Below are 69,682 nucleotides of genomic sequence, written 5' to 3' on the forward strand. Positions count from 1 at the left end.
AATCAGATGCAAAGAGACAAATACCAGGTGATCCCATGTATATATCAAGTGGGGGGAAAAATACTGAACCCATCGATACTGAGAACAGATTGGTAGTTGCCAGATTTGGGGATGAAGAGAAATGGGTGAAGGTCATCAAAGGTGCAATGTTTGAGTGATAAAATCCATAACTTATGGAATCTTCTGTGCAGCACGGAGACTAAAGCTAATTCTGTGTGTTGGGGTACAGCTTCCCCTGCTATTTGAAAGTGCAGTGTTCCTATGAAATATTTTGTAAGCAGACATGATCTAAATAAGCAATTACCATTAATTTATACAGAAAAATTAGTGAACATGCTAAGACCCCCCAAAAATTACTTCTCTTTGGCTTATTTTACTTTTTTTTAATTTAAATTCAATTTGCCAACATATAGTATAACACCCAGTGCTCATCCCATCATGTGCCCTCCTCAGTGCCCATCACCCAGTTACCCCCAACCCCCTGCCCACCTCCCCTTCCACTACCCCTCTGTTTGCTTCCTAGAGTCTGGAGTCTCTCATGGTTTGTCACCCTCTCTAATTTTTCCCAGCCATTTTCTCTCCTTTCGCTTATAATGTCTTTCACTATTTCTTATATTCCACATATGAGTGAAATCATATGATTGTCCTTCTCCAATTGATTGACTTCACTCAGCATAATGCCCTCCAGTTTCATCCACATCAAAGCAAATAATGGGTATTCATCCTTTCTGATGGCTAATATTCCGTTGTATATATAGACCACATCTTCTTTATCCATTCATCTGTCGAAGGACATCATGGCTCCTCCCATACTTTGGCTATTGTGGACACTGCTGCTATAAACACTAGGGTGCAGGTGTCTCGGCATTTCACTACATCTACATCTTTGGGGTAAATCTCCAGTAGTGCAATTGCTGGGTCATAGGGTAGCTCTATTTCTAAGTTCTTGAGGAACATCCATACTATTTTCCAGAGTGGCTGCACCAGTTTGCATTATCTTCAACAGTTGAATGTATGTATGTGGCTATTCTTTAGGATCTTCTACATATAAGATCTTGTCATCTATAAATAGACAGTTTTACCTTCTGCTTTCCAATTTGGATGGTTTTCTGTTTCTTGCCTACTTGCTCTGTCCAGACCTTCCAGTGAAATATTGAGTAGGAGTCATGAAAGTGTGTGTTTTTGCCTTGTTCCTGATCTTAGGGTGAAAGCTTTATCTGCTGAGCATGATGCTACCTGTAGGTTTTTCATACATGTCCTCTATCATGTTGAGAACATTCCCTTTAATTTCTACTTTATTGAATTCTCTTATCGTGAAAGAATGTTGGGTTTTATACAATACTTTTTCTGCAGCAGTGGAGATGATGGTGTGAATTTTTTTTCCCCTTCATTCTACTAATCTTGTATAGGTTGCTCTTCATAGGTGGAACCCTTTAATCTCTGGGATAAAACCCACTTCGTCATGATGTACAAATCTTTTAAGTTGCTGCTGGATTATGTCTGCTATTATTTATTGCGGGGGGGGGGGGTTCTGCATGTACAGCATAGGGGATATTGGTCTGTAGTTTTCTTGTGAGGTCTTTAGTTTTGGTATGAGTGTGGTGTTAGCCTTGCAGAAATTAGAAGAGTTCCCTCCCCTTCTATTTGCTGGATGAGAAGAATTGGTGTTAATTTTTCTCTAAATGTTTAATAAGATTCAACTGTAGAATGTTCTGTAGTTTGTGTCCTTCTAGGAATTTGTGAAATTCATCTAGATTATCCGATTTAATTGTTCATAGTCTCTTATAATAAACCCTTTTACTTCTGTAGGGTTGGAAGTGTTGTTGTAACTTTGTTTCTGGTTTTGAGTCCTGTCTAAATTTCTCTTAGTCAATCTAGCTAAAAATTTGAGAATTTTTTTCATTTCTTCAGAAAAACAACTTTTGCTGATTTTCTTTACTGCTTTTCTGTTCTCAATTACATTACTCTCTGCTCTAACATTTTTTTTAATGTTTACTTTGCTTTTTTTCTAGCTCACAAAGTGAATCTTCTAACTGACCCCTGGCAATGCCAGCCTCAGGATCACTGTCTCTAGGTTATGGCTGACCAGGTAGCTGAACACTCACAGACTAGAGTGGCCCAGGTCACCACGACTCCGGTCTCACTGCTGAATCTCTTCTACGGCTGGGCATCTTCTACACCTGACCATCGAGAGGCCAGCCTGGAACCCTGTGAACCACCTGCTGCCCTAGGTAACTTCTGCTCTCTGGGAGTCTGAGGACTAGCTGACCCTGGCCAAGGAGCACCGCTAATGGGCATAGGGCCCTGCCTGCAACCAGGCATTCCCCTCACCCCTTTACAGGTATGGGTCACTGCCACTGCAGAGCACTCACTCTCACACACTGGGTCTGATTATTACAGTTCTCTCCTCATGTCTACAACATCTGCCCAAGGGTCCTGGCTCTGCTTCCCACTGCTCCAGCCTTTCTCAGAGTAGATGGAATCTCAGGTTCCACCCTCAAGGCCAATGGTGAATGAGAGTCCTGCCCCCCCTTCCACACCCCACCACTCCCTGAGGGCAGGAGAGAACCCCTTCACATACCTCACTCTTTGCCAGGTGAGAGGGGCAGCTGAGTCCCACTCATATCCTCTGGTAATGCTGCAAATGCCAGGCACTAGGGGATTTGAGACCACAGGGGATGGGGTCAGTGGGAAGGGACAATATCAGAAGAGGTGAGAGGGTAATTGAATTTTTGTACAGCAGGTTAAAAAAAAGTAATATTTATTTGGACAATGTTGGTCATAAATAGCAAAAGCCACACTTGAATACTCTTTCTACTATAGCTGGGAGTTGTGATTTTGTTCTTTCACTTCCCGCATTTAAATGAAACAGACTCCTCCTTCAATAGGAAGTCTTGCATGGTCATTAGTCTTTTTTAGGTGAGAGAAGCAAGGGGGACCAGCCACATTTCTCTGGCTTCTCTGAGAAACACCCAGATCCCCCTTGCTTGGGGGACATGTCAGTATTGGGACCCTGGATGAGAGCAGAGATGGCCCCACAGAATCATGGCATTTAGAGATTGAAGGTCCTTTCACATGCAGGCAACCACTATAATTTGGGAGCCCTTAAAAATAGAGACTGCCAGGACCATTTTCCTATCCCAGGACAGTAGCTGCATTGCTACAATTTGGAGGAAGAGGGAACATACTCTCCTTCTCTTGCTGAGATTTCTTCTGACCACCAATTGAGAAATTATAGTTTTCAAGGTCCAACTCTGGAACTTTATCAGCCCCAAGTGGGGAAAATCATACAAAAACAAAAACGAAACAGGTGAGAATGCACAATGTGGAAAGGACAAGGCCAGAGGAAGGTTATCAGTGAATGGGCTAAGGGCAGGCAGGACTTTGCCTCTGCAAACCCTCCCCAAGGGCCCTTACCTAGATGTAAATCCTCCTGGGGTTCTTTCTCTGACCTCAGAATTCCTTTTCCCTGGCTGGCTTCTCATATAGGAGAAAGATTTGTGATGCAGAGTTTAGAGCTACAGCTGCATCCCATTCCATAAGCATTCCTGCTTCCTGTACACAAGGACCTGCAGCATCCCTGCAATGCCTTGCACAACTGCTCACCACAGAGATGGCCCCCACCCCCACCCCCTGGGTCCACTATGGTCACTCCTCTCTGGCTGAGGCCTGATGCTATGTCTGGTTACGTCATGGGGGTGAGGAGGCTGAAAGATGCGGCCTGACCGGAGATGGGTACCAGCTGAAGCGACGACCCTGGGGCAGCCCTGAGCTGACCAGAGTGCCCTCTCATGGCCTTTCCCAGGATGAGCTGAAGGGCTACATACACCAGGCCAGCGAGGGAACCACCAGTGTGCTCATCACATATTGCCAACATCATCCCCTGAATACGCAGCCTACAGAGTTAAGAGCTGGGCGAATGAGGGGTTAGGCCCTCCTGCCAATGGCTGCGAGTGTTACCGGAACACAGCACGGCTCACACCCACCAGGCTCAGTGACTGCAGGCTGTGGAATGCAGGTGCGTGTGCAATAGGTGGACATAAGATAGAGCAACATGGAGCAAGCACCCATGGAACCACACGTGGCAGTTCTTGGTGGCATAGTGGGCTGGATGGTATAGAAGGGACATGCGAGGAACACTGACAAATTGTGTGTGCAGCGGTCAGAGGCTTGCACAGTGAGTGTACAGCACCATCTAATGGCACACCACAAGTCAACAACCTGGTCCGCCAGGGTCCAGTGTGTAGTGTGCAGTGAGACATGGTCTGATGGCACAAAGCGGGCGTGCTCAAATCAAAAGCCTGAAAGTGAGCACAGGGGGGAGGCATGCTGGGGAACAGTGGACACACAGGCTTGGATTGTTGTATGTAAAAGGTCACTGGATGACAAACAATGGCCATGCAAACCATGCTGCTGCCTGGAGAGTAGCATGAGCACCCACCTTTGAGTGACACACGGCGAGTGCAGAAGCGACTATATGGCAGTGGGACTGCCAGTGGTGGAGGCTGACGGGACAGAACATGTGAGCAAGGGGTGAACATGAGCCACACACAGGCACATGTCCAGACACAACTGTCTGGGGCAAGTGCAAAGAGCAGGGCGGCCTTGGGACTGTCCATGGCTGCTGTGCAAGGAGTGGTTGCTGGGTGTCGAGGCAGCATGGAGCAGAGCGGCACACCTGCCGAGTTCCAGCACGCGCTGGGAGTGACCGTCAGTCAGCTCTACACACCTGCTTGGCCAGGCCAGTGCTATGCCAGTCACTCAAATGCCAGTCTCCATGCAGCCGTGACCCCATCCTTCAGAGGTGGTTAGCTCTGAACTCCACACAGCTTGATAAAGCAGATTCCCCTCTACACTTTGGGTGGGCCTCATCCGATCAGTGGGGGGCCTTCGGGCAAGGGCAGAGGTCTCCCAAGGAAGCAATTCTGCTTCCAGACCACAACGCACAGATGCTGCCTGGGTTTCCAGGCTTTGGGCCAAGACCACGACATCCATTCTCCCCTGGGTCCTTAGCCTGCGGCCTGCCTCACAGATCTCACTCACCAGACCCCACTCTCTCACTCTAGATATATCTTGGGGGTACCATGTCTCTGAAGAGCCCTACTACTGTCACTGTTGAGTGGCACATGGGTGTGCGAGGAGTGGAAGCTGAATGCTGCAGGTAAGTATGCCCTTCAAAAACTGGACCAGAGTGCAATGGTGCCTTTTCTCCTAGCAGAGGAAGCTGGGTAGGGCCAATGTGTGCAGAGTGGTTTTGAACTTGCTGGTCACCTAACATGGCCAGTCCATGTGAAGGGTGGGAGGGGGCCTGCAGGGGGCCTTGAACACCTTGGGCAAGGTCCTGGCCTTTGCTGGGTCCCCAGCCACAAGGGTGGACTCAGAGCCAGATTGACAAAGGCAGTACTGTCACACGCAAGAGGGAGATGGCATCCCTGGTGCCAGCAGACCCCAAGTGGCAACTGAAAATGACAGACCCATGATGCCCGGGGACCCGCCTGAGGGACGAGGTACGAAGCCTGGCCTGGTGCCCTGACCAAATAGACCTCTTTGGCTTAGGGCCCTGGGCAGGGGGCAAGGGGGCAGGGGAGGCACAGGCCAGTAGAGGGAAGACAGGCTCTACATAAATAGTGGTTCTTCTAGGATACAGACAGAGGCCCTGGTCTAGGGGTTGCTCTGGGCCCAAGTCTACACCCTACACGGAGGAGCTTGCTCCAGGGGAAGATGTAGGCAAGCACAGATGTGGTCCCACTGCAGAGTGGGCCCTGCCCGGCAGGCCAGCTGCCTCACCCCGCCATGGATGGGAAGCCTACTGGCTCGGATGCTGGCCTCTGCTCAGAGAAGGCTGGGGGCATCAACTATCCCAGCCACATGCCGCCCCCATTCCTGAGTCCCCAGCACACTCCAGGCCTCTGTGCTGCAAATCTCATTTGGCATTACCTTCCACCCCCCTCACTGGATCCAAGGCACTCTGGCTGAGCCTCATGAAGACAAGAAGCAGAATCTTCTGCACAGGCATCACAGTCCCAGGGATGCCAAAAGACAGGCAGGATAGTACTAGACCTTTAAGAGACGCTTGAGACAACAATGGTTCAGCAGGAAGGTGACATGTCCGAGCCCACACAGAAGCACTGAGCTTTATTTCTCGAAGTGACACTAGAACAGACTGCCTGCCTCCCAGGCTGGTGCCTCAGGGTCCCGCCTGATCCAGGCCGCATTCGCTAAAGAGAGGCGGTGGTGACCATGACCTCTTCCAGCTGCTGCAAGAGCTCCTCTGGCTGCAGAGAGAACATGCTAGTGTCCAGTCTCTGGAAGTCGGGGTGGGCCACCACAGATGCCAGCACCTCTGCAATCCGGCTGACATCAAAAGCAGCCTGCTGGGGGCCCAGCCGAGTGTCCTGACTGTCCTCCACTTCACCATGGCCCATCCCTTTGGCCAAGAGGAGGAGCCTCCTTTCAGCGATGATCTTGAGGAAGTGGTAAAATTCTTCAAAATTGATCCCAGAGCAGGATCGCATGATGACCTGGCCAGAGGAGAGCAGAGCATGAGCAAGTATCTGCTGACTATGGGTAGGGCCCAGACTGCAAACCATCTTAAGAGTGGTCCATCCCACCTGCACCCCGATGTTTCTATCAGCAATGTCCACAATAGCCAAACTGTGGAAGGAGCCTCGGTGTCCATCGAAAGATGAATGGATAAAGAAGATGTGGTTTATGTATACAATGGAATATTCCTCAGCCATTAGAAACGACAAATACCCACCATTTGCTTCGACGTGGATGGAACTGGAGGGTATTATGCTGAGTGAAGTAAGTCAACCGGAGAAGGACAAACATTATATGGTCTCATTCATTGGGGAAATATAATAGTGAAATAATCAGTGAAATAGTGAATAAATAATAGTGAAAGGGAATATAAAAGAAGGGAGAAGAAATGTGTGGGAAATATCAGAAAGGGAGACAGAACATAAAGACTCCTAACTCTGGGAAATGAACTAGGGGTGATGGAAGGGGGGGGGGTGACTGGGCGGCGGGCACTGAGGGGGGCACTTGACGGGATGAGCACTGGGTGTTATTCTGTATGTTGGTAAATTGAACACCAATAAAAAATAAATTTATTATTAAAAAAATCTGATATAACCACAGTAAATGTACAAAACCAATAAATTAATGGTGATATAATAATAAAAAAAAAAAGAGTGGTCCATCCCTGATGGTGGGGACAGCCCTGGTCCTGCTGAGCTTCCCCCCACTCCCATTGCAGCCCTGATCCTGCTGAGCCTCCCCCTACCCCCACCCCCAAGCCCTGGTCCTGCTGAGCCTCCCCCTCTTCCCCCTCCTCCACTGCAGCTCTGGAGAGCCCCTCCAGGCTATCCTACCTGGCAGTGTTGGTGCCAGTCCGGCATCGTGTCCCTCCACTCACTGACCTCCTGCTGCACAGCACGGAGCTCTTGCTGCAGGAAGTACCACATATTGGCCAAGTTACAACCGTTGACCCAATTGTGGTTGATGGAAATAGTGTCATCCTGTAAAAGGTGGGGTATGGGTGTCCCCATAAGTCCATACCAGACCATGCCCACCACTGTCCAGAGGTCCTTCCGACTGTCTCCCAGTGGATGCTAGCATGAAGAGGGGGCTGGTGTCTCCTGAGTCCATAGCTGACCCAAAGCAGGGATCCCAGGGGGCTGGTAACTACCTACTGCTGCCCAGGAAGAAATATTGAAGGGAGTGGAAGAAACAGAGGCTGGGACGGGGGCCCTTGCCCATAGCCTGTCCGTCCCATACCCAGGTTCTCCTAGAGGGTAGCTTGTCTGCTGTGGGATCAGGAGGGGTGGGCCTGGCCCTCTCTCTGGAAAGGCATCTGAGATGTGCCAAGGGTGAGGAGGGCTGCCGGGCAGGCCAAGGGGCAGATGACACTCTGGGGTGGGGGTCAGACCAGTGGGGCCCCAGGGCATCTCCCTGACCTGTCTGGGCCACGCTGCAGTCACATGCAGTGGGGTGTGCCCACCCTACCAGGTTGTGGACTTGGTGGTGCCACCCGCTGGGCACAAAGACCATCTCGCCCGCCTCCTGCGTGACCTCCAGGGGTGGGCTGCAGTGCTCGCGCATGGGGTACAGCTGGCTGTCAAGGAGCGCAGGGGAGGTCACATCGTAGGGCAGGCCACCGTGGCAATCCCGCAGGGCTTCTTCCTGCCCCGGAGGGAAGAAGAACCACTTTTTCCTCCCACAAATGTTGACAGACCAGCTGAAGGAGCGGAAGATGTCGGCATGGAACGGTGACCTGTGTGAAACCTCCTGTTGGTGCCTCTTGGCTCAGAGGCGATCTGGTTCTTCAGCATAGGCTGGCCACGGACATGGGCCCCAGGGTCCTACCTCCCCCACTTGAGAACACAAGGGCTCTAAGCAGAGCCCCCAGGGGCAGTGAGTAAGGAGGCTGGGGACTGGAATACCTGGCAGCCTATTCCACGGACTGGGCATCTTAGAGAGGCTCTCCCGGAGTCGACGGGGTAGGGGAGGGTGTGGGGGAGAGGCAGGCAGGGACAAGGCACAGGAAGGAGGGTGGCAGCGCACAAATGGTACCAGGTGCCGGCAGGCCCCATGTAGATGAAGCGGTAGTCATCCACGTCCAGGGTGTCCCAGTACTCATTGAGCCAGTCAGATGAGAAGTACATGGGCAGGGTGAACACATCCTCTGTCAAGGAGTCCCTGGACGGAGTGACACAAGGCTCTGGCAGGAGTGCTCACCTCCCCACACTTGTGCCCCCAACACACGGGAGAGCAAGTTTCAGAGCGAGTGAATGACCCTGAGGTGCCTTCTGGAGCCGGTGCCTGCACTAAGGCTGAGTGGGGCCATCTCAGACCACAGCCACCACAGCCCATGACCCCACCTAAGCCCCACCCGAAGAATGAACCACAGTCATAAACACATGAGCCAGCTTTGCCGGTGCTGTGACGCAGCTTGGGTGACCCATGCAGGCAGCACCCCATAACCCAATTATTCCAGACCACTCTTGCAACATTCCCAGGATTTCAGCCTCTGGTTGAGCTGGGGCTTTAAGTGCCTCATCTGCATTTTGCTGTTTTCCAGAGCCTGCGGCCTCATCTATACTCTCACCCCGCCAGTGACCTCGAGTCTTATCAAGTGGATGCATGACCCGTGGCCCAGGCAGTACGGCCCATGTCCATCCATCGAGGTCCCTCTCCCCTACCCCTGAACTCCCCACTCCTCTGGTCCAAGAGCCTGATCCCCACAACCAAACCAATGGGCCTCCAGATACAGACACAGGAGCTCATCAGCCCAAGGGAGAGCATAGCTCTCCCAGTGACACGTTGGAACAGGCTCTGGAGTAGCTCACACATCCTCACGGCCAGAGGTCATGACAGGGGAGATCCCCAAAACACCATGCCTATCTCTCTGTTCCATGCCTTGGTCACACTTCTGTGACCTTATCCTTCAAAACTCCCAGAGCCACATCTGCCTGCCTGACTCAGCCTTCCTCTGCTGTGTATTCTAGGGTTTCCAGAGGAAAATACAGGATACTCAATCAAAACTGACCTTCAAATAAACAGTGGATAAGTTTCAAGGACAACCATGTCCCATGCAAAACCTAAAAGACAGTTACACACAAATACCCACTTCTTGCTTATTGGAAACCCAAAACCACCATGCAGGAGCATCTGGGACTAGGAGTCCTATGTGTGCTAGAATAGGAGTCCCTGAGGGCCAAGACCACTGTCCCTTGGCCAGCTCTCCATGCCAAACATGCAGCGTGGCAGGGAGCATCTGTGAGGTGCACTCTTGGATGGATCCAGAGAATCATAAGGAAGTGAACCCAGACTCCCTTTAGCATTCTGAGCCTTAGTTTCCACATCAGAAAAATAAATATTCAATTGTTGGCTCATTTATATAACACGAATTGAGCGTTTACTGTGTGTCCTGTGCCAGCTGGCTGGGGTGACCAGCACAGCCCTGGGTAGGGGAAAGGGCACAAAACCCAAGGACCCCCTCTGAGAGCAGGAATGCAGCCAATGGGTGGGGCTGCATGAGGGTGTGACATGTGTCCCAGAGCCCCCATCATGGGACCCACTGGCGCGGGAGCAGGGTGAGCAGGTGGGGACCAAGCACAGAAGGAACGCTTCCTTAAAGTCAGTGAGTCACTGTTCACTGATGGAGAGTCTCCCCAGGCTAGGTACCGCCTTGCTGAAACAGTGGCTGAAAGAACCTGAGTATGCAAAGCAACGCTGTGCAGGGCTGGCGGCAGCCAGGGTGTGAGAACCGGCCTAAGCTGAGCGGACAAGCGCAGCACCCGACAAGAAGGGTGCCGCTGCCACCGCCAATCGGAGGCCTGGGGTGGCCAGCACAAGTCTGGCACACAGGCCGGGAGAGGGGGTCCCCTCGGCCCACCCGGGCTCCCAGCTGGGGGCCCTGCGATCAGAGAACTTCCCTGGACGCTGAAGGAGCCAGGACTGCACACCTCCCGGGGGGCAAGCTGGGCGCATCCAAGGCTCAGTGTGAGGTACAGAAGCAGCATCCGGCCTTTACCTGCACAGGTGCCAGTCCTTGAGGTAGAGGCAGCCGCGCGGAGAGGAGTAGCCCCCCTGGATGTAGTCCTTCCAATAGCTGATGTAGTCGCGGAGGAGCATCTGCTCCTTGGGGTTGGAGTTGTACTCCCGCAGCCCGCAGTTGGCCACGGGGACCACCACTTCTCCTGCCGCCAGGGGGAAGGCCAGAGGGTAAGGCCCACTGCCCGGGGAGGTCTGAACCCTACGGACGCACCCCCACCCTCGCCCCGCCCCTCCCGAACTTCCCTGAGCGGCCGCGCACCGACGCCCCCCGCCCGCCAAGCATCCTCGGCTCCGCCCCTACCATACTTCCGGAGCAGGTGCTCGAAGTCGGGCTTCCCCGCGGCGGTCACCCAGTGCCTGCGGCTGCCCCAGCCCTCGGTGAACGCGCTGGAGAAGACGCACGGCACGTTGGGCAGCAGGTAGCGCTTGAAGAAGTCGGCGTAGGAGAAGGAGTCAGGCCTCTCGATGAAGTCCACGCGGCCCGGGGACGCGCCCACCCCGCCTGCTGGGCGCCCCCGGAGGCCTCGGAAGTGGCTCTCGGCGAACACGCGTGTCTCCCGGTCCATCCTGCGCGAGGCGGGCACGGCGAGGGCCCCGGCTTCCGGGAACCCGCGACCCAGCGAGGGGCCTGGGCCGGGACCCCGCCTCCCGGCTCCGCCCACCGGGCGGGGAAAGGAAGTACTTGCTAAAACTACTTCCGGAGTAGGCGCTAGTGCGGAGACCGGAAGCTCATAGCCGCGGGGCCAGCCGGAGCGAAAGCCGAGCGGCACAGGAGCTCGGAGCCCGCGGTCGGCCCAGCGCGGCGGAGCAGAACCAAGACACCGCGGCCCCAGTTCCGGCCGGAGCAGGAATCCCGGCGCGGCGGGCCCTGGGCGCACGCGCACAGCAGCCCGCGGACCTCTTTCTGCTCAGGCGCGAGAGCCGACCGCAGCCTTCCGTCCGGCAGCGTCGGACCCGAGTCTCGCCGTCTTCGCACCTCTGCGGTGATTCAGGTCAGCGGCTCCCGGAGTCTGTGGCTGGGCCTGTGCCGGGTCCTCCCCTCCGGGCCGTCCCTTTTGTCCGTCCTGCCTGCCGCTGCTGCCTCGGGGAGAGCCCCTTCTGCTGCCAGCGCACCCCAGGCTGGGGAGCTAGTGGGTCTGCGCCAGGCTGACAGCGGGGGCCCGGGGGGAGGGCAAAGGGCGGGGCTTGGGCGGGCTGCCGAGGCGGGGGTGGGCGGGGCGGGGAGGCGGGGGGGGGCTGGAGGGGGAGCGGGGGGGCTGGAGAGGGTGCGGGGGGGGGACTGGAGGGGGAGCGGGGGGGCTGGAGGAGGAGCGGGGTGCCGGTGTGGGGGGTGGGCGGGGCGGGGGGGCTGGAGGGGGTGCCAGGGGGGGCTGGAGGGGCAGCGGGGGGGCTGGAGAGGGTGCGGGGGGGGGGACTGGAGGGGCAGCGGGGGGGCTGGAGAGGGTGCGGGGGGGGCTGAAGGGGGGGCAGGGGGTGCCGGTGTGGGGGGTGGGCGGGGCGGGGGGCTGGAGGGGGGCAGGGGGTGCCGGTGTGGGGGGTGGGCGGGGCGGGGGGGCTGGAGGGGGGGCAGGGGGTGCCGGTGTGGGGGGTGGGCGGGGCGGGGGGGCTGGAGGGGGGGCAGGGGGTGCCGGTGTGGGGGGTGGGCGGGGCGGGGGGCTGGAGCGGGGCAGGGGGTGCCGGTGTGGGGGGTGGGCGGGGCGGGGGGGCTGGAGGGGGGGCAGGGGGTGCCGGTGTGGGGGGTGGGCGGGGCGGGGGGGCTGGAGGGGGGGCAGGGGGTGCCGGTGTGGGGGGTGGGCGGGGCGGGGGGGCTGGAGGGGGGCAGGGGGTGCCGGTGTGGGGGGTGGGCGGGGCGGGGGGGCTGGAGGGGGGCAGGGGGTGCCGGTGTGGGGGGTGGGCGGGGCGGGGGGGCTGGAGGGGGGGCAGGGGGTGCCGGTGTGGGGGGTGGGCAGGGCGGGGGGGCTGGAGGGGGGGCAGGGGGTGCCGGTGTGGGGGGTGGGCGGGGCGGGGGGGCTGGAGGGGGGGCAGGGGGTGCCGGTGTGGGGGGTGGGCGGGGCGGGGGGGCTGGAGGGGGGGAGTGGGGGGCCGGAGGGGGTGCAGAGGTTTTGGGGGGCTTGGAGGCCAGAATACGGTGGAATACGGAGTATCTGAGGGGATGCTGGGGAGCCAGAGGGATGGTAAGGACCCAGAGGGGATGTGGGGGGACCCAAGGGGATGCTGGGGACCTGGAAGAAATGTTTGCGATCTAAGGAGATGATGAGTGGCTGGTGGGGAATAGAGGCCTGAAAGGCGAGTTTGGGGGAGCAAAGGTGAGGATCTGAGGCTGCACTCCAGCAGGATTGGAATTGGGGGGGCATGGGTGGGGGTGTCCAGCAAGGGTCTGAGCATGTAAGAGAAAGTGTCCTGGGAACACAACCTAACCCCGTTGGTAGGGAAGGAAAGAAGGCACGCTGCTTACTGTGAGGGCTCTGCAGATGATAGGCACGTAGAGAGTGGGCAGGCCTTCACACATCTCACACCTGGTAAAGCACTCAGGTCCTTGAGGGAAAAGCAGATGCATGCACCTGTGTCATCTTGCACCTGGTGAGACATTCCTGACTCAGTTCTGTAGGAATGTGTTACAGCTCTGAGGTGGCAGTTGGTGACTGTGCCTTGTAAAATATGGATGTGGGCTTACATCATTCCTGAACAGAGGGACCCTCTGAGTGAAAGGGGGGGCAGAGGACGCCCCTTTATTAGACGAGGAAGATACCACTGTGTTTACCTTTGCAGGTGTGATAAGGAAGGCCTGGGGGTGTTGGGACTCTGAGCTTTGCAGGGCTTGAGTGGGACTCTTGCCCCTGAATAACAGGGTGGACCACGAGTAGGGAGAGGCAGAGAGGAGGGAGGGACCAGGAGAATGAGTTTGGGAGCGTCTGACATCAGGGTGAAGAGGGTCCACGGTGGGAGCTGAGAATGCCAGACAGGGGGGCAGTGGAGCTGCAGGAAAGGCTGCTTCCCAGGCAGAATTCCTCAGGGACCAGCAGGTGCCCATCTAGGAGAACACGACCGCAGTGTGTGGGGAGAGTCCTCCCTAGATGGGAGGATACAGTTGTCCTCCCAGGCATTTGTGCATTCGTTCGTCTTTTCCACTTCCTTCTCCCCCCATCATACACACCCCCTCCCGCCTATTTCTTATGTATGGAAACTTGTATGTACGCCTTTGCTGTTTTTAATCTTTTTTTAAAAAAAATTGAGCCGATACTGTCCACATCTTACCGTGGATTGACTAGATCTTCCTTAATTATTGGGTTTCATTTGTGCTGAGTGCAGATCACCAGGAGGCAGTTAGGAAGAGCTTGGGAAGCAGAGTGTTTATAACTGTCTGAAGATTTAGAAAATGTGGTTTAAAGTTTGCCTCTTGGGAGAAACACGGAATTCAGATAGGTGTCTCCTGGGAAGAATCCTGGATTCTGGCTCCTGAGGCTTGGTCTTTGAGACTAAGTTACCTCAGAAACAGGAGGCTTTGAGCCACCAGGTCCACTTGCTCCCCAGAATGGTGGAGGCAGCCAAGCCAGGGTAGGAAATGAGACCCCCGTGTTTCGTGCTGTGTCCACACGGTGGCCCTCTGGTGCTAGACGTGTCACCAGCACTGCACAGATGGGGCTGTGGCTCTCAAAGGCACCTGGAAAGCAGCCCTGGCATTGCCTGGGAACTATGAGAAATGCACATTTTCCGGGCCCCACTCGGACCTATGGAGGCAGAAGGGGGCTTGCACAGTCAGCCCTCAGCGGGAAGGAAGACTGCTCCTTCTCTCCAAGGAGTGAGGAGGTTGGTGTCTGTCATGTGACTCGGTCACAGTGTGGCCCTGAAACACCCCAGCAGCACACTGGCACCTCCCGGGTTGTAAGTGGGAGCTTCTGAGGAGCAGGAGATGGAGGTAATGGAAACCGTGGCTGCCGGCACCAGGAGACACTGCTGCCACTGTTCTGCCTCCAGACCTCCTTGTGTTCAGAAGTCCTTGGAACTTGTGTAAAATGTCGCTGGTTCTGTTACTTTAGAAACTGACTAAAAATAGGGTGTTTATTTGATGCTGAGTCTCACCCAGGGCACAGGCTGGTGCAAGCGCTAGGAGACATCCGTGTACAACAGTATGTGGTTCAAAATGCCGGATGCCGCACACTCCATCCACGTGCCGGTTCGTGTCTCCCTATGAGCATCCCTCAGAGTCCTGCACCAAGATCTTCCCATCCTACTTCAGCTCCATCCCCTAGTTCAGGCCCTAGGTCAGTGCAGGTCGATGTGGGTTCCAGGTTATAATAGGCAAGGACCGAACAAGGCTTCCAGGAACACACCATGCATCAAAGACCCAGGTCAGCACGCTTAAGGAAGAAAGCCATCCACGGTGAACACAGTCAGTGTTTCCGTGTGATGTCACTAGGTGGTTCAGTCAGTGCGTGTTTACCGGGTGCCCGTGGTGTGCTGGCATTGTGCCCAAGGCACCGTCCTCCTGATATTTGCCTTCTCCAGCATGTACACTGAGCCTGTCACCATGTAGGAACATGCCCAGGCTCCTGGAGGTTGTGGCAAGTGCTGCGTGGTCAGTGAAGGATCTGCTATGGGAGTGAGGGGGCTTCCCTGGAGCTGGCCATGGGGGAGGGTGGGAGACCAGAGAAGGAGCCCGCTGTCTCCAGAAGGGCAGCTGTGTCGGACAGGGGTTAGAACACATGTGGGCATTGCATTTGGCCACCTGCAGGCCTGGGGAGGCCTGGGCAGAGCAGCATCAGTAAGCAGTGGGGAGCAGCCTGTCTGGGGATGGGAGGCCTGGTGGTGGGAGCCGCAGTGGGTGTCTCTTGGAGGAGCGGTAGCCAGAGAGGGCTGTGGCAAGGGGGGGGGGGGGGGTGGCGGCGCTGGCCTCTTCTAAGATGGAGACCTTAAAGCATCTGTACAAACTGATGAGAGGGTCAGGACAAGGAGGGCAAATGTGCGGCTGTGAATTCACTGTTTTGTGAACAAGGATGGCCACACATAGCCCTCTGTCTCTGCGCTGTCCCTGGCCGCTTCCACTGTCCAGCAGCAGAGCTGCGCCCTGGCAGCAGGGCCCATATGCCCATAACACCTAAGATACCGTCTGGCCTTTGGAAAAATAGTGTGCCCTAGTGTCGGAAGAACGGAGAGGTTGATGTTGCTGGAAGGGGTTGTGATCAAGGGCACAGGACCAGGCGCGGCCTCGTACGCAGGGGGGCCCTGTTTCCCGCAGTGGGTAGTGGGGAACAGAGGGCAGGCAAGGGCAGGCAGGACATCTGGGGACAGGTGTGGCAGATGAGTCTGCAGCTCAGGGAGAGGGAGGGTGTGGGAATGTTGTTCTTGCTTTGGCTCTCCACTTCATCCTCGTTTACTCCATCTGTTGAGGAAGACGCCATGGAAATGTGTGGGAGGTGGAGTGCTGTCCACAGCTTTCTCCTGTTGCTTTTTCCTGGAATCCATAGTGAGAAGTGTTTCATTTCTCCTCCTCTTTGAATCCTAGCGCATTTTAGAGCTGATGTTGTCCTTGCCTTTTCGGTTTTTAGTGGTGGGTAAACAGGCCCAGAGGGCGAAGTGACTTTCCACAATGGTAACATATGTGGCAGACTGGGGTTCTCGGACCCTGCCGTGCTCCAAAGTGCCCCCAGGGGCACAGACTCTTGGAGATAGGGACTCGGCCTCCATGCTGCAGCAGGCCCCCAACCACCCGATGCCCCAACTCTCTCTGCGGGTTGGAGACTTGTGTGGGGGTCAGGTGGCTGAATGGCAGGAGGCTCCCTTCAGCCGGGAGAACTGGGGTCAGGCCATCTTCAGGTGGTGGGGCCCAGGCGTCCAGCCTCCGACCTTGGTCTTGGACTGAGAAACACCCAAAACTGAATAGTCGTCCCTGGTTTTGACAGTCTGAATGACTGCCTGTGGCCTGGTGGCCCAATAGCACTGGCAGGTCTCATGCGAGGGACCTTGCAGGTCTGTGCTGTCAGAGGCCCCGGGCTGGCAGCACTCTGTAGTCTGGATTTGCTTCAGTGTCAGGTGGGGGGAGAAGTCTGACCAAGACACGTTTGCTTTCCAGTTCCCTCTGTCCAGTGAGAGACATGGTCACAGCAGAAAGGCAGCCACACTGCCCCAGATGGTAGACTTGCACACCGTCCCAGCATGGCCAGAAGACTCCTGTGAGAGCCCACAGGTCATGCCCTGTAGGAAGGTGACTCGGTATTCCATTCCGAAGGTCTGGTGTGTGGGTTTGTGGACTCTTCGCAGAGGCCCCTAAGCTCACACTGTGAGCTGTGAGCTTGCCATCTACTAGGCGCATCGGTAGTGTTGCGATGCATTGCCGACTCTCTAGTCTCTTGGATTCTGTATAATGAGGAAGCTCCATACCATGCAAGCTCTTTTGTGTTTTGCCTAGCTTTTCTTGTTTGTTGCCGTCACTAGAGGTCTCGGTCTTTAAAAGTATAACTCTGTGGACAAATTCATAGGGTTTCAGTAGATGCTGAGCTCCAGGAGCCAGGGATGATGTCAGAGTCAAGTCCTGCCTGCAAGCTGCCCCACGTGGCATGTGGGGCCTGGCACCTGTGGCCACGATTCAGAGACTCCCTGAGGCTCTGGCCATGCTGCAAAGGCCCACATTTCTCAGTATTGTAAAAGATAACATCAGCGATTCATTCTCTCATTTTTGTAAGTAGGTTGTGCCATAACTGCATGTATGCAGCAGGGGATGTGGGAGAGTGGAAGACAGGCCCCAGTATAGGTGGCCCTCTGCCCACATGTGAGGTGCACAAGGCATTTCCAAGCCTAGTTGTAGCCAATTCCACACCCTGTACTTGTGGTTTGACCTTGTACGAGGTCCTCTTCCTTTCCTAGCTTTGTTGGCTCATCTGGTGAGTGAGAGGGACAGACATAGTGTTCTATAACGATTGTCTTACTCCGTCATTCCTGGGTTTCCATGTTTCGTTAACAAATGAAAACTGTAGGAATGCTTGGGTGGTTCAGCGGTTGAGCATCTGCCTTCAGCCCAGGGTGTGATCCCGGAGTCTCAGGATCGAGTCCCACATCAGGCTCCCTGCATGAAGCCTGCTTCTCCCTCTACCTCTCTCTCTCTCTGTGTCTTTCATGAATAAATAAATAAAATCTTTTAAAAAAGTGCAAACTAAAAAAAAAAAAAAAGTGCAAACTGGATGTGGATGGTATATGTTCACTATGTACAACTGTATAAAACTGTAGGTAGAGCTAGATAATTACATAGAACTTTATGGAATTCGTGGGCCATGCAAGAAGGGAAAAGCCTTTGTGTAGACTTTCCCTTCATTATTTCCTTTATGATAAAGATTTCAAGAGGAGAATGTTCGTGTAGGAATGTGTGAGGAGGGACTTCCAGGTAGTTCAGCAGTTGGGCGTTGGGCGTCTGCCTTTGGCTCAGGCGTGATCCCCGAGTCCCAGGATCGAGTCCCATGTTGGGCTCTCTGCATGGAGCCTGCTTCTCCCTCTGCCTATGTCTCTGCCTCTTTCTCCCTGTGTCTCTCATAAATAAATAAATCTTAAAAAAAAAAAAAAAAAAAAAAAGGAATGTGTGAGGAGTGTGTATTGGTGAGATTGTCACAGCCAAAACAGTGTTCTTGTGAAGGATCCTGGGGTTGCAATGGCATCGGGCTGTGGGCCCTGGTTTGGGTGAGGTGGGCTTCCATCCTGCATGTCTGGGTGGTGGGAGTCCCCAGTGTGCTCAGCAGCCCAAGCACAGCCTTGCCGCCACTGTCCTAGTGTCTGTAGGCCAACTGTGCTGACGCTCATTAGACTCCCCCACCCACTAACTTGTCCCTCTCCTCCAGAGACGGAGTGGCTGACGCCAAGCCGTGGGGCAGACCACCCTGGGAGCCAGATGAGCAGAGAGATCTGCGTGCACTCTTGGCCTTGTTCCTACTACTTAGAACCAGAGAAGCGATGGGTTCCTGGAAAGCTTTCATTAACTTCTCGCTCCCTGAGATTTATGACTGATAAAACCGGGGAGACCTTGGTCAGCTTCCCGCTGTCTAGTGTGGTTGAGATAAAGAAGGAAGCTTCTCACTTTGTCTTCAGTTCCATCACCATCCTGGAGAACAGCGGCCTCAAGCACTGGTTCAGCTCCTTGCAGCCCAGTCGGAATGCAGTCTTCAGCATCATTGAGCATTTCTGGAGAGAGTTGCTGCTGTCTCCACCGGAGGCAGCGCTCCCCGTGACCAAGGGGAAGCAGCTGACAGGTCTGATGGCCTGTTCTCAGAAGCGCCTAGAAGAGACAGCCCGAGTCCTCCACCATCAGGGCGAACAGCTGGACAGCATCACCAGAGGCCTGGACAAGATGGAATCGGACCTGGACATGGCTGACAGGTACAGGGAGTGTCTCAGACATACGGGTCATGCTGTGCATGGTTACACCGATTAGGCGTTGGTGGGGGGCACACTGTGTGCCAGGTGCAGAGCTTCAGTTTTATGTGATTAAGGAAGATTACCTCATTTAATCATGTGGGGGAAATGGGCCCAGAGGCTGGTGATTTTTTCAGTGTCATGCATATTAAGTTTGTTATTTTGCGTGGCCATGTAGCCTCAAGGTTTGAGCTGACTCACTTTGGCTCCAGGAGCTGCCACTTTTGCTCCACACCAGCCACTCCCAATCTTCTACCTCGGAGACCCCCACTCTTTTGGGGGGAATTGGGGTTAGGGACCCCAAGGAGCTTTTGTTTTTGTGTATCATGTGTGCCAATGTTCCTGTATTTTTTGAAAACTAAGAAACTAAGAAAAGATTATTTGTTCGTCTAAGAAATGCAATGATGAACCCATGATCTAGTTATAGAAATAACTGTCAATGAAAAATAGCATTTATAAAGTAGATGTGTTAGTGGGAAGAGTAGCACCTTTAAGATTTCTACACATCCCTTTACAGAAGGGCTTCATAGAAGACTGCCAAGTCCCCCTGCCTGTGTCTACAGTCTGCCTGCCATGTTATCCTATGTCCTGGGGCCTCTGGGCTCTCCATGTGCCCAAGGGAGAGAGCGCGTGAAAAGCCAGGCAGTACCATGGTGCTTAACCTAAGGAGGGGTGCTTGTGGTGGATGAAGTGGGAGGTCATGAGACCTCTGTGAGCTTTCCTCCTGGGAACACAGTTGGGCAGTTTCTGCCTTTTATGCCACCCTTGGGGTCATGGGACCAAGTTGTGGGCAGGAGTGATGTGAGTCACTTCCACGCCTGGTCCCTGAAAACCTGCCACCCAATCTCCAGTGTTGTCTTCCCCTCACCTGGAAGTGGCACACAGAGAATCCTCCCCTGGACTCGGGGGCCCGGGGCAAAGTACACAGACATGAGTTGGATGGAGTTTGGGTTGCCAGGCGGCATCCCAGAGCAGATCTGACCCCAGCCCTCCACAGAGGTTCTACATCAGCATTGGAATAACAGAAATTCAGGTTTCGGTAATGACGTTAATAAGAATTAAAGGAAGGGTACACAGTATCGGCTAGAGGACAGTGAATAAGCATTTTCACACACTGCTATTGGGAATGTCTGTTGGTGTAATCCTTTCGGAGAACAATCTGGCAAATTAGAAATGTTCTTTTAACAAAGAACAGGGGAAGATGAACCTGAGAATAGGAGAAAATGCTTATAACATCCGCCCCTATTCCCACCAAGGGATTCACACCCAACCAGGTGAAGAACTCATATGACAAAATGGGAATAAGCCAATTCGACAGAAAAATGGGCAGTGGCCGTTGATTGGAGAGTAAGATAAGCGTCTGTCGGTGTCCCAGGCAGGTAGAAGTAGAAGGCTTTAGGTAATGTGCGGGGCCCCATGGCTGCATCCAAAGCTGCTGGCATCCGTCTTCCAAGCCAGTAGGGGTGGAGTGTGCACAGGGAGGCCAGGGCACATGCTCTTGTCTTGAAGCAAATGACGCAGGCCCATGACAGGGAGGCTGGCACCCCTGATAGATGAAACAACACTGACGGCCAGTCAGCGTGTGGGTCAGGACAAGAAGTCTCCTGTTGCTGTCATGGATGTGACTTGGCTCGGCCACTGGCAGGACCTAGCCAGGCCAAGGATGTGCAGACCCTATGACCAAGCCCACTGTGTGGACAGGCTCTGATGGTCATGAACAGCTGTGGAGGCTGCTCCTCAAGGGGCTAGGCAGGTAAGTGGTCCCTACTGACTGTGATGCAGTACACGGATTTTGTCAGGCTGACTGCTTCATGTCACATCCACGCAGACCCACCTGCATCCCCCCGAAAGCAACATGAATAAAACAAAATCAAGTGCGTACTACAGAGCACCACTTGTAGGAGCTTTTAAATAGGCAAAGTAGCAGTATAGGAAAATGTAAGGAGCACCCAAGTGTGAAAGCCCAAGCTGGAGGGGTGTGCGCGGCCACCACGGACAGCTTCCGCAGACCAGCTGATGGACCCCTGAGGGGGGGATCTCCTGCTGGCACAGGTCCTCAAGTGGGTCCCTGTGAGCCTTCGGGTTTGTCTGTGACGTGAGGCTCTTCCCCTCAGTGGTCAACTGTGTTCCTTCTGGAACTCCCATTGTCTGGTTATCAGGCGTCCTGTACTGAGCTTCTCATAGCATTCTCATTTTTCTCTCTCCATGTATTTTTCTTGTTTCTAAGGTTTTAATCTTCCTGCTACCCTTCCATTTTTGTGATATTTTTGATTTCTAAGATTGATTTATTTTTTTTTTAATTTTTTATATTAAGATTGTATTTATTTATTCATGAGAGACACAAAAAGAGAGGCAGAGACACAGGCAGAGGGAGAAGCAGGCTCCATGCAGGGAGCCCAATGTGGGCCTCGACCCCAGGACTCCAGGATCAGGCCCTGGGCTGAAGGCAGGCGCTAAACCGCTGAGCCACCCAGGGATCCCCAAAGATTTTTTTTAATCTTCCTTTTAGTAGCAGCTGTTGTTTCTCTCTGGGTTGCTGTCCTCTTACCTCTCAGAGTTTGCTGGAAAACCTCCTACAGGGAGGGCCAGGGGTGTACCTCCCATTTCCGTACTCTCAGCTCACCACACCTGCTTCAGCAGAGCAGGAAGTGGTGGCCAGATGGTAGTGGGGCCCAGCAGCATGGGGTTCATGAGGTCGGCAATCTCACCAAGCTCTCCTTAAATGAACTTTGAGTCTGCTGGGTTGTGAGCCCCAACTTCATGCCAGCTTTTGGAGGTCCCTGATCTTTTTCCCCATAGAGGGTTTGCACTGCAGCCTGGCTTATTTCTTGGCTTGTGCCACTGCGGCCTTACAGCTTACTTTCTTGGTTTTGCAAAGTCTGCCTGGTTTCCAAGTTCTAAAATTTTGTTGCTCCTATCTCTTCTCTTTGTCCCCAGGGAAAATATGTGTTTACTTTACCATCTCTGATCGCGTGGTTTATACCACGAAGCACGTGTGTGTCTTTGTCATGGCTCCTGGCACAGAGTGCCTAAGGCCCTTGGGGTTTCCCCAAGTGAGGAGAGCAATGGAGGTGTCCTGGTGCTCATAAGGAGCCCCTGAGGGAGTGTGGAGGAGGTGACCTTGGGTGGCCCCTCAGGATGGGGGCAGGTGGCCAGGGGACCCAACCCTGGGAGCAGAGGGTTGGACACTTCAGTCCCCTCCCCCCGCCCCGACCTCTGGGAGGGGAGAGGGGGTCAGTCACCAATGCCCAGTGATGTAATCAATCACACCTATGTCATGAGGCCCCATGAAAACCTGGGAGGATGGGCTTGGAGAGCTTGGGGCTTGTGAGCACATAGAGACTTGGAAAGAGTGACCTGCCCCGGGGCTGGCCCCAGATCACAGCCTTGGATAATAAGCTGGTAACATGGGACATTTCTCTGAGATCTGAGCCACTCAAGCAAGTTCAGAGACCCAAGGAGGAGCCGTGGGAGCCTCTGGTCTGTAGCCGGGGGGTCAGTGGGGGCAACCCCTGGACTTGCAGCTGGTGTCTCGGGGAAGAGGGGGAACCTGTGGTGTCTGGTGCTGTCCCCAGATGGGCAGGTGGTCAGGAGTGAGTGAAGGGCTTCCTGTAGGGATAAAACCACACACAATTGGAATTGGTCATTTTTAGCCAGTCTTCTGTTTTTCAAAACAGCATATCCTAGAGTATCTTTTTCAGTAGACCAATGTATACTTATTTGGAATAGTATCTGTGCTCAGTTCCTACTGCTATGTTTTGAGGATTAGCTCTGGGCTGTGTTCTCTTTAAGTTATTGCAGTTGTTCAGAGGAGCACTGGCGCCCTGCAGATGCAGCGGGTAAAATGCCGTCCTCACACTTGGGCAATGGCCCTGCACCCTAGTGGATGGGAGCCTGGATGCAGGTCAGTGCGCACCTGCTTCCACATGAGTGTGCTGAGCTGGGGCTCTGCCGCTTGCCGAGCTGTGGAGGAGCAGGAGCACAGCAAAGCCCTCCATGAACTGCAGGTCCCGCCGTGTTCATCAGAGCTCACCATGAAACAGAAGTGGCAGGGTGCATGTTGGGTGTCTGCAGGGGTCATGGGGCTGGTGGCTCCAGACTCCGAGTTGGGTAAAACAGACATATGGCTTCATCTGTCCAATAGATCAAGCTTTGGCCAAGTGGTCTCTTTTGATTTACCATTTGGCTGCTTTCTATACCTGGATCCATGCTTTAATGGGAAATTAGGAAGAGTAATACAAGGCTGCTCTCATATTTGCTGTGACAACCCCCAAACCCCTGCTGTTTGCTTAGGGTTCCCACTGGGAAATGAGGGTAACTGCTAACTAACCTGAAGTATCGGAGCCATTAGTCTTACGTGTTGTGTTGCTTTTCCTGAGAATTTAAATGGTGACCCAGAGAAGCTCCCGTTGAATTGAAGAGAATCAGACCCTTCTACCCCCGATGGCTGCCCTACCACTTCCCTGTGGGGTCGGACACCTCAAGTGCCTAGGAGAGCCCGCTGTCTCAGAAGGGCCACCCCTTCACATCTCACTCCATCCTGGTGTCCTTGGGGCCATCAGCACCTGATGGGGCTGGAAGCGTGGCCTCCCCTGACCCTCCCGCAGAGCCAGCACCTTCAGCCCCTGCTGCCATGGCTTCCATTCTCATGGCTGAGATCTGTTATTCTCCTCTTAGGATTCTTCCCCACCCCAACTCCTCCCCACCCCATCCCTCCCCTGCCTCCCGGCAGCCCAGCCAGTGACCAAGTCACAGCACTCCATCTGAAAACCTCTGTGCTCTCCCTCCCCACAGTCCCAGGTTGGAAACACAGGGTGTCCTCGGTGCTCTTCAGGAAGAGGAATCCTCCCTGTCTCCCCATACCTCCTCTCTGCTCTCCCTCCTCCTCCTCTCTCTCTCCCTCCTCTTCTCTCACCTTTCTCCTCTCTCTCCCCCCCTCCTCCACTCTCTCCCTCTTCTTTCTCTCTCCCTCCTCCTTTCTTTCTCCTCCTCTCTCCCTCTTCCTCTCACCTTCTACTCTTTATCTCCCTCCTCCTCTCTCTCCCTCCTCCTCTTTCTCCCACTCCTTCTCTCTCCCCCCTCTCTCCACACGTGTGTGTGCATGCGTGTCTTATATGTGCATGCTATGTATGTTTGCTGTATAGATTATATGTCTCTGGAGGACCCTGATAAATATGGAATCTGGTACTAGGTCTAAAGGGTGTTTTCTGAACATATTCTATAGTTTCTGGTATTTCTAACCTGAATAGATTTAAAGGTGCTGCTGACTCTTATTTCCAGTGGCGTCATTACTGCATGGCCTTTGGCTCTAGACATGCCTGAATGCCACCATGGGACACCCTACTCACATACTTTAAAAGGTAAGGTTCTGAGTGACCATTTCTCCATAGTAACGAGACTTGCTCACTGCTCCTAACTCCCCTGCATGAAGTAGGAGAGGGAACGGATGAGTTCAGGGTGCCCCATAAATGTCCTAACCATTTCTGTCTCTACTCTGAAAGAAACCCTGAGCTCCTGTTTGCAGGGCCAGGATCTCTGAACATGAGATCTAGAGTGTCATCTTTGAGCGCATGGATCACATGCAGGAGGCATGCAGCCCTGTGGAAGTACCACATGATGCTCCCAGTAAACACAGACAGAAGTCTGCAGGACTTGTGTGGGAATAGCTATCACAGGAGGGGGTAGCAGGGAACAGGACTGAACAGGGGACAGGACCAAACGAATGGGAGAGATGCTGGATTTGGTACTACAGCGCCTGGGGTCGGAGAGGGTTCTGGCCAGTGGGTGACATGCACACTGAAGGGTGGCCTACACTGCATGAACTTTGGAATGGTAGCCTGGACTTACCACATTAGACGCACTCGCCCACCTGGTGTGGTCCAGAGGACACATTTTCCTCCAGGACTGTGAGAAATGCATTTGTGAAGGGCCCCAGTGTCCTTGAGGTTCTGGGTGGCTCCTTTCTTGTCTGTAGGCCAGAAGGGACGGTGGGTCTACAGCAGGGATAACAAGATTCTGAGGTGGCAGGGCCAGGTGGTGGCCCTTGGTCACTGAAGACAAGTGGGGATGGTCACCATCATGCACAAGAGCCAAAGCAGCGATCACAGTAGTCTGACTCCCAGAGACCTGTGGCATTTAAGCAGGATGGCTGTGCACTGGGGAGCAGGACTCAGTTTTTTTGAGACTACTGGATGCTGAAACTGCTGCTGATTGTAACATACCATTCAGAGTAGGGGCTTCTGGGGCGGGGGGGGGGGGGGGGGCGGTCAAGAGATCAGTGGAGTTTTAGCTCAGGTCTGCCTCACAGTGGGCCCAGTAGGCCCTGAACCCACTCCAGGGCTATTTTCCTGGTACTGGAGCACATAATTAGAATATACACACTCAGCAGCTAGCAGAACCCCACGCTGGTTCCCTGACCGGGGCAGCAAGGGCTATTCTGGTGGCAGAGGCCAAGTGGAAGCCTCCAGACTACCTAGAAGAGTAAACCATTCTTGGAGGGATTTAAGAGATCGGCACCCCATCAAGAACCTGAAGGGTGCATGAATAGTGAGCCCTAGTTCATCTCCATCAGCTCACTTATTCGACTTTGCAGAAAAAGACAGATCTTGTGAAAAAACAGTGGACTGTCCTAAACTTAACCATCTGGTACTTTAACTGTAATTGCTGTTCCAAATGCCTGAGCCAACCAACACCTTCTCTGGAGCCTGATAATGCCGCAGTCGGTCTGGCAAATGTTCTCTTTCTGTGCTGTTTGTCAGGACAGCTAAGTCAGATTACTTTCAGCCGCACATCTAGCAGGACGTCTGCGTCATCCCACATCAGAGATATTTCAGCTCTCCAGCCCTGTGTCACAGTGTATGTCCCGGAGCCCGTGACTGGCTTTCACTGCACAGGATAGCGTGCTAGTCCATAACATGGCTTACACCATGCAGAATGGATCAAGTAAGAATTAGCAGCTACTCTAGATGCATTGGAAAGATGTTTGCATGTCAGAGGGTAGGAAAGAAACCTGACAAATTAGGGACTTCCCTTCTCATTGAGATTTCTGGGGATCCAGTGGAGTGAGCAGGGCTTGCTGAAATATCTCCTCTAGGTGAAGAAAGAGTTTTTGTACCTGGCTTTTCAGTTGGAGCACCTGAGTGGCTCAGTTAGTTAAGTGGCCGACTCTTGGTTTCAATGCAGGTCACCATCTCAGGGTCATGAGAATGAGCCCCATATCGGACTCCACACCCAGTGGGAAGTCTGCTTGAGATTCTCTCCCTTCTCCCTTCCCCCTCTGCCCCTCCACCCATCACGCATGCTTGCACACACAGGTGCACATGTGCTCTCTCTCTCTCTCTTTCTCAAATAAATAAAATCTAACAGAGAGAGAGAGAGAGACAGTACCTAGTGAGCCCCTTAGCATTTTGGAAGCAACATACTCTTCATTTGGGTGTGATACTCCAGCCAGTTTACAAAGTGACTTGAAACCTTTGAGTGGGGCCCAGAACAAGAAGGCTCTGCAGCAGGTCCAGGTTGCCACTTGGGCCACATGATCCAATAGCACTCGAAGTGTCTGCAGTAGACAGGGGTGCCCTTTGGAGCCTTTGGCAGACCTTTGTAGGGAGTCACAGTGCATGCGTGTGGGATTTTGGAGCAAAGTCCTACCATCTTCTATGGATGACTGTTTTTGTTTGGTTGGTTGGTTGGTTTTGTTTTTGTTTTTGTTTTGTTTTGTTTTGTTTTGTTTTGTTTTGTTTTTGAGAAACCGCTCTTGACCTGCTACTGGGCCTTTGTAGAGACTGAATGCTTGACCATGGACCACCAGTTATTATGCAATCTGAGCTTTTCTTCGTGAAGTGAATATTGTGTGACCCACCAAGCTATAAAGTGGGGCATGCACAGTGACACTCCATCATCAAATGACAGTGGGATATAGGAGATAAGGCTCAAGCAGGCTTTGAAAGCACAGGCTAGGTCACATGACAGGTCAGCTCAAATGCCATGGCCCCCACTCCTGCTGCACTGCATTCTCTGAGCCTGCCCCTATGGTACATTTCCTACATGGGGAGTGCCCCCCATAGCCAGTTCTGAGGAGGAAGATAGTGGAGCCTGGTACAGATGGTTTTGTGCAATATGGAGGCATCACCCAGAAGTCCACAGTGGTGAAGGGAAATCCTTTCAGGGGGCAGAACTTCAAGCTATGCACCTGGAAAATCATTGTGTTGGGTGAGTAGTCTTGTGTACACAGTCTTCTGACCCACTCTCAGCCTCATGAGGATGGGTCTTAGGGCTGGAACACACAGTCTGTGCCAGCTTATCCCCTAGTAGGGAAATCACTTTCCCTGTTACAAGCTCAGCCAGTACTCTTTTGTCCTACACAAGCATACATGTCAGTGGCTCTCAGGCACACCCGCAGCTTTCCGTATTTCAGACTGTGGAGTTGGGGGGGCGTGCTTGAACTTGAACTGCAGCATTACAGAGATATGTATAAGCCAGTTGCCCTGTGTCGGCTGCCGGGGGACCTGCTGGCCATGAGAGACCACTGCCTAATATTGGAACTGATTTTGTTCTGTCTCTTCTCTACGTAAGTAAAGCTGGGTTAGGTATTACCCCATCCAGTGATTGACCACGTTGTGTTCTGTGGTAAATGCAGTACCAAGATGCTATGGGCAGAAGTGTTTACAGTCCTCTCCTAAGACTGGTGACCACTATGTGGTACTCTGCTCAGCCATTTCCTTGGAAGGAGGAATGGCCAGAGGTCAACTGCATACTGCTTGGCTGTGGCCAGTGGTTTGGCTGGATGTTTGGGGAATGGAGGAAACACAATTAGAAACTTCACAACAAGGAGGTCTAGGGTAGAAGTATGTGGATACACTTCTCTAGTGGGACAAGAGGCAAAGATGTAACCTGTGTGAATGCTCCACCAGTCTCTTCAGCAGAGGAGGACTGTGATAACCATGTGGATAAGATGACCTGTTCTCTGGGTACCAGTCAGCCTATTTCCCCAGCATCTCCTAACCCAATGGGCCCATGAGCAAAGTGGCCATGGTAACAGGGATGGAAGTTATGAGGGGGCTCAGCAATGTGACTTCAACTCACCAAGGCCAGCCTGGCCACAGCCACTGCTGCACGCCTAATCTGGAGACCCCAGTGCTGAGTCTCCAGTATGGCTCCATTCTCCAGGCTGGTGAGCCAGCTCCTTGGGGGCTGCTTGATTACATTGGACCGCTTATTGTGACTCTCCTGAATGTGACAGGTCACTTTTCTCTTCCTGCTTTCAAAACTCTTTTTTTGTCTTTGAGTTTCAACACTTTATAATGTATCTCAGTGTAGATCTTTTAAGTTTATCCTCCTGGGTGTTTGGTGAGCTTCTTGAATGTGTACGTTCATACCTCTCATCAGATTTGGGAAGTTTTCAGCCCAGTGTTTCCTCGGATTACTTTTCTGCCCCTTTCTTGTCTATCTGGGATTCCTGTAATACATTTGTGGATGCTTGATAGTGTCCCACAGATTGTTTAAGCTGTATTCATTTTTCTTTTTCTTTCTGTCTGTCAGACTGGGTAATTTCAAAGATATTACCTTCAAATTTGCTGATTCTCTGTTCTCCCTGCCCACATCTGCTGTTGAATCCCTCTGGTGAGTTTTTCATTTCAGTTATTGTATTTTTCAGCTCTAGAATTTGTTTGGTTTCTTTTCATAATTTCTGTCTTTTTACTGATATTCTTGTTTTGTTCAGACATTTTTTTTATTCCTTTCAGTTATTTGTTATAGTTTCCTTTAGCTCATTGAATATATTTAAGATTTTGGTGTAACATCTTTGACAAATAATCAAAATATTAGAGTTTCCTCAGAAATGGTAATGGGCCTTGTGAATGGCCATACTTCTTTCTTTGTATGTTTTGTAATTTTTTTTTTGGAAACTATACATTCTGTTATGGTTGTGGTAACTCTGTTATGGACTAAGTATTTGTTTCCTTGATACTCATATACTGAAGTCACGCCTCATTGTGATGGTGTAAGGAAGCAGAGCCTTTAGGAGGTGATTAGGTTTAGATGAGGTCATGAGAGTGGAGCCCCCACAATGGGATAAGGGGAAGAGGCTAGAGACCTTTCTTTGCCATGTGAGGACATGGGAAGGCAGCCATCTCCAAGCCAGGGAGAGAGCTCTCCCACAAAACCACATCTGCTGGCACCCTAATATTAAGCTTCCCAGTCTCTATAACTGAGAAATCAGTCTGTTGCTCAGGCCATGCAGTTTGTTTTTTGTTTTTTTTTTTTTTAAGATTTTATTTATTCATGAGAGACAGAGAGAGTGGCAGAGACACAGGCAGAGGGAGAAGCAGGCTCTGTGCAGGGAGCCCGATGAAGGACGCAATCCCAGGACTCCGGGATCACAGCCTGAGCTGAAGGCAATCAACCACTGAGCCACCCAGGTGCCCCAGTTTGTGGTATTTTTGTTATAGCAGCCCAAGCTGACTGATTCACTCTGGAAACCTAATTCTCCTACTCCTTGGGGATTGGTGGTCTTTGCTTATTGAGGATTGGGGCTGACCTTTGTGTCTTTTCCAAACTATTTTTGCAAACCATGTCTTCTTTGTTGTGTGTGATCATTGAAGTTTCTCTTGCCTTGTCTCTCCGTTCAGCTAGTGAACTGAAAAAAATCTTAGATATCTGGCTCCTGTCAAGGGAAAAGGAAATATGTTTTGTCTTTGAGTTCCCTCTGGCAGGAAAGCCGCTTCAGTTCATGATGTTTGAAACCTCTGTGTTGGCCTCTCCATGATAAAAAGCAGCAAAAGGGCCCCATAGAACTTCTAGAAAACAAATTTGTTTACATATATTAAAATTCTGATTGTATGCTTCCTACTTCTTGGTATTCTGTATCTTTCTTTAAATGAAATGAAGACAAGTTGGTTTTGATGTCAGGAGTTTGCTGGAATCTAGTTGTTGAGGTAAGTAGTTTGGTTGTGTTTTCACTGGCATCTATGAGTATGGCCTGAGTGCTCAGATGTTGAAAAATGGCACTGTGGAATGACAGTTGACTCTTCACAGTTGAGCCTAATGTAGCTCAGCACTTTGACAATGTTTTCCGTTGTCTTCCTGCTGTATGCTATTGCTAAGTCGTGTAGGATTGTGGCTATTTTTTCCTCCCTATCCTAGATATTCTGAAGTTTTATTCTGATGTGTCTTAGATTTTTTAAAATAGCCTTCTAATTTATATACCATATGATTTGCTCATTGTATGTGAACAATTCAGTGATTTTTCTTCAATTTACAGAGTTGTGTCGATATCACTATAGTCCAATTTTAGGACATTTCTGTCACTCCCACAGGTTGCCTCAAGCCCTTTGGCAGTCATTCTCTTCTCACCCTGCCCAGGTCACCACTGATCTACTCTTTCTGTGTAGTCTTCTCTTTTTTAGGGAGTTAACATACATACCATGTTTTTTGGGGTTCATGCTTGTTGTAGGATATAAGGATATACTTAAGAAGTACTTTGTTACTTCATATTTCTTCTTCTTCCTTCTTTCTTCTTTCTTTTGTTTTTAGGTAGGCTCCATGCCCAAAATGGGCTTGAATTCACAACCCTGAGATCAAAGAGTCACATGTTCTACTGACTGAATCAGCCAGGTGCCTTGTTGCTTTGTATTTCTGACTAATATTCTGTTGTATTATCTATTAATATATCACATTTTGTTTATCCATTACTGGTTTTGATGGATGTTTTGTTGTTTCTGTTTTGCTGCTATTATGAATAGTGCTGCTATGGACACTTGTGTACAAGTGTTCGTATGAACATTTGTTTTCATTTCCCTTGGGAGGGAAATTGCTGGGTCTCTAACATTTTGAGAAACTGACCAATTGTTTTCCAAAGTGGCTGCACCATTTTATGTCTCTGCCAGTATTGGGAAGGCTCCAGTTTCTCCACAACCTCATCAACACTTGTTATCACCAGCCTTTTTTATTATAACTCTTCTAGTGGGTGCAAGGTGGCATCTCACTGGGGTATTGATTTTCATTTTCTTAATGATAATGAGCATCTTTTCATGTGCTTTTTTTCCATATGTTTTCAGATTATTTGAGTGTTTTTTATGTTGTCGTGTTTTTATTATGGAGTTGGTAAGAATTCCTTATATATTCTGGGTAGAAGTCTCTTTATGGTATATATGATTTGAAAGTATTTGCTCCCTTTCTGTGGATTGTTGTTTTACCTTTTTTTTTTTTTTTTTTTTAATTCATGGGAGACAAAGAGAGAGGCAGAGACACAGGCTGAGGGAAAAGCAGGCTCCATTCTGGAAGCCTGGCATGGGACTCCATCCCAGATCTCCAGGATCACACCCTGGACTGAAGGCGGCACTAAACCGCTGAGCCACCTGGGCTGCCCCTTTTTTGTTGTTGTTGTTTTTAAGATTTATTTATTTTAGTCTTGGGAGGGGGAGAGACAGAGGGAGAAAGAGAGAGAATCTCAAGCAGACCCCTGCTGAGCACAGAGCCTGATAGGAGGCTCAATCTCACAACCCTGAGATCATGACCTGAGCTGAAATCAAGAGTCAGATATTTAACTAACTATGCCACCCAGGTGCCTTCATTTTACTTTCTTGAAGGTATTTTTTGAAGCAGAGAACTTTAATTTTTTTTTCTCCAAGGAATCAAACACAATTTATTTTAAAACTAAATAGAACAGATTGAATAAAAGAAGTTTTGTCTTAAACTTTCCAAGTAGATATTTTCTTTTTTTTTTTTTTTTTTAAGATTTTACTTATTTATTCATGATAGACACAGGCAAAGGGAAAAGCAGTCTCTGTGTGGGGAGCCCTGTGTGGGACTCAATCCTAGGACCCCGGCATCAGGACCTGAGCCAAAGGCCACTGAGCCACCCAGGCATCCCCCAAATAGATATTTTCTCCCCAGGCTTCATGTTATCAACTTTAAGTCCTATCAGTGACCTTCATAATATTCACAAAGGATGTGCAGATTGTGTCATTTGGTTGAAGAGTTGAGTTTGGAAATAACAATCTTTACACTTTTTGTGCTTTAGCTTTTTTTTTTTTTTTTTTAAGTAATATCTATGCCAAACATGGGATTTGAACTCAAGACCCCAGGATCAAGAGTTACATGCTCTGCAGACTGAGCCATCCAGGTGCCCCACTTTGTACTTTAGAACAATTCTCAAAACATGTTATAATGCCCCCAGCTCATGACTGTTCAATTAATTTTTTCTTCTTAAAATAACTTACAGCAAGAGAATCATTTATACATATTCAGAAACAGAATTCATCCATTTTGTTCTGTGTTCATGGTGGGAAAAACTTGTCCAACCCAACAGATGTAGCAAAGTCTGTTTCCTATTTTGGCTTCTCTGTTTTAATGACCAGAGAAAATCCTTTGTTGTTATTTTTGGTTTCAACATGCTAGTACCAAATATCCTTTTCTTTTTCTTTTTTTTTTTTAAGATTGTATTCATTTATTCATGAGACACACACACACACAGAGAAAGAGAAAGAGAGGCAGACACACCGGCAGAGGGAGAAGCAGGCTGCATGCAGGGAGCACATGGGACTCGATCCCAGGACTCCAGGATCAAGCCCTGAGCCAAAGGCAGACGCTTTAACTGCTTAGCCCCCCAGGCATCTCAACATTGATCTTTTCCATTCAAAAAATCAGCATTTCAGAGCTTTGCAGTTTCCCACCTTCAGACACTGCCAAGGGGACTTCCCTCCCTGGAGCATACCATGGGACCAGGGCAGAAAACTGTGGCATTCTTGTGCCCAGGCTCTCTTCGTGGCTGCGTCCTCAGCTCCTCCTTGGGATGCTGGGACACCAGGGCCTGACTGCATGCACCTCCTGTGCCTGTAGCCCTGCTCTGGCTGCCTGATGAGATCCACTGTATCTGTTTTTCTTTCGTCACTTGCCTTTGATGTCCTACATGATTCATTGCCTAGTCCAAAGTCACAGAGGTTTACTTTTTTTTAGCCTTTCTGTTTAGGTCTGTGATCCACTTGGAGTTCATAGCATGAGAAATGGGTCCAACTTCTTTTCTTTGTGTGTAGATATCCAGTGGTCTCAGCAATATCTCACTGTTTACCCCATTGAATTGTCTTGTCATCCTTGTTGGAGACCAGTTGACCCTACATGTAAAGGTTTGTTCCTGGACTGAGTTCTATCAGTAATCCAGGTGTGTGACCTTATGGCAGTACCACACCATCTTTATTTCTGTAGCTTCATAGTAAGCTTTGCACTCAGGTAGTGGGAACTCCACCAACTTTATTCTTTTTCAAAATTGTTTTGGCTATTCTGGGTCCCTTGCATTTCTGTATGAATTTTAGGATCAACTAGCTAGTTTCTGCACAAGAGCTAGCTGGGATTTTGATAGAAATTGGATAGAATCTGGAGCAGTTTTGCCATCCTAGCAATGTAATTATTAGTGTATAAAAACACTTAAATCTGCTGTTTTATTTTTTGTTACTTATTCCCTCTGTTCATTTCTTTTCTCCCCCCTGCCTCCTGTAGGTTATCTGAATATTATTTCAGATTGCATTGTGACTTACCTACACTGTTTTGAATGTTATCTCCTTACATAGATTCTTCATCTTATTGCTCTCAGTATTACATTATATATGCATAATTGGTCCCAGTGTGCTGGTGGTTGGCATTTTACCAGATTGAGGACTATGTAGAAACCTAACCTGTCTTTATGTCTTTATGTCGCTTTACCCTGCCTGATTCATAGAAAGGATGTATAAGCTAATTATCTCTTGACTTCATTTGCCTACTTGAGAACCACATCAGTGTTGTAATTTTCACTTCAAATGCCATACATATTTTAGCCAGCTCAAGAGAAAAAAAAAGTATATTTTATTTCCCTATATTTTTACTCTGTTTTTCTACCCTCCTTCCTGATGTTCCAGGATTCCTGCCCTCAGCGATTCCTTTCTGATTCATCCATTTCTTTGAGACATTCTTTTAGGGCAGACCTACTAGCAGCAGTTTCTTTGTGGGTTTTCTTCCTCTGAGAATAATTAAATTTCCTCTTTATTCTTGAAGAAAAGTTTCACTCAATATGGAATTTTGAAGTGACAGTTCTTTTCTTGGAGCACTGAAAACCATTGTGCCACTTCTTTCCAGCCTCCATGGTTTCTGACAAGCATGTTGTCATTGGAATTGGTTTCCTCCTGTAGGTGAGTCTCTCCTACTGCTGTCAAGATTTTTTGTCTATTTAACATCAGTTCACAGTAATTTTTTTGATTTTATGCTATGTGGGTCTAATGAGGTTTTATTTTTTTGAATCTATGGGCTTATATTTTTTTGCTTGATTTGGGAAATGGTCAGATTTGTTTGAGCTGTTTTCTGGCCCTACCCTCTCTCTCTCTCCTCCAGCTGGAGTACTGGTGATACGAATGTTCAGTTTTGGGTTTGTTGTCATTGTTTTTGGTATTTTTCTCTCTGTTGTTCACATGGGTAATTTCTATTCTTTGATCTTTAATTTCATGGATTCTTTTATCATCTCATGCAGCAGTTTATATCTACCCATTTTTTTATATCAGTTATTATATTTCTAAGTTCAAAAATTCCCAGGTACTTTATTGTTTCTCCTGTTTCTCTGCTAAGACTTTCTGGTTCTTAATCTATTTCCAGCATGTCCATAATAGCTTATGGAAATACTTTTATGACAGTGCTTTAGAATCTTTGTCTAGTAAGTCCATCGTTTCATCCTAGTTTTGGCATTTGCTTACGTTTTTAATTTCAGTGGAGATTTTCCTGGTTCTTGGCATTGTAAGTAATTCTTCATTGTATCTTGGACATTTTGGGTATTAAGACTCTGGATATTATTTTTCTGTTTTTTCAGAGCTTTCCCTGACATGGCATCCCAGGAGTAAGAAGCTGATTCCTCTTGGGGTGCCTGGGTGACTCCATCCATTAAGTGTCCAACTCTTGATCTTGGCTCAGGTTGTGATCACAGGCTTGTGAGATCAAGTCCCACATTCGGCTCCATGGTGAGTGTGGAGCCTGCTTGAGATTCTCTCCCTCCCTCCCCCACTGTCTGTCTTTCTCTCTTAAAAAAAAAAAAAAATGATTCCTCTTACTGCCATGTGAGGGTCAGAGCCCTCATTTCCCCATTTGGCCCTTGTTCATGCCTTGGGGTAGGTACAGACACCTGTTGCTGCTGGCTGGGAGTGGGATTTTTTTGCTTCCTCACCACCGTGCCCTAGCTGGGAGAATTAGGAAGGTCTTGTTACCATCCCCCTCTACAGACTGGTAAGGTTTCCCTTGTTGCCCCTGGCCTTTCATGTGGTGTTCTCTACCACCATCCCACTTAGGGGAAGGAACCCTAGTGCAACCAGGTAATGGTGGTTGTCGAGGTGGCTCAGGTACCTTTTCTGACACTGTTCCAGTTAGGGGAAGGCATCCATGCCCTTTTTTTTTTGCATTGAAGTTTAGTTGACAATGTTCCATTAATTTCAGATGTATGTTGTAGTGATTTGGCAAGTTTATACTTAATGCTACGCTCACCACACATGTAACTCCCATCTGTCACCAGAGACACTAGTACAATACCATTGACCATATTCCCTATGCTGTGCCTTTCGTCCCTATGACTTATTCATTCCATAACTGGAAGCCGGTAATACCCCATCCCCTTCATCCATTTTGCCCCTTCCCCAGGCCCTATCCCCTTCAGCAGCCAACAGTTCTCTGTATTTACAGGTCTGTTTCTGCTTTTTTGTTTGTTTTATTTATTTGCTTATTCTACATATAAGTGAAGTCATGTAGTGTTTGTCTTTCTTATTTCACTCAGCATAATACACTCTAGCTCCATCCACGTTGTTACAAATGGCAAGGTTTCGTTCTTTTTTGTGACTAAGTAATATTCGTGTGTGTGTGTGTGTGTGAGAGAGAGAGAAAGAGAGAGAGAGAGAGAGAGAGGGCGCTTCATTATTCATTCATGTATGGAGACCCTTGGGTTGTTTGGCTACATAGTTTGGCTACAGTAAACATAGGGGTGCATATATCTTTATCGCTAGTGTTTTTATTTTCTTTAGGTAAATACCCAGTAGTGGAATTATTGGATCATATGGCAATTCTATTTTTAATTTTTGAGGACCCTCCATACTGTTTTCCAGAGTGCCTGCACCAGTTTGCCCACCAACAGTATAAGAGGGTTCCCCTTTCGACACATTCTCACCAACACCTGTTGTTTCCTGTTGTTAATCTTAGCCATTCTGACAGGTATGAGGTTATATCTTTTTTTTATATAATAAATTTATTTTTTATTGGTGTTTAATTTGCCAACATACAGAATAACACCCAGTGCTCATCCTGTCAAGTGTCCCCCTCAGTGCCCGTCACCCATTCACCCCCACCCCCCGCCCTCCTCCCCTTCCACCACCCCTAGTTCATTTCCCAGAGTTAGGAGTGTTGTGGTTTTGATTTGTATTTCCCTGATGGTGAGTGATGTTTAGATCTTTTCATGTCTCTTGGCCACATGGATGTCTTCTTTGGAAAAATGCCTATTCAGATCCTCTGCCCATTTTTTAATTCGATTGCTTGTTTGTTTTGGTGATTAATTGTATAAGTTCTTTATATATTTTGGATATTAATCCCTTATCAGATGTATCATTTGCAAATATCTTTTTCCATTCAGTAGGTTGGCTTTTTGTTTTGTCAGTGATGATTTCCTTTGCTGTGCATAAGCTTTTTTTTTTTAAGATTTTATTTATTTATTCATGAGAGAGAGAGAGAGACAGAAACATAGACAGAGGGAGAAGCAGGCTCCGTGTGGGGAGCCCGATGTGGGACTCAGTCCAAGGACCCGAGGATCACGACCTGAGTCAAAGGCAGACGTTCAACTGCCGAGCCACCCAAGTGCCCGGTATAGAAGATTTTTATTTTGATGTAGTCCCAACAGTTTGTTTTCACTTTTGTTTCCATTGCCTAAAGAGACAGTTCTGTATGTTACTAAGGCTAAAGTTCAGGCAATTACTATATACGTTTTCTTCTAGGAGCTTTATGGATTCAAGTCCCATATTTAAGCCATTAATTTATTTTGAGCTTATTTTTGTGTGTGGTGTAAGAAAGGGTCCTGTTTCATTCTTTTGCATGTGGCTGTCTAGTTTTACCAACACCATTGTTGAAAAGACTGTCCTTTCCCTTTTGTATATTCTTGCCTCTTTTGTCATAGATTGACCATGAAAGTGTGGGTGTGCTTCTGGGCTTTCAGTTCTTTTCCTTTGATCTGTGACTGTTTTTGTGCCAGTACTGTACTGTTTTGATAACTACAGCTTTGTAGTATATCCTGAAATCTGGGATTATGATACCTCCAGCTTTGTTCTTATTTCTCAAGATCACTTTGGCTAGTTGAGGTTTTTTGTGGTTCCATACAAATTTTATAATTACTTTTTCTAGCTCTGTGAAAAATGCATTTGGTATTTTGAAAGGGATTTCATTAAATCTGTAGATTGTGTTAGGTAGTATGGACATTTTAACAATATTAATCCTTCCAATCCACAAGCATAGTATTTATTTCCATTTGTTTGTGTCATGTTTAGTTTATCAGTGTCTGATAGGTTTCAGAGTACAAGTGTTTCACTTCCTTGGTTAAATTTAACCCTAAGGTATTTATTATTTTTGGTACATTCATAAATGGGATTTTGCCAAATTTCTCTTGCTGCCACATTGTTATGAGTATTCATATTCTTTTTCCTTTTTTTACAATTTGATTTATTTATTTAACTGAGAGACAGCATGAGCACAAGCAGGGGGAAGCAGAGGGCAGAGGAAGAAGCAGACTCCCCACTGAGCAGAGAGCCACGTGCAGGGCTTGATCCCAGGACCTTAGGATCATGTCCTAAGCCAAAAGCAGGCGCTTAACCAACTGAACCACCAGCTACCCTGTGTATTCATATTCTTAAACTACTTCTTGCTTCAGTTTTAGAAGGTTGGGTTTTTTAAATATGTTGTCTACTTACTGTTGTCCCAATCATTAGTGTAAAGCTGGGTATGATATTCCCTAGAAGCCTTTCAAGGGCTAAAGTATCTATGGTGAAGCCTCTGTTTTTATTCCTAATATTGATAATATGGATTTTCTTTGTTTTTTTTCTTGATCATTTCTTGTAAGGGTTTAATTATTTTAATTACTTTGAAGAGGGGCACCTGGGTGGCTCAGTGATTGAGCATCTACCTTTGGCTCAGGGCATTATACTAGGGTCCTGGGATCAAGTCCCACATCGGGCTCCCCGCAGGGAGCCTGCTTCTCCCTTTACCTGTGTCTTGCTTCTCTCTGTGAGTCTCTCATGAATAAATAAAATCTTTTTTTTTTTTTTTTTTAAGATTTTACTTATTTATGCATGAGAGACACAGAGACACAGGAGAGGGAGAAGCAGGCTCCATGCAGGGAGCGCGACATGGGACTTGATCCCTGGTCTTCAGGACCAGGCCCTGGGCCAAAGGTGGCGCTAAACCGCTGAGCCACCGAGGCTGCCCTCATGAATAAATAAAATCTTAAAAAAATAATAAAATTACTTCAAAGAACCAACTTTTGGCTTTGTTCATTTTTTCTTTTTTCAATTTCATTGATTTCTGCTTTTGCTTCTTCTTTGGGTTTAATTTATAACTTTTTGCAACAGAAGCTTAAGTCACTTATTTTAAACCTAAGAAGTTTTCAAATGCGTGCATTGAGAGCCATAAATTTTACTCATGACTGCTCCATTTGCATCCAGCCATTTCCTGCGTATTATTTGGTTTCATTCATTTCAGATATTTTCTGATGCCCTTTATTTAGAATTGTGCTTAATCTCCAAATATTTGAGGATTTTCTGCTAATCTTCTGTTATTAATTTCATTTCTTTGGGGACAGAGGGTACGCTCTATAGGATTTCAAAACTTAAAATTTATTGAGATGTGTTATAGTCTTTTTCTTAATCTTCTGAGTACACTTTAAAAGGGTGTACATTCAGCAGTTGGGTGATGTTTCAATAAATATCAGTCAGGCTGAGTGGATTAAATAGTGTTTATATTCTTATTAATCATTTTTGTCTTCTTGTTGTGTTAATTATGGAGAGAAACATATTAAAATCTACAACTGTGATTATCTATTTCTCCTTTTAGTTTTGTTAATTTTTGCTTAATTTTGAAATTTTGTTAGATATATGTTTAGAATTGTCATTTTTTTTCAAATTGACTCTCTTACTATTATACATAGTCTGTCTTTATTCCTGATAACACCCCTTATCTTAGAGTTTACTTTTGGCACGATCTATCTTTTTTCTGATCCATTTGCTTTTGATGTGTCTGTGTCCTTATATTTCAGTGTCTCTTGTGAACAAGATATAGCTATAGTTTGTTGGTTTATGTCTTTAATCCAGGATGACAATATGCCTTTAAATTAGAAGAGTTAGTCTATTTATGTTTAGTATAATTACTAATATGGCTGAGTCTAACTCTACCATCTTGATATTTATTTTTTGTGTATACCATTTGGTCCTTGTTCCTTTACTTTTCCTTTCCTGCTTCCATTTTTTTCAGCACAAGGTAGATCTCTTGGTGTTATTTGCAGTTATTTTATAGTGTTGCCATCCATTGTGGTAGCCAGTAGCCACATGTGCTTGTTAAGTTTAAAATCAGTCCCTCATTATATCAGCCACACTCCAGGGACCCAGTAGCCACATGTGCTTGTTACCACATTGGACAGGACAGATTCCTACAGAAAGTTCCATCAGACAGCTCCCTGCAGACTGAGGTCAGGATTTATTTTGAGTCAGAATTAGCTAGGGTCCAGGGTGAAAAGGGCAACATTTCTAGTCAGAAGATGTGTGTTTCTGTTGTGTGTTTACTGTTGATGGCTTTGTAGTCTGTAAGCCTAAGAGATCTGCTCTTAGCCTCAGTTTTCTTTTCTAAAACATGCAGGTAGCAATTCCTGCTCTTTGCTTCATGGAGTGCTTGTGGAAAAGAACTCTATAAAATGGTTAGCTGCTTTATGAAGCCTAAGGAAGTTTTGAAGAAAATATTCAAACTCACTTGACTGTGTTTTGTTTGGTCTTTTAGGTTGCTGACGGAGCTGGAGTCCCCTTCTTGGTGGCCATTTAGTTCCAAGCTTTGGAAGATGCCAGCAGAAACAAACCCCAAGGAAAGCACCTCAATGGCTAGTCCCAAAGTTCTTGGAAAAGAAGGGGTAGTGGTCCGAATTCCTGCTGTTATCTCCCAGGGGAATGCATCTCATGTTAAAGCAGGAAGTCTCACCATCCTTGTGTCTGGGTTGGAAATCCATGACTCCTGTTCTTTGCTCATGCACAGATTCGAAAGAGAAGATATAGATGACATTAAGGTTCACACGCCTTATGAAATTAGCATCCGACAGCGGTTCATTGGGAGGCCAGACATAGCTTATCGCCTGATATCTGCCAAGATGTCAGAGGCTATCCCCATTTTGGAGGTGCAGTTCAGCAAGAAGATGGAGCTGTTAGAAGATGCCTTGACCCCCAGAAGTGCCAGATCGTCTTCCCCAGTAGAGAAGGGCTGCTCAGTCTGGCAGGCGGGTAAGTGAGCATTGGCATTTGGAGTGTGCCTCCTTCTCCAAACTTGGAGTCAGAACGTAGCATGCCTGGGGTACACTGTTCACTTGTGTCACTTGGAGCAGCTGCTGATTTCTCTGCAGCAGTGACTGTCCATGTGTTTGTGAATGAAAACAACGTAGTACTTGCCATCTCAGAGTGTGTAAATCCCAGAGCTCAGGTTTATCACCCACTGAGTGCTATGTGGGTTTCCCCGGAGGGCAGGAGGGCTTGATGGCCCTTTCAGATCAGAGGCAGGCTCCAAGTTAGGCATTTCCCCCTTTCCTCTGTGTGACCCGCCTGCCCTGGTAGGCATCCAGTCCCTCCACCCCTGACGTCAGCCTCAATCAGGGTCATCTCAGCCTGCCTTCTGGGTACCTGTTTAAGAAATCAGAATCTCTGAGAACTGCAGCATAGTTTCTGTAGGTTTGCAGGCCTCCCCTAGTGGGGAGTGTGTGGCATTGGGCGTGGCCCTGGAGGTTGAGAGAGTCCCAGGTCCAAGCCCCAGCCTTGCCTGGGGCAGCCTGGGGTCATCTGACTTAGCAGTTTGCCATCCAGATGGTGTCAGGTAGCATCTCGCTGGTGCCTTTATTTTCATGTCTATCATTGATTGTGATGTGGAACATCTGACGCTCCTTATTTGCTTTCTGGCTTCACACATTTTTCTCTGTGTATTGTGTGGCTTTTTTGTTGTTGTTGTTGTTTTCTACTGTGCTGTTTATTTTTTGTGATTTGTAGGAGCTCCTCACATGTAGGTTTGCATCCCTTCTTGGCTCTAGAGGCTACCAGTACCTCTGCCAGACTGTCATTCTCCGTTACAGAAATCCTTAATTTTGCTATGGTCTAATCTAGCATGTTTCCCATTAAGTTTGTTTTAGAGCCCAGCTAAAGAAATCCCAAAGTGATAAAATACCATATTTCCTAATGCTAGCATTATAGGTGACCTATGTCTGCATTATAATGATTTTTCTAACAGCCTAGTAGTCTCTTCTTATTAACTTTGATTGCTGGACATCTGTTACAGTTAGAGAAGTGTTTGTTACGGTTCTGGTTTCTTTTTGCTCTGAAGTGATTGATTTCAGCACTAATATGTAACCTGTTTCCCTAACACATGAACATTTCTAAATGGCTTCAAGTTTCAAAAGAAATATACCTGAAGATAGATCTGGTCCCATAAGCACCAAAATGTAAAAACTTCATTTAAAAAATTATTTCCTTAGCATTTCCAGATTTTTCTTTGGCCCCTCTCTCAAGGCAGGACTGAGAAGGGTGGACAATGCCACGAGCCTAAGACTCTGAGCAGGTCAGGCCGTTGGCCACCCCTTGCCCCCACACTGCTGTTTTCCTGTGGGAGGAAGAGACTCAGGGCTGCTGGGTCCCAATGCAGAGTGCCTCCAGCCACTGCTTCTGCTGCTGCTGAACCAGAACCCCCTGCGCCAGGCGTACTGCCAGGCACCCACAGTCCCTGTTCTCATGGAGCTCCGCCTGGTGGTTTCAGAGAAGGGACATGGCACAGAATGTCCCGTGTAGGGGGCAGCTGTGAGCACACGTGGCACAGAGTGTGGCACTGTGCAGGGGAGAAGAGGCTTGCTGGGCCCTGACCCCACGTGTCCAGGTGCAGACAGGGCTGGAGGGGAAAAGGAGGTGCATGCCAGGGCCTCTGCGGCCATCGTCTGGCTGCAGGAAGCTAGGTGAGTACAGACTGCGCAGGGCCCGCCCTCAGGAAGGGTACAGGCCAAGGCTGCTGACCACAGGCCGAATGTCTTCTTCCTCAGGGAAGCCACAGACAGTTTCCCTCACCTAAAGTCAGCTGGGGCTGGGCCTCCACCACCTCTGCAGACACCTTCCCAGCAACACCTAGATTCGGGGTGGCTCGCATGACGGGGTGTGTGGCCTCGCCTGTCACAGTCAGGGACTGTGTGTGTGGAATGAGTGGAACCACAACCAGTGGGTTTTCATCCTGCGCTCAGCCCACTTCAGCCTCTGGATGGGTTCCCGCAGGAGGTCAGCGTCTGCACGGAGCAAGAGGGGCCATCCTCCCGTGGTGAGGCCACCCCATCCCAAGGAGTTTATGCAGAGGGGAGCTGGGGAAGAGGCCAGCATGTGGGCTTGTGAGCAGCACCATGTCTGGCTTGCTGGGACCTCTGCAGGAGGCCTGGGCAGCCCTCTCTGTCGCCTCTGATGGTGTTTGCCAGCACCTGTGTTTTCACTGTCCCAGGGTGGAAAGTACAGAAGCAGTAGAGGTGGAAACCATGACTTGACATGTCAGAAATGTACTCTTCTCCAGGAGCAGTGTTGGTAGAACGTGTGACCAGCAGGTGGCAGCGTCACCACAGCACCCATGTTTGCCTGGAGTCCCTGTCTGGAAGAACTTTCCAGAGACCTCCACAGTCATGTGAAGTGCCGGTGGCCCAGCCAGCAGCCAGCCACAGCAGTCTCCTGGGCTTCGGGGGTGGGGAATGACACAGGGGGCTGCTTCTACCCTGGGGCGAGGCCATGCAGAGTCCATGTGTGTTCACACAGCATCCTTAAAGGACTCTTTACGTCCTGGAGTATTTCAGACATGAGGAGGAGCTAGGAGGCTGGTACAGACCCCGATATTCGCCTGCCTTGCCATTCTCCTCGTCACAGCTCACACGCATGTGTGCATACAGCATCACTCTGTGAAGTCTCAGTTCTGTCCAGGTTCTCTCGCACTCACTGTCCAGAACCCCATCTGGAACCCTCGTGCTGGGGGGCGTCTCCCTGGGCCCCCTGGCCCTGACGGTCTTGACGGCCTGTAGGAGTGCTGCCGAGGTTTCCTAGCATGTCTCCCAGTTGTGCTTCACCCGTGTTTTCTCAGGGTCCTGGGGTAATGGGTTTCAGGAAGATGACTTCAGAGCATAGCCCACGCGTGGCCTTTTATGTTTTGGTACTTATTTTTGTCTCTGTTGTTTGCTGACTGCCATATTCTGAGAGAAGCCTTCTCTGGCCACCTGATTAAGAGACCTCCAGTTACCTGCCCTACACTTGCCCTCGGCACTGCTGCCCTCTGGTTGGCTGTTGTGCTTTCACACTGGGGCATGTGCTCTGTCCTCACCAGACACAAGTTGTCTCTTCATGACCACATCTCCAGCACCCAGAAGAGGCCCAGGCATCCAGGGGCACACGTCTGTGAGACAGTAATACATGTCTGGGGCACTGATATCCAGTGCAGGACTACTCATTGAAGACTTGGGCTTCAGGCAGTGGAGTTCAGTGCCAGGACGTGGCACCACACTGACCACAGGCACACCCCCCACCCGCATGGTCACTAGGACACAGGCACCACACCGACCACTAGCAGACCTCCATTGGGTACTTAGAAATGGGCACCCCTTGACCCCAGCCAACCCCCTGGGAGCTGTGTGGCTCTCACACACTTGATCTCTTTCCAGGAGCCCCAGGTCCACACTGTGCACTGTGTAGGTCTGAACATTTGCCAGTAAGTGACTTTGGCTGTAGGCAGTTGGGATTGCTTACTCGCTCTCCGTTTCAGCTCTCTGCTGTGTGAAGGGCGTCGGCATTTTGTGATGTTTGTAGGGCTTCCCACCCCAGTTGTGTATGCTTCTGGGGCTGTCCCTGTGTAGAGTAGGTGTTTCCTTCCCTGTGTCACTGATGAGGCTTTTGGGTCCCAGGGACAAGGAGGAAAATCTGCCCGTGGCCAGATGGGCTCGGAGGGGTTCTTCTGTTCCTGGGGCAGGGCCGGTGGTTCTTGCTCTGAATCCCCAGTGAGGCCAGGATCTGAGGCCAGGGTCTGCGTCTGTACGTCAGGGGGCTGGAGTCCGCAGCTGCCCATACCAGCCCAGCTGTCGTTCCTGGAAAGTGAAATCATCCCTAAGTTCCCTTGAAGCTGGAACAATTTGTGCTGATTTTGTTTAACTGTGGTAAGTAATGACTTTAGAGGCAGAACCATTGTATACTGAAGTAAATTCTTTTTCGAAGATATTTCAAGGCATTGAAGTAATTGAGCCAGTGGGTCAAGGCTCAACACAGAGCACCCAGAGTGCCGAGCTCTGTGCTAGGCGTGATCCTGCTGACCCTGCAACATGTCATAACCGACACCCCTGACTTAGTGTGTTCCGTAATGAGAAATTCGCTATTTTGGCTTTTGTTTAACATTTAAAAAATGTCAGCATGTCCCTCCAGAACATAGGGGTATTGGAATGGAAACCAGAGCAGTGCTGAAGGAGCACAAGGGTGGGCGCTGGCGTCAGAGAAGCTGTGGGGTGCAACACGTTGATACCAAAGCTGTGCAAGCTAAATGATGCCAGGACATGTGAGCTGCTGCTGATGGAATGGCAGAGTGGAGGACATCTGTGTATGTATGTGATGTATTCGGGGGGCGGTGCAGAGTGGGCAGAGCCAGTTGGCTGGGGACAGCGTGCCAGGGTGGCTAGAACAGGAGTCCACGAGACAGTGGAGTGGAGTGGACACCAAGGAAGGAGGAGGTTCTGGGCTGAGTGAGGAGACCACTGTTTGTCATCACATCAGCACCAATGACTTGCTAACGTGTGCATGGATTGGCCTGTAAGACTAATAATAGCTGGTGGCACATGTTTGCTATTCCTGCCGTCATACCTTCCAGCTAGCTCTGACGGCTTCTACTGCAGGCGGAACTTTTGCGGTACTTTTCCTTATGTAACGTTTTAGTTGTGACACTTTAGATCACGTAAGGCCAAACAGTTGCATGCTGTGGAAAGTTCCTTACTAATTAAATCCCTTAGAAGCTGGAATAGGATGGGACTTTGGAGATTTTAGAACACAGGTTGTGAGATCAGTTTGATTGGTTGCAATCAGCTTTTATTGCTTTTGAAGAATGAACGAGAAAAGCAGACATCTGTGTGCGTGGTATACAGTAAGGGCTTTGGTAAGACAGGTAGGCCTCCTGGATGCAGCTGCGGGTGTGGCGGGTCTCCATGGGGTGCAGTCCTCACAGGCGCTCTGCGTGGGTGCCCGCCCACTGCTTCCTGAATGCTCTCCTCTGCAGGACCTTGAGAAGCCTCTCTCGTCCCCACAGCAGCCTGCGTTTATCCTGGGTGAGGCCACGCTCCCTTTGCTTAGCCAGGCACCCCTTGGGGAGTATCACTTCGTAAGGATTACTTCGAGGACTGAGAAGAGAGGGTATTTCTGTATGTGTTGGAGGTGGCTGGTCTGTGCCCCAGAAGGAGGGGCTTGTGCAGTTGGTATATGCTGGGGATGGCTAGCTGGGCCCCTTCCCTTCCTGACAGTGCATTCATCAGGCTGCTCTGCTCAAAGGAGCCTCTGCTCACCGCCTCCAGGGTCCCCACGTCCAGGATCCTGTCGGCCCTTCTGTGCCTCCTGTTCCACAGAAGCAGAGACGCGTTCCGAGGAGTTGGTGCTGGCATCCAAACAGCGGATTCTCATCCAAATGCTGTCTGCTTTCCAGCATCCTGATACATGAACGTGACCATGCTGTGTATCCGAGGGCCCTCGTAATATGGGGAAGAACAGGCAGTAGACCTAACTGATGCCCTTCCCTGGACCCTGTGGTGCCAGGGTTTGGTGGATGTCAGCTCTCTAAATAAAGGACGGTGGCATGCAGTGGGGGGCATGCAGGGCCTCTTGAGTATCACTGCATCTCCAGGCTGCCCTTCTGCTCTTCCAGGAGCCTGCCCAGGTGCGGGTCCTGGGAACACCCCTGAGCAGGGCCCAGCCACATTTAGCACTCTGACTCACCCCCCCACCCCCACCCCAAAGTGGCCACACCACCAGCTTTGCTTGGCCGAGCCAGCCGGCCATTTCCTGTGCTCTGGGGAGCCGCAGCGCTCTGTGGGCTGACGAGATGGTGCCGCAGTTTCCAGGACCATGTTTTATGTGCGTTTCACCAGGTTCCGCAAGTGGCCTGTTGGATACTCTCCATGTGTAGCCCTTTCCTGAGAGACCAAATACACAGCCAGACCTGGGACATTGTCAGTGGTGCACTCTCTAACCAGAGCCGGGTAAGGAGGCAGCTTGGGTCAGGGTCCCAGTGAGCCCAGGCAGCCCCCAGCCCAGCTCCACACAGCAGAGCTCAGGAAGATGGACCCACCACAGCTGCCAGCCCAGAGAGCTGATGGTCTTAAACATCACTCCCTGTGAGGTTCTGAATGTTCGTGCGTTGTTCGCACCTCCTGAAAGATGTCACTGCTGTTTGACTTTCCATTCCAGCGTCTGGACTGATGGACCGTGCCATGTCCCACGAGCCCTGCTCAGGGAGCCAGGAGGGCCCGTCACTTCAGCTGCAGAGGAGCGAGCCGCTCATCTCTGAGGGGGACGCCCAGGAACTGAGACAGGTAATGTGCACTCCCGGCACCACGTGGTCCCTGCATGTGACATGCTTCTTCTGCCTGCCCATAGCTCCTCGCTGGGTGATGCTGGCCTCTCTTCTGCAGGGGCCTGTCACTGTGCCCCCCAGCTCTGTCTGTTCCTGTAGCTGGAGAAAGGAAAGAGCGGTGCCCATTCTGAGTCCCTGTGTTCCGTGGCACACAGACACTCCGTGCGCACAGCCCCCCTGCTGGCTGCTCTGCCTGTTGTACATGTACATGTGCAAGTATACATGTGGGCTGTGTGTGTGCAGGATATGCAGGTTCATGTGGGCTTTCTGTGCATATACATGTGTGCATATGTGTGGTACATGTACTCGTGTGTACATGTGTGTGCTGTCCGTGTGGTGCCCTGTGTTATATGTACTGTGCATGAGATGTACATGTACTGTGTATGTGCTATGAGACCCATCTGTGTGTTGTGACTTATAAGTGCATTTTATGTACATGTGTGCTCTGTGTACATGTACTGTGTGTTCATGTGTGCTATGATACCATCCATGTATACACGTGTGTGCTATTGGTGTGCTTATCTATGTCTTCATGTGTGCGTGTATTCTGCATGTATCTGTGTCTGCTGGTGTGTGAATGTACTGGGTGTCCCAGTGTGTGCATGTACTGTGTGTATGTATGTTGTATGTGCCATGTGTGCATGTTTTTCTGTGTGTGTGTGTTGTGTCTATGTGCCATGTGTGCATGTACTGTGTGTGTTTTGTGTGTGCCATGTGTGTACTGTGCTTGTCTGAACATGTCTGTGTGCAGATCCTGTGCATGTTTGTGTGCTGTGTATGCATGTGTCTCTGCATGCCTGCATCTGTGTCTTGTGCATGTGTGTGCTGTGTGTACATGTCTGTGCATCTGTGTGCACGTCCTATGTGTTTGTGTGCGGTGTTTGCATGTCTGCATTTCTGTGTGTGCCTGTCCTGTGCATGTGTCTGTGTGCTGTGTGTGCATGTCTGTGTGTGTGCATGTCTGCATGTGCACATCCTGTGCATGTGTCTGTGTGTGCATGTGTCTGTGTGTGTCTGTACATGTCACCATGTGCATGACTCCACAGGTGCACATACAACTGAGAGTACTCACTCATCCCAATTGCTCTCAAGGGCTTGACACCAGATTCTTGCCACTTTTTGTCCGGGAAGTAGAAATTTAAACAACATTTGCTAGAAATACTTTTAAATTGTCTTCCTGTGTTATTGCTGGACAGTACAGTGTTTTTTCCTTTTCCTTTTTGAGTAGTTTTGAAGCAGATACCGAGTGTCACCTTGTCCATCAGCATCTCAGTGCACTTCTTTAGAACATAAAAGCTGTTAAAAGCCCTCACGCTGTGCTGCACTAGCCTTGGTTTGTCAGAATCCAAGGTCTCATTCAGGGAGATGTGCTTGTTGGTTTGTGAGAGAGAGAGAGAGTGTGTGTGTGTGTGTTCAGCTCACAACCATATGAGGCCTGTTCCAGCTGCTCAGCAAAGCGCCTCTCACTACACAGCTTCCCTCTGTCCTTTCTGTTAGCTTCACAGTCTTTTTGTAGCAAAAACTCAGTTGTTTCTCTGTGGAGATTTTGGTTTGCTTCTTCCTGACTCAGTTTCCCTGGTTCATAGCTCGAAGTTTAGTCATATCCAGGCTCTGGTCTAAAGAGGTTGTGTCATCCCTGGCACCACACACTTCCACCAGGGCACATAGGAAGACCATTTGTCTTTCAAACCTGTTTTTTTTTTTTAAAGAAAAAGGCTTACTGACATGTCAGCCTAGGCATAGCCTCCTTTAAACTTGGCCATTTCCTTTCTGGAAAAAAAGTGCTCATCTTTGCTATGGGATATTTTAAATATGCATGATTTGTCACTCTTTCCCTGGGTCTAACTTAGTCACTTTGAGTAATGACCACGGAAATGCTGCTTTCTAGCTGTGACCAGCAAATGCTGCAGGTTACTGACTGAGGTTTTTGATGCACACATTGACTCCAGAATATGGCTTCAGGACTTGAGAAACCCCCATCCCATAAGGAAACACTCCAACTCTCTTGTGAATGGATGCGAGCCCACACACCTCAGGCTGCTGGCATCTGAGACCCTTCTCCCACCCTCGTGTGAAGCTGTCCTGCCGCTGTGTCAAGACCAAGACAGGCACACAGCTTTTTGATGGGAAATGTAGGAATTTTATGTTAATTCTGGTGATGGCCATGTAGTGTGAGAAGGCCCTTCCAGTTTCACACCAGCAGCCTCTGCCCTAGAAGCCAAGAAGGTAGAGGTCATGATGAAGATGCCAGCAGCCGGGAATGGAATGAGCTTCCTCACCCACCTTCCACGTGAGACCATGTCTGTGGGGTTGGTCCTGAGCATCATCAGCGGCTTAGTGAGCCCTGTGGTGTCCGTGCTGGGAACAGCAGCTGCTGTGCTGAGTCAGGACATTGGCCACAGGGTGGGGACGTGGTGACCCCTGAGTGGTGAGACTGGGGAGAGCCACTGCGGAAGAGCAGGGCTTCACACCAGCCACCGGTCCTCCTCCCTGCAGCCACCCTGGGTCCACCAGAGAACGTTTTCTGGAGGTAAAACACATGTTTCCTATTTAGAGAATTCTTAGCTGTGTAGCTGAAGCCCCAGCATAAGTAGGAATGAGGTAAATTTCTGGGGAAAACAGAAATGCGAGAACCACTCCTCCCGTTCAGCTGTGGTTTCTGTGGCAGATGCGATTACCGTCCTTACGTGGAAATGGGTCTCGGTGACTTAGCCCGCAGTGGATGCTGAGAGATGCGGCTGGTGTGGTTTCCCCAGGACAGAAGGGTTCTGCACCCTATGCCAACTACCACCGCACGTGGGCCCCGGAGCAGCCCTCACTGTGGTGTCCACTGTCCATGGGGAGGGCCTGTGGTGGCAGCAGCCAGGCCAGGAAGCAGATTCACTGGGATAGGTTTGGCAGAGCGCCCTGAACCGTGGCTCCCATCTGAGGTGCTGACCTCTCCTCGCTCGAGCTGCTGCTTGTTTGTTACCAGATCTGTGTCCACTGCCTGGTCCATGCAGTTTGAGGTTCCGTCAGTCACCCTGCTCCCCAGACTGTCCATCCTGACCTTTCCCCCCTCTCCCCACCCAAGACCAGGATGAATAGTGAGCACTGCCAAGGGGCTCCCCTTAGGGGCTGCTGACCTTTTCCATAGTGGGGGTGTGGCGTGCGGACTGGGATGCAGGTCATGGTTCCCACAGTGGGGGTGCCCCGTGTGGGCTGGGGTGCAGGTCACATTTCCCACAGCAGGGGGGTGCAGCATGTGGACTGGGGCACAGGTCACGGTTCCCACAGTGGGGGTGCCCCGTGTGGACTGGGGCGCAGGTCACGGTTCCCACAGTGGGGGTGCCCCGTGTGGACTGGGGCGCAGGTCACGGTTCCCACAGTGGGGGTGCCCCGTGTGGACTGGGGCGCAGGTCACGGTTCCCCCAGTGGGGGTGCCCCGTGTGGACTGGGGCGCAGGTCACGGTTCCCCCAGTGGGGGTGCCCCGTGTGGACTGGGGCGCAGGTCACGGTTCCCCCAGTGGGGGTGCCCCGTGTGGACTGGGGCGCAGGTCACGGTTCCCACAGTGGGGAGTACCCCGTGTGGACTGGGGCGCAGGTCACGGTTCCCACAGTGGGGGTGCCCCGTGTGGACTGGGGCGCAGGTCACGGTTCCCACAGTGGGGGTGCCCCGTGTGGACTGGGGCGCAGGTCACGGTTCCCACAGTGGGGGTGCCCCGTGTGGACTGGGGCGCAGGTCACGGTTCCCCCAGTGGGGGTGCCCCGTGTGGACTGGGGCGCAGGTCCGGGTTCCCACAGTGGGGGTGCCCCGTGTGGACTGGGGCGCAGGTCACGGTTCCCACAGTGGGGGTGCCCCGTGTGGATTGGGGCGCAGGTCACGGTTCCCACAGTGGGGGTGCCCCGTGTGGACAGGGGCGCAGGTCACAGTTCCCCCAGTGGGGGTGCCCCGTGTGGACTGGGGCGCAGGTCCGGGTTCCCACAGTGGGGGTGCCCCGTGTGGACTGGGGCGCAGGTCACGGTTCCCACAGTGGGGGTGCCCCGTGTGGATTGGGGTGCAGGTCACGGTTCCCACAGTGGGGGTGCCCCGTGTGGACAGGGGCGCAGGTCACATTTCCCATAGCAGGGCGTGCAGAGTGTGGACTGGGGCGCAGGTCAAGGTTCCCACGGCGGGGGGGTTATATGCTATTGTTTTCCTGGCCTGATACCAGTGCAAACACTGGCCATCACTTAGGCCCAGTTGGGCATCTGTTACTTTGTAAATTATTAACAAAACTTCCAGAATACATCAAGCCTATGTCATCTGTTAAACCACCAGAAGGGACTTGGTACCAGGAAGGAGGTGCTGAGTAACTTCTCACATCCATGGCAGGTGACATTTCGGGGAGCAAACGTCTATTGGGGGACCTGCCCTAGCTGGGCAGTCTGGTCCTGGCGCTGGTGCGGCCCTGTTCTTGGCCCCACAGTCCCGGGTTGGCTGCACGCCTGCCCTGGCCCTGGCCTCCGCCTCTGGACAGCAAGGGCTCTGGGCAGCAGGGACCCTAGAACCCTCCACCTGCTGCACAAATGAGCACAGTGACAGGAAAGCTGACTCACAGGAGAATGTCATGCCCCACCTTATGTATTATCCATGGGTTTTCTGTACACTCCCCTGGTGAACTGCATCACTGGCAAACATAACCTGCCACTGTGGACCCCCTCCCCAGCCTCTCTGTGGCTTCACGTGCCCTTCGTGCTCTCCTCTGGGATCCTAGACAGCCCATTGCGCTCTCACACGTTGGCTGTGGCCCCAGTCAAGAGCTGGCCCATGCTGTCTGTGGCAGTGGTGACTCAGGTGGGGCTGGCAGGGCCCCTCACCCACACTCAGAAAGGACAGACCTGAGCGGTGCAGATGCTCCGCTGTCTCGGAAACATGAACAGGGTGGGAATGCCGGATAAGGAACCCCGGGGTCTTGTCCATTGACAGGATTCCAGACGTGCCAGCATCTGGGTGAGCATCTCCCAGGGCAGCTGCTGTGCTGTGCTGTGCAGACAGAGGAGCACCAGGGCCAGGGGCAGACGCTTTCCCGTCTTCTCAGTCAGCCTAGACGTGCCCCTGCCGTGTTAGGGGGTTTGGTCATTTATTACTGAGTTGCCAGGCTGTTTTTTATTGTAGGGAATGTATATGGTGTAAACGTTGCCATCTCGCCCACTCTCAGTGTGTAGTTCAGTGGCACTGATCATGTGCAGAGTGCCCTGCAGTGCCACTGCCTCCAGACAGTCCCCTGCAGCACCAGCCCCGTGCTGGCCCCTCCAGTCCTTGCTCTGTCATGTGTGTGTCCTTCCGTGCTGGCCCCCCTCACTTTGCACTGTGTTTTCAGAGCTCATCTGTGTTTCCTTTTCACAGCTGAATGGATGGCCGACAGTTGTGTGTCCGTTCATCTGTGCCTGCAGTACGTGGTGCTGCTCTGAACATTCACACAAGAATCTGTGTGGGTCTGTGTCTGCTCCTTGGGGGCATATACTAGCTAGGCGTGCAATTGCTCGGTCACGGGATAATTCTAGGTGTAGATTTTTGATGAGCTGCCAAACTCTTTTCCATAATGGCCATACCATTTTATGTTCCTGACGGCACGGATGTGGGGAAGTGAGTCCTCTAGCTTCATTCTTCTTTTTCAGGATTGCTCTGGCTCTTCAGGGCTCCATGCAATTCTGTATGGATTTGAGCATACGTTTTTCTGTTTCTGGGGGAATAAAAGGCTGCTGGAAATTTGATACTGCGTTGAATGTGTAGGTAACTTAGGGGCGTCTTGTTTTCCTGCCATCCAGGAGCACAGCACATCCCTCATTATTTAGGTTGTCTTTAATTTCTTTCAATGCGATGTGTGGGTTTTAGGCCTTTACCTCTATTTGCTTGTGTTCTGGGCTGAGCCCTATTTGGATCCCATCGTGACCTGATAGTGGGCTGGTTTCCAGGGTTCCCCTACAGCACTGTGGGTCCTCACGTGCATGTGCCCTGACTGGACCTTGAGTTAGAGAGGCCACTGGAGGCTGATCAGCCAACTGTGAGTGAGGGCTCTCAGGGTCTCACAGTTAGGCTGCAGATCTTGAGGTGGGGACTGTGGTGGGTGCCTCCCTAGAAAAGAATCCTGTGCTGCTATCCACAGATAGCCCTTGGGGCCTCAAGGAATGCAGCAGAAGGGACAGGGTGGGACGTGGGGGTGGTCTGTATGTGCTGAATGTGACAGATTGTAGCCTAGAATGTTCTTTACAGCCTCCAGAGCTTTGGCTGTGCTGGAAGCCAATTTTTCCCTCTTTACCTTCTCTATAGCATATTAATTGCCCCAACTGGAAGAACTATTTGGAGTTGCAGACAGCTTGATTTATCCCAGCTCTGTTCTTAAATGGTTGCTAATTTCTCACTGCAAGAAAATTCACAGTTTTTCAGTGAGTCAGCTTAATAACAAGATCAGGGCAGACAGTCTAGCTAATTCTAACCTCACTTTAGGTGCTTCGTATTAATACAGTAATACTTGGAATCCTGGAGCTTTATCATGAAGAACAACCAAACATTCTTTTCTTTCAGACCCTACATGAGGCCACCAGTACATAAAAGATGTTTTGGACACATCAAGGCCCATGCTTCCGTGCACCACCACTCCCCTGCTGCCATTATGCAGTGATTCCACAAGGCTGGACGCCCTGGGGGTCCTGGTGGCACAGCTCGCAGCAGAGCTGGGCCTCCGACTCCCTGCTTCCCACATCATGATGGTTGGTGTGAGGTGCATACATGGAGATGCATCTGCTTTGGTCAGCGGACCTCCTCTGCTGGATGAGCTGTTTTTCCGTTTTTATAAACAAGGTGGAAACATGTCCATCTCCGCTCGTATCTGTGCTGCTGTCCCAAGATCTGTGGTGCCAGGAGGTAGAAGCTGTCAGGGCATGTGGCCAGAGCAGAGGAGAACGTAGTGATGTCTGCTGTGTCCTGGGGAGCACGTGGTGCCTCCTACTTCCAGCCCGGGTCACTGACACACCCGCACCTTGCCCGTGGAGAACGGAGCTTGCTGTGCAGACACAGTTGAGCACCTCTGCCCCTCTGGGCTGCAGATCACTGAGTATTCCAGACCATGCCGGCACACATTTGTGTCTCACCTGTGCCTGTGTATTTCTTTGGAGTTTATAAAAGTCACTTTCTCCTCAGCTCAGTTGGACAGTTTCTGTGTCAGGTGGACGTGCTTGCAGAGATGGCTGGTCACTGGGCTGACTTACTGGCATGGCAGGGGCTTGAGGCAGAGCCCAGGGACAGCCAGCTGATAGTTCAGAGGCTGGCGGCATGACACACCGATGACTAGACAGCTTGTCATCCTGGGCCGCAGAAGTAACAACTGTGTGAAGGTCTGGCCAGACTTCCTGTTCCCCATTCTTTCCACCCCGTGTTATATGGAATGCACATGATGGCATTTAATTTCTCTCATTCATTCCTTAAAGAGAAAAACACTGGACCAGGACTTGAGGTTCCTAGTTTGAAGACTTGCTCGGTGATTTTCTTTGCAGACTTGGTAGCTACACAGATCACACGTGTTTTTGTAGTATTCATTTCAAGTGCAGTTTTGGCGGGTCAGCCGGGCTCTCCACAGGCCACAGAGGAGGGGTCTCGGTGAGACGTTTTCAGAACCAGACAGTTCAACAGGAACGAGCCCATGTTTACACAATAGACTCCATAAAATGCTCAACTTGCACAGGCACATCAGTTGGTCTTGCTCACGAAGTAAGTTGTGTGTCTGTTATCTCTGCATAGGAGGCACAGACTCCTCCCGCTGCTGCTGCCTTGATAGGGAGGGGAGATGCCCACACAGGGGCTGGCATGGGGGACAGTGCTCAGGGGGAGGGTGTGGAGATGTGCTGTGAGGATACCACTCAGCAGCTTGCTAGAACTTCACGTAATAGAAGACCATATCTCGTTAATAATTCGTTATATTGGTTCTCTGTTGAAATGATAATATTTTTATTGAATTGAGTTAAACAGGATGCGTTGTTCAAATTAATAACACTTACCATTTTTTATAGGGCATCTGAATGGCTCAGTTGGAGGAGCCTGTGACTCTTGATCTTGGTGTCGTGAATTCAAGCCACATATCAGGATGTAGAGATTACTTAAATTAAAAAATGCTTACTGTTTTTACTGTTGAAAATGTGAGCATTAAAAGATTTAAAGTCCAGGTGTGGCCCTCCTTATGTGGGGCCTTTGCCATAGCTTCTCAGAGCTCCAAGAGCAGGCCTGGGCTGGTGCCCTCCCCTCATGGCTGTTTGAATGGCTTGCTGATCCCTGGCAAGGGCCCTTTTGCCTTTCTAAGGAATGTGTGGAGTTCCTGTCAGTGTCACTGGTGCTGTGACACCTGTCGTCCACGAGCTGATCACACCAGGGCCACACAGTGCACACTGACTGCAGAGCCTGGGGCCTTGCACATGCCTCTCAGCCCCGTGTGTGCAACAGTTAGTGTGAGGGTTCACAGAGACATTCCATGCCCTCATTTGGGATGACTGTGGATGAAAAACCAGGAAACAGCTGTGTGGCTATGCACTTCTACCCCCAGTGTCATGTCCCCAGGCCAGCGTATGGGTATGGGTATTCACACAGGTGCCACAGCATCACCAGCGGTGCTTGTCATCTAGGCTCAGGACAGGTTTTACTTTCTTCTCTGGCCCCATGTCCTGATTTTCTATCTGTGGTGTGAGTCTTGGAACAGGACAGGACAGTGGATGCCCCGCTCTGAAGGAAGTAGCTGTTGCCTTGTGGTGAGGCTGCACCCGGCCATCCACACAGCTGTGGTGGTGACTGCTCATAGTTCAGAGCCGGGCGGTTCTGAAGGACACTACATGGTTGACAAGGACATAGAGGGTGGTGGACAGCACATGTGGCCTCATTGCCCAGCACAAGGCAGGGGGGTGGAAGTACCACTCATGAGTGTGAAGTCAGGTATAACCAAGCATGTGGCCAACGCCAGTCTCCTCAGGGCCATAATGTGAATGTACCTGCTGGAGCAACCTCATTAGAACACTGAAAGTACAGGCCAACTGGGAGGGGTCATTGAGCAGAGAAGACGGAGTGCGAGGACCTGCCTCACACGGTGGTGATGGTGAGCAGCGACTGTTTATTATGCTGTTTGGGCCTCAGCCATATGAGGTCATAGGAACGCGATGGAAAAGACCTCCTGTATTAGGTCATCTAGCCCGTCCCTCAGAGCTGACTGACCCCACAGTATACTTTCCAGAGCTCCGTCCAGTTTTTCCAGTGACTCAGCGGCTCCCAGAGGGTGCAAAAGGCTGGTGTCTGAGCCTGCGACCTTGGGTCAGGATTTGTTCCTCCGCGCCTAGAGGGAGCTCCCAGGGATGATGCTTGTGTGCAGAGATATGTGGGGTAAGTCCTGCCTCTGTCAGGAGTGCCTGTGACTGCAGATGGCCCTAGCGCTCCTCACCACCGGGTCCCTCCTGCAGCGGAGCCCTTCCAGGACGTGGCGGGGGCGCCTCACATCCCACTTTATAGTTTTCACAGCTTGTTCACATTTGTGAGCTCATTGCAGCCTCACCATTCCTGAGGAAGGAGTTGATGTTACTAAACTCCAAGCCACCTCCCTGCCTCCTCCATTCCATTCCTCCTGTATCCGATGAAGCAGCTCTCTCACGTGGTGGGCAGCACAGCGTCACTTTGTGTGAATGCACAGGGAGTGTCACGCCTTCCCCTGGGGTGCTGTGTGGTCTCCATGATGACAGTAGGTCTCAGGCTTCAGTGTCCCTGGCTGTGCCTGCGACAGTGATCCCTGAGTGCGGCATGGTGTGGTGCCAGTAAAGTTAGATCTGGGGCCCTTCTCATGCTCACCCAGGCTGCCCACACTGACATCCGTCCCTAAGGGACAGAGGACTTTGACATGGGGAACAGGCCCCCGGGCTCCTCTGATGATTCATGTTCTGCAGTTCCTTTGTCCTGACCTAACCAGTGATCTGAAACTTTCCCTAAAAGAGGTATTAACATTTATTGCAAGTAGTTGGTCATTAAGATCTCTCTTAAAATCATTCCTTTTTGTTGTTACCTTGAGGATACTAAATTTTTAAATGCAGGCTCACCATGCATATAGTTAAAGCACATTTCTCAATGCAAGTGGCCTCAATAGGATTGCAGTAAAGTGGCTGCTCTTACCAGGGTATGAGACGTTTCGACCTGTGACATGAGTCCCAGAGATGTTGGCCTCCCAGAGCCCTGGGGCCTATGCTTCCAGGCCAGCCCACCTCTTTTTACAGGGGCCCCACGGGCTGTGCTTTGAGGCTGCTCCAGGCCTCGGGCTATTTGTATGTATCTGTGAAATGTTTCAAACAGGAAGAAAGGGATTTGGCTTACGTGGGCGCATACAGGTAATAGAGACAGTGGTTGGTCAGAGCCGGAGCCTGGTTGTGCCCTGAGCCAGCCCTCCCCTGCTCTGTGGCTGGAACAGCAGTGCCCCAGGGCATCGTCAGGAGGGAGGGGGCTGGAGCTGGCCAGACGGCAGGCTCCGCAGCCCTGGGGGTCAGTGCTGGTCAGCAGCAGAGCTGAGACCCAAACCCAGGATTGGAGGGCAGAGGGTTTGTCATCCCCACTGACTCACAGAATTTCCTAAGTAGTGCAAAAGTGATGGAAAGAAATAGTGTCTATTTTTGAGAGCTTAAGAGAAGGCAGCCCCTCCTGCCATGTATGCTGCTCTTGCAGATCCTGAGGAAGCTGAAGAGTCTCGCACTGGACACTGAGACAGAGCTGGAGAGGCAGGATGACGTCCTGGATGGCATCACCGCAGCCATTGACCGGACCACCTTAACCATTGACAAGCATAACCAACGTACAAAAAAACTGACCTAGGACTGGAAAGCAGAGAGGTGACTGGTTCTGATGACAGTGGCTTCCCTGAAGACTTTGTCCTCAACACTTGCATGCTTCCTACATAAAAATCTGGGAAGTCGTCCCAGGGGCCAGTTAGTAGTTGGAGGCCCTGTGCCAGGAGCTGTGGGCTTGCCTCAGGGTGCAGGGCTGCTGTGATGTGATTCCTTCCTGCCATAATACAGGCAGGGAAGGGGGAGCTCCAGGAGAGGGAGGTCTGCCTGCAGATCCAACAAGTCCCCCCAAGCCCCTGCCATGGTGGCCCTGCTCCCCCCACTCCCGCCAGGCCCCAGCTCCCTGCTCCCCTACTCCCCCCAGGCCCCAGCTCCCTGCTCCCCTGTTCCCCTCAGGTCCCAGTTCCCTGCTCCCCCCAGGCCTCGGCTCCCCCTTCCTACTGGAGCCTTTCAGAGGGTCCACAGTAACAGGAAGGCTCTTACCCACACGGCTGGCTGCACCCAGTGGCTGCTTTGCATGGCCAGCATCCCCACTAGCTGAATTTTCATTCTTTCTCTGTTCTTTCTAGGTGTAAAAGGGCAATTTAAAACTCTGTGAAAGAAATGTGCTGATTTTTGAATCTGCCTCCCCTCTGTGGGCTGCTCTGCATGGGCCCCTCTCATGTCACTTCGTTCCATTCTTCTCTGGAAGACGGGCCTATGTCTTTTGGTTGTACTGTGACCTCCAGTACTTCTGTAGGTCTTTCTGTGAACACCTGGAATATTCTTGTCCAGTTTGTAGCCAAGTGTGAAAATAATACATATTGCACCTATTTTTAAAAGTGTTGATTTTTTTTTTCTTTAACTGCTCTATTTCTATCCAGAAACAAAAGAGAACTCATGGTTTAGAATATATTTTGAAGATGTGCAGTCTTGCTGCTTTTTGCTTAGTTTTGGGTGTCTTAGTGAAAGGGCCCCTCAGGGAAGGATGAGGCCAAAGTGGAGAAGTGGGTGACCCCTTCCCCTATCACAGCCAAACAGGCCACCTGCAGTCTGCTTTGCAGTAGCATCCAGGAGGGCTGTGCACAGAGGTGCTTTTAGGCCTTGACAAAGTGTCCCTTTCAGACTGCACGGCAGGCCCCGTGCTGACGTTCTGGGTCCTGGACGGTTTGAAGAGTGAATGGGCAGGCACAGTGCTAGTTTTCTAGGGCTGCTAATGAAATACCATAAATGAGGGTCTCGGGACACCAAGCTCTGTCCCCTCCCAGGTCTGGAGGCCAGGAGTCTGCAGTCAAGGTGTCGTGGCCGTGCTCTCCACCTGGAGGGGCCCCAGGCATTCTGAGCTCGTGGCCATGTCTCCCCAGTCTCTGCCTCTGTCACTACACGGTCATCTCAAATCTCCTTTTCTCATAAGGACATCTGGCTCGCCCTGAGCCAGGATCAGCCTTTGCATCGTGTGACAATTTCCACTAAGGTCTCATTTCTGAGGTTTGGTGTGGGTGTGAATTTTGGAGTGCTGTGACTTCTGGAAGCTGACCTGTTCGAGAAGACACAGGAAGGGGCACCTGGATGGCCCAGTGGTTGAGCACCTGCCTTTGGCTCAGGTCATGATCCCGGGGTTCCAGGATCAAGTCCCGTATTCCCCCCAGCCTGCTTGTCCCTCTGCCTGTCTCTGCCTGTCTTCGTGTCTCTCATGAGTAAATAAATAAAATCTTTAAAATCTTTAAAAAATATTTAAAATCTTTAGAATCTTAAAAAAAAAAAAAAAAAGACACAAGAAGTAGCACTTCCAGAAAGTATCTTTCACAGGGGTCTTCTAATTCTTCACTTCTTGGTGAATTCTGTTCCTAGTCTCTAGCTGCATTATTTGGTCTGTACTTCCCAACCTCCACTGCACCTGTCCCATCAAGGTTTCTGACTGATGCTGGTGTGTGAGTGGTTGCTCCTGACTTTTCCTGGCAGGATGAGGATGGAGCTTTCAGAACTCACAGCCACTCCAGAGATCTGAGCCCCATGCAGTTCTTCTGCTCATGCTCAGTGCTGAAGAGGGCAGGGAGGGCACAGCAGATGTGTAGATGTGTCAACAAGCACAGTCACTGAGAGGTTATGTACTGCCCAGAGGTGTTGGCTGGATGGCATCCTATGGAGTGAGGAAGAATGCTGGAGGAAAGGCAGCCCGTGCCCTGGGCCCAGGGCAAGTGCAGGTGGGCAGGCTGTGTTCCCAGAAGCTGCCACTTGTCACAGCAGCCCAGGAGGAGTGACATTCCCAGACATGGAGCATATGGTTCTGAGTGACAGCTGTGCTCTGGGCTCACACCAGGGACTCAGAAAATGCACACACGTGTGCCTACCCACATGTACGTGCATGCGTGCGTGTACACACACTGACCCCAGGCTCCTCAAAGTCTCTATGGGAAACGTGCTTCTCAAGTATTTCTAAGGAGCAGGCAAAGCGAGGGCCGCAGACCCATTGTCTTTCTCTCCACATCTCTGTGTGGAGAGCCCTGAGCAGCCAAGGGGAAATCAAACGTGCCCCACCCTTGATGCCGTTGTGAATCCCCAAGGGTGCTGATGGCCTTTCTGATCCCCCGAGGGCCCTGATGTCACCCCCCCTCCTGCTCCCTACCCCAGGTGCTCTAACTCTACCCCCCTCTGCTCCCCACCCCAGGTGCTCTAACTGTATCTCTTACTACTCTTCCCTTTTGTGTATTCACTCCTCCTCGTACTACTCCCTAGTGTGGGTGGATGGGCTCTGCCTCTGCATTTTGGACTCTTGTAGAGAATGTAACTGGGACTGCACACTGAGTTGGTCCTGAAAGGGAAGTAGGTGAGTAGTCAGGCTAGTGACCTCTCCTGTGCTCCTCAGGTGGCCCCAGCAGTGGTGGGATGGCTGGAGCCTGGTTCTTCAGCATCAGGTGAGTAGATTATCTGGACAGTGTCAGGGGCCCTGTTCTGCAACTGTTGTCAGTAGCAGCTGGCTGTTTGAAGGCACCTGTGGAATCTCCTCCTTCCTGTTTCAGTTTCCTAACATGGGCGTTGACCTCTGACACTGCCGTTCAGTCCATGTGGGGGCTGAGGTCACCATGTGCTTTATTCCTGCCCCTAAATCTGTTTGCTCTTCACTGATGGCGTTGGATTATGTTAGTCTGTTGTCACCATGTGAGGTATTTGCGCTTCCTAAAACACAAAATGTCTCGAATTCAGTTTTACTCAACATAACTGTGGACAAAATGCAAGAATCTTAGAGCAGCACAAATCAGCATTGTGCTGACATGATACTGCTGCTTTTCAATCAGGACAAAACAATCCTGAGGTTAATCGGTTTGTTTCAGGTAGGGACAGGCAGACTTCTATAAAAGGCCCAGAATTCACTACTTCATGTTTTGAACCATATGATGTCTGTTGCAACATCTGAGGTGTGCTGTTTACAAGACCACAGCCTGGACTTGATGTCTTCAGATAAAGTTGCCTGTGACATTTGTCATTTATTTCATGTATCAGGAAATGTTTTTCTTGTTTTTTGTTAATTTTATTTAGTCATGAGAGACACACAGGTAGAGACACAGGCAGAGGGAGAAGCAGGCTCCATGCAGGGGGCCTGACATGGGACTGAATCCCGGGACCCCAGGATAACACCCTGAGCCAAAGGCAGATGCTCAACCGCTGAGCCACCCAGGCATCCCTGTTTTTCTTGTTTTGATTTTATTCTTTGAACTAATTGAATTTTAGACACGTTCTATGCATGCAAGCTGTAGGACAGGCGGTGTGTGTTCCTTAGGAGGCTATACCTGGCCTTCTGTCCAGGAGGCCAACAGCACGGCAGTACAGCAGGTGACTGCAGCTGAGTCCAGGGTCGTCACCAGGAGGCCCACATCCCATCCCCAGGTTCACAGATGCAGTAATGGCACATAGTCTCCTCCCAGAGCTAGGAGAGGGGAGGAGGGTGACTGATGATGGTTTCTACAAATGATTTTCTCTACAGGCTCCAAATTATCATGGATGGAAATTTTAGGAGAGGAAAATACAAACATGCTTGAGACATTTTCAGACACCACAGAAACACTTGACTGTGCAGTCAGTGAGGGTTGGGGCTTTGGGTTGGGTTGGGTTTGGAGTTTGATAAAATGCTCTCTTGGAGGCAGCTCTGCAGGTTAGGGCATCAACCCTGGCGCAAGACTACCAGCCTCACCTGTGAGGACCCCCTCCATTCTCACTGCTGCCAGTGTAATTATTAGCTATAGGTTGGAGTAAAACTTGAAAGACACACAAATTGTAGTCAGTTTTCACATTTGCAACTGATTTCCACATCCACGTAATATTTCAGACTTTTGGCACCCATCTGGAAACTTGGAACAGCAGTCAGCCTGTCGAGGAGGTAATTTCCCTGATTCATTTTGAAAGTGAAAAGCCACAGGGTTGGAGGCAAGGGTGGTCCTGCTTCCCAGAAGGGCCCTCAGGCACCTCCCTGGGTTTCCTCAGCAGGGAAGGTACTGACTTGCAGATCCAGGGGCTCCTCCCAGCCCTGGAGAGCTAGGCAGGGGCCACGCTCTCAGTTATCAGGAGTGGAGGGCTGTGGTACAGGGAAGGGAGCCCCTGTACCCTCCTGCTGCAGGAGCCAGGGGTGACAAGCGTGGAGACTGCTCTGTCAGCCTGGCCTGTGTATCTGGGGCTCCTGCAGGTGTGGACAGGTATGTCCTCAAAGCATGGTTGGCGTCCCGTCACGTACAACTGCAGGCAGCGGGACCTCAGAGAAGCTCTGGCACCTTCCCCCACCAGGTTCCTCAGGGTCCTTCAGATTTTGCTCAGCATCTCCTGTCCCCACCTCTGCCTTTCCCTTTCACCCTAGGGAGAGAAGTATGAGCCGAAGGACAGGTGAGTTGCTTTCCTCAGCTGACCCTTCTGCTTGGAAGGTGGGAAAGTTACAGAAGGGGCATCTTTCCTAAAGGGAGCAAAGGCCTTGTGTCCATCATCTCGTTGTAGGATGCAGAAACCCAGCTGGATGTGGGGGACAGTCAGGGCCTCACAGGCTTTCCTGAAAGTGCTCCAACAGCCCAACACCACTGTCCCAGGCTGCTCCCCCCTACCCGCCCGCAGTGGCTGTTCCCCCTTGCCTGGCCATGCAGCTGGTGCAGGAGGTCGGTGAGGCTGACCCTTGTTCAGAAGCACTGGGGCACTTGCCCTGGGAGGGGTGGGGGCAGGCAGAAGGGCACGCCTACCACTCGGGTCCCTCACATGAAGAGCTGTCATTACAAACCCCAAGAGAAGAGCATCAGTTACAGGCTCCAAAAGGACAAGGTGTGCATTGCAGCTCCTATCAGAAATTCCCCACCTCTGCAGTCCAGCCAATGAGAAACCATTACTGTCCTGAATTGCCCTTCTCTTATCCCTGAATACACCCATTTTTGCTCACAAAGTAACAATTTTATTTTTAAAGTTAAGGGAAAGCAAGGAATGTGCAGCCTCATGACGTCCCTTGGATGTCACTCTTGGGACCTCAGGCTGTGTTTTCCAATGGATGTGATATGCTGGTTCCAGATGTGGCAATAGCTCTGAGAGGTGCTGCTGGGGAATGAGATGATGGGGACGTGTAGAAGGCCTAAGCCCCAGCAGCATCTCCAAGTGCTGAGTGAGTGCTTCATCTACTAATCGAACACATCTGGCCACTTGTGTGGCATTGCTCCAAGGGCTCACAGAGCAACCCCACAATGGCACCGACGCCACTGGCAGGTATCACGCGCTCTGCACGTGAGATTCCAAGTGACCAGCAGGAGCCAGCCTGCAAGGAGGACTGTGTAGAAAGAAGGGAAGGAGTCTCAGGTCCCAAACTGGGGCCTGGACAAGCAAAGGCTGCTCAGGGTCCAGATCCAAAACCACCCATTTATGCCCCATCTCATAGTAAAATGGTATCCTGGAGTCTGAGGCTGGCTGCTAAACCCAGACGACCTTTCTCCCCAAGTGGCTTGACCTCACAGCACATGGCCCTGACAAAGGATGTCACAGAGGGAACTGGAGAAATTGCTGGGGGAGTGGAACAAGATACCCTGGGTAGCAACAGTATCATCCCTCCAGACAAACCCAAATTGGGAGGTGCCCGAACCTGCAGCCGCAATTTCTTTGTGTGCTGGCAGGAGTGTTTAGGTCATGAGAAGGGAGATCATTGCATATTGTCCAAGCGCACTCTGACCTCTGGGTTTGGAAGAGTAAGTGCTCTGCCCTCGTGAATTCACACCCTGACCCTAGATGCCCACAGTTCAAGACCTGCTGCCATGAACATGCTCAGCCCTCCCTCATTACACTGCCCAGAATAGTAATGTTACCCACTTCCTAACACATCCTATGAGGCCAGCATTATCCTAATACAAATCCAGCAAAGACATTACAAAGGAACCACAGACAAATATCTCTCATGAGCATAGATGCAAAAATATTCAACAAAATGTTAGCAAATCAAATCCAACAATCCATAAAAGTAATTATACACCCTGAGCCAGTGTTGTGCAAGGCTGGTTCACCATCCAAAAGTCAATTAATACAATCTATCACAACAGACTAAAGAAAAATTGTATGATCATATTAATAAATATAAAGTATTTGACAAATTCTAACATGCAGTCATGATTAAAAAGTAAAAAGAAAAAAAAAGAAAGAAAGAAAAGAAAAAGAAGAAAGAGAAAAAGAGAAAGAAAGAAAAAAACCTTCCAGCAAAATAGGAATGGGCGAAATTTTGTCAACTTCATAAAGAACATCTATAAAGCATCTATGTCTTCCTCTGTGAGATTTCTCTTCATGTCTTTTGCCCATTTCATGATTGGATTGTTTGTTTCTTTGCTGTTGAGTTTAATAAATTCTTTATAGATCTTGGAAACTAGCCCTTTATCTGATATGTCATTTGCAAGTATCTTCTCCCATTCTGTAGGTTGTCTATGAGTTTTATTGACTGTATCCTTTGCTGCGCAAAAGCTTCTTATCTTGATGACGTCCCAATAGCTCATTTTTGCTTTTGTTTCTTTTGCCTTCGTGGATGTATCTTGCAAGAAGTTATGTGGCTGAGTTCAAAAAGGGTGTTGCCTGTGTTCTCCTCTAGGATTTTGATGGAATCTTGTCTCACATTTAGGTCTTTCATCCATTCTGAGTTTATCTTTGTGTATGGTGCAAGAGAGTGGTCTAGTTTCATTCTTCTGCATGTGGATGTCCAATTTTCCCAGCACCATTTATTGAAGAGACTGTCTTTCTTCCAGTGGATAGTCTTTCCTGCTTTGTTGAATATTAGTTGACCATAAAGTTGAGGGTCCACTTCTGGATTCTCTATTCTGTTCCATTTATCTATGTGTCTGTTTTTGTGCCAGTACCACACTGTCTTGATGACCACAGCTTTGTAGTACAACCTGAAATCTGGCAGAGGAAGACATAGACATGGCCAACAAGCACATGAGAAAATGCTCCGTATCACTTGCCATCAGGGAAATATAAATCAAAACCACAATGAGATACCACCTCACCCCAGTGAGAATGGGGAAAATTGACAAGACCAGAAACAACAAATGTTGGAGAGGATGTGGAGAAAGGGGAACCCTCCTGCACTGTTGGTGGGAATGTGAACTGGTGCAGCCACTCTGGAAAACTGTGTGGAGGTTCCTCAAGGAGTTAAAAATAGACCTGCCCTATGACCCAGCAATTGCACTGCTGGGGAATTAGATACAGATGCAGTGAAACGCTGGGACACCTGCACCCCAATGTTTATATTGCAGCAATGTCCACAATAGCCAAACTGTGGAAGGAGCCTCGGTGTCCATCGAAAGATGAATGGATAAAGAAGATGTGGTTTATGTATACAATGGAATATTACTCAGCCATTAGAAAGGACAAATACCCACCATTTGCTTCAACGTGGATGGAACTGGAGGGTATTATGCTGAGTGAAGTAAGTCAATTGGAGAAGGACAAACATTATATGTTCTCATTCATTTGGGGAATATAAAAATTAGTGAAAGAGAGTAAAGGGAAACGAGAGAGAATGAGTGAAAATATCAGTGAGGGTGACAAAACATGAGAGACTCCTAACTCTAGGAAAGGAACAAGGGGTAGTGGAAAGGGAGGTGGGTGGGAGGTGGGGGTGACTGGGTAATGGGCACTGAGCGAGGGCACTTAGTGGGATGAGCATTGGGTGTTATGCTAAATGTTGGCAAATTGAACTCCAGTAAAAAAAATTTTTAATTAAAATAAAACTAAAAAAACTGAAAATATAAACTCAATTTCTGCCAAAAATAAACAACAAAATAAAACGTCTATGGCTCACATCATATTTACTGGTGAGAAATAAGAAAATTTCCTGCTCAGATCGTGAACGAAGCAAAGTGTTCCCTCTCACCACTCCTTTTTTTAAATAATAAATTTATTTTTTATTGGTGTTCCATTTGCCAACATACAGAATAACACCCAGTGCTCATCCCATCAAGTGCCCCCCTCAGTGCCCGCCACCCAGTCACCCCCACCCCCTGCCCTCCTCCCCTTCCACCACCCCTAGCTCATTTCCCAGAGTTAGGAGTCTTTATGTTCTGTCTCCCTTTCTGATATTTCCCACACATTTCTTCTCCTTTCCCTTCTATTCCCTTTCACTGTTATTTATATTCCCCAAATGAATGAGAACATACAATGTTTGTCCTTCTCCGATTGACTCATTTCACTCAGCATAATACCCTCCAGTTCCATGCATGTCGAAGCAAATGGTGGGTATTTGTCGTTTCTAATGGCTGAGTAATATTCCATTGTATACATAGACCACATCTTCTTTATCCATTCATCTTTCCATGGACACCGAGGCTCCTTCCACAGTTTGGCTATTGTGGACATTGCTGCTAGAAACATCGGGGTGCAGGTGTCTCGGCGTTTCACTGCATCTGTATCTTTGGGGTAAATCCCCAGCAGTGCAATTGCTGGGTCGTAGGGCAGGTCTATTTTTAACTCTTTGAGGAACCTCCACACAGTTTTCCAGAGTGGCTGCACCAGTTCACATTCCCACCAACAGTGCAAGGGAGTTCCTTCACCAGTCCTTTTCAATGTCGTACTAGAATTCCCAGCTAACGAGATGAGATAGGAAAAGTATATTGATTGGAACAGGGAGGAAACTGCAGATAGGAAGACTCAATAGTGTCAAGATATCAGCATTTACAAACCTGTTCTGTAGATCAGTGCATTCCCAATTAAAATCCCAGCAAATTATCCTGCGGATGTCAACAAGCTTATTATAAAGTGTATTTTCAGGAGCAGAGGACTCAGAATAGGCACTTCAGTGTTGGTCTAGAACAGAGAATTGACACTACCTGCCCTCAAGACTCACTATAAAGGTACCGTCATCAAGGCAGGATGGTATCCGTGAAAGAACAGAGCACAGATATAGACCCCCAGACATAAAGCCGACAGATCTTGGGCAAAACAGCAAAGGCAATACAATGAACCAGTCTTTTCAGCCAGTGGTACCGGGCATCCACATTCAGGAGAAAAAAAAATCTAGGCTGATACCTTATATCCTTCACAAAAATTAACTCAAAATAGATTATGGGCCCAAATGTAAAACATACAATAATAACAACGTCCCAGGAGACAACATGTGGGGAACCCAGATGGCCTTGGGTATGGTGAGGCCTTTTATTTTTTTTTTAATTTTTATTTATTTATGATAGTCACACACAGAGAGAGAGAGAGAGGCAAAGACAGAGGGAGAGGGAGCAGCAGGCTCCATGCCCTGGGAGCCCGACGTGGGATTTGATCCCGGGTCTCCAGGATCGCGCCCTGGGCCAAAGGCAGGCGCCACCCAGGGATCCCTGGTGAGGCCTTTTAGCCCGTGAAAGAGAATGGATAAGCTGGACTTCTTTACAGTGCAAGTCTTCTGCTCTGGGAAAAACTGTCAAGGCAGAAAGTGTTTGCAAAAGGTATACCTGATAAAGGACTGTTATCCAAAGGACTGAATGAATATATGAGATGTGGGCCGTCCACACAATGGAACAAACAGGCTCCCGCACCACGAAGAGCTGCGGGGGAACCTGAAGCATGGGTTACTGGGTGAAAGTTGCCCATCCCAGCAGGCGCGCACCCTGTGATTCCAAGTGTGGGGCATTCTGGAGAAGGCGGGGCTGTGGACACAGGAGACAGGTCCTCTCTGCGGGCGCCTGGGGGGGAGGCAGGGAGGACTCGGGGAGCACTGAGGAGCTTCGGGACAGTGAAACCATCACTGCGTTTTGCCACTGGAATGTGGGTATATCTGAACTCATAGATGCCAGCACCAAGACTGCACCCCTATGTATGCCGCAGACTTTGGGTGACCATGCTATGTCAGAATAGGCTCTTCTGTGTGCATGGATGCACGCCTCCAATGTGAGATTTGGATGGCAGGACAGCCTATGCTCATCTGGGATCAGGCGTATATGGGAACTCTGTCCCTTCCACTCAATCCTGCTATGAATCTAAACTGCTCTAAGAAAGAGAGTTGGAGGGAGGACAGGAGGGTCTGATCCCAAGATATACCAAAGTCTAGTCGGTTTTGAGGCCTGACCGCACTCCTCTGTGATCCAAGCCTTTGCTCTCTGCTCTTGGGGTCACTCTGTCTTCTCTTGAAGGGAATAGCATGTCCAAAGCCTGTTTTCTGCCTGAAATTTTGGAAGTCCAACGGCCCTGTTTCCCTGGGTCCCTTTCGGTCTAAGCGGGCAGTACTTCTGCTCATATGACGTTCTCCAAGACCTCGCGGGCCACACTGTCAGAGGGTCCTGCGCTCCGCAGCCTCTGCGCTGGCTTCTGCAGAGAGGCCCAGGCACCTGCAAGCCAAGGGCTGGCTCTGTCCAGGGCATGCTCTGCCAGCCATGGATCTTTGCAACTTAGCAGGCTGAAACCTTCCCAAACCATCAGGAGCTGCTCCGGGCATCTTCCATTCACCTCCACGTGGCCGGCCACACACCAGGCAAGGCCTACCACCCTTGACTCACAGGTTCTGCTCTTGACACAGTCCCGCTGAGCTCTCTGCTGTTGTCCCAAGTGTCCCCCATCTCTGAGAGCCTGTCGAACTGCCTGTTTCTGCCAAAGGACTGTTCAAGGCAGCTGGGACTTTTTTCTCTCATGTGTCAAAATTGTCAAACCATTCTCCCAATTCCAAAGCCACTTGCACAGTTTTAGGTACTGTTAAGGTGGCCCCCCACGTCCTGGTAACAGGATCTGCTAGTTTCCTGTGGCTGCCATAACAAAGCAGCATAAACAGGGTGGCTTGAACCAAAAGGAATGCTTTCCCCCGGCTCTGGAGGCCAAGATCTGCAGCCAGGTTGTTGGCCGGGCTGCATCACTGGGGCACATCCAGGCACATCCAGGTTGCTGTCAGAATCGGGCTGCTTGCCAAGGTCCCACTTTCATTTTTGGCTGCCAGCTAGGCTGCTCTGAGCTCCTGGAGGTCGCCTGCACCCCTCACCCCATGGTCCCCTCCGTCTGTTCCAGCAGCCAGATCTTCCCATGCTGGGAATTTCAAACTCCCCTTCTGTGACCAGCAAGAGAACGGTCTGCTTATAAAGGACCTCATGTGGTGAGATCAGGCCCACTCAGATGCTGCCCTGCCTGAAGGTCCCTGGATCTGGGACCCCAAATCCATCTGTAGAATCCTGTCACAGCGCCGTCCGATTGGTGTTGGATTGAGTTACTGGGAGCAGCTGTGTGCACAACAGAGCAGAGATGCTGGGGGCATCTCGGGATCTGCTCCTGTTTCCAGGAGAGCTGCGGTCCAGCTCTCAGTCCCCATGTACCCAAAGGGAGTGGACACCTCGCCCCTCAGCGACCATTCCTCGCCACGTGAGGAAGTCAGTCCTCACCTCTGAACGTGCATTTCTGCATCTAGATTATGCAGATCCTGAAGAACCCATGTCCCAAGCAGACAGAGCCCCTGGCCGGGGCCCCTTAGTGCTGCAGCCCTGGTGAGATCCCCTGACCCCTATGTGTCTGAGGAGGCTGCAGCCGCACGATGAAGGCCATGCTGGGGGAAGAAGCCCAGCAGCTAAGGGGACTGGGTCCTCTG

General features: G+C 50.3%; 2 protein-coding genes across 8 annotated transcripts; one reads left to right on the forward strand and one right to left on the reverse strand.

The window, feature by feature from the left end:
• Positions 1 to 6,108: 6,108 nt before the first annotated feature.
• JMJD4 (jumonji domain containing 4) lies at positions 6,109 to 11,306 on the reverse strand. 3 transcript variants are annotated; one of them, XM_041727662.1, is made up of 6 exons: positions 10,865 to 11,306; positions 10,541 to 10,706; positions 8,578 to 8,703; positions 8,011 to 8,278; positions 7,377 to 7,523; positions 6,109 to 6,521 (listed from the first exon to the last, which is right to left on the reverse strand). In XM_041727662.1, the coding sequence occupies exons 1-6, from the start codon at positions 11,127 to 11,129 to the stop codon at positions 6,219 to 6,221; spliced, it is 1,275 nt and encodes a 424-aa protein (XP_041583596.1). In that variant the 5' UTR covers positions 11,130 to 11,306; the 3' UTR covers positions 6,109 to 6,218. The 3 variants fall into 3 exon arrangements, with proteins under 3 accessions (XP_041583596.1, XP_041583597.1, XP_041583595.1); XM_041727663.1 differs by having other exon boundaries at positions 7,377 to 7,451; positions 8,011 to 8,187; positions 8,448 to 8,703; XM_041727661.1 differs by having other exon boundaries at positions 8,011 to 8,187; positions 8,448 to 8,703.
• Positions 11,307 to 11,308: 2 nt separating this feature from the next.
• Positions 11,309 to 58,478, forward strand: SNAP47 (synaptosome associated protein 47). 5 transcript variants are annotated; one of them, XR_005983439.1, is made up of 7 exons: positions 11,309 to 11,555; positions 18,387 to 18,921; positions 28,495 to 28,575; positions 39,979 to 40,469; positions 46,674 to 46,798; positions 56,073 to 56,218; positions 57,539 to 57,669. XR_005983439.1 is itself a non-coding variant. In XM_041727658.1 (7 exons), the coding sequence occupies exons 2-6, from the start codon at positions 18,437 to 18,439 to the stop codon at positions 57,683 to 57,685; spliced, it is 1,329 nt and encodes a 442-aa protein (XP_041583592.1). In that variant the 5' UTR covers positions 11,313 to 11,555; positions 18,387 to 18,436; the 3' UTR covers positions 57,686 to 57,702; positions 58,227 to 58,478. The 5 variants fall into 5 exon arrangements, 4 of the variants coding, with proteins under 4 accessions (XP_041583594.1, XP_041583592.1, XP_041583591.1 ...); XM_041727658.1 differs by lacking the exon at positions 56,073 to 56,218 and adding an exon at positions 58,227 to 58,478 and having other exon boundaries at positions 11,313 to 11,555; positions 57,539 to 57,702; XM_041727660.1 differs by lacking the exon at positions 57,539 to 57,669 and having other exon boundaries at positions 53,387 to 56,207.
• The last annotated feature ends 11,204 nt before the right edge of the window (positions 58,479 to 69,682 follow it).

The sequence above is a fragment of the Vulpes lagopus genome, chromosome 13 (genome assembly GCF_018345385.1).
Source record: "Vulpes lagopus strain Blue_001 chromosome 13, ASM1834538v1, whole genome shotgun sequence".
Lineage (NCBI taxonomy): Eukaryota > Metazoa > Chordata > Mammalia > Carnivora > Canidae > Vulpes > Vulpes lagopus.

Excerpts from the sequence above, each read along its gene's own strand:
- SNAP47 (XM_041727657.1), top strand. The coding sequence starts at position 18,437 with ATGAGCAGAGAGATCTGCGTGCACTCTTGGCCTTGTTCCTACTACTTA. Across the intron at positions 40,470-46,673 it reads CTGCTCAGTCTGGCAGGCGG|CGTCTGGACTGATGGACCGT; the intron begins GTAAGTGAGCAT and ends TTTCCATTCCAG. Across the intron at positions 46,799-57,538 it reads ACGCCCAGGAACTGAGACAG|ATCCTGAGGAAGCTGAAGAG; the intron begins GTAATGTGCACT and ends CTGCTCTTGCAG.
- JMJD4 (XM_041727661.1), bottom strand. The coding sequence starts at position 11,129 with ATGGACCGGGAGACACGCGTGTTCGCCGAGAGCCACTTCCGAGGCCTC. Across the intron at positions 7,524-8,010 it reads ACCACCAAGTCCACAACCTG|GATGACACTATTTCCATCAA; the intron begins GTAGGGTGGGCA and ends CACCTTTTACAG. Across the intron at positions 6,522-7,376 it reads ACTGGCACCAACACTGCCAG|GTCATCATGCGATCCTGCTC; the intron begins GTAGGATAGCCT and ends TCCTCTGGCCAG.